At 58.1% G+C, this 55,752-nt stretch overlaps 9 protein-coding genes across 9 annotated transcripts; all 9 read right to left on the reverse strand.

Annotated features, from left to right (window-relative positions):
* Positions 1-18,642: 18,642 nt before the first annotated feature.
* On the reverse strand, positions 18,643-19,080 carry LOC144948199 (histone H2A). Its single transcript, XM_078877630.1, has one exon. It carries the CDS (start codon positions 19,021-19,023, stop codon positions 18,643-18,645), a length of 381 nt encoding a protein of 126 aa, XP_078733756.1. The 5' UTR covers positions 19,024-19,080.
* An 837-nt stretch (positions 19,081-19,917) lies between these two features.
* On the reverse strand, positions 19,918-20,328 carry LOC144948075 (histone H3). Its single transcript, XM_078877503.1, has one exon. The coding sequence runs from the start codon at positions 20,326-20,328 to the stop codon at positions 19,918-19,920; it is 411 nt and encodes a 136-aa protein (XP_078733629.1).
* Positions 20,329-29,496: 9,168 nt separating this feature from the next.
* On the reverse strand, positions 29,497-29,898 carry LOC144948076 (histone H2B type 3-B). The gene has a single exon (XM_078877504.1). It carries the CDS (start codon positions 29,896-29,898, stop codon positions 29,497-29,499), a length of 402 nt encoding a protein of 133 aa, XP_078733630.1.
* Positions 29,899-30,610: 712 nt separating this feature from the next.
* LOC144948077 (histone H4) lies at positions 30,611-30,922 on the reverse strand. The gene has a single exon (XM_078877505.1). The coding sequence runs from the start codon at positions 30,920-30,922 to the stop codon at positions 30,611-30,613; it is 312 nt and encodes a 103-aa protein (XP_078733631.1).
* A 1,089-nt stretch (positions 30,923-32,011) lies between these two features.
* LOC144948200 (histone H1.2-like) lies at positions 32,012-32,674 on the reverse strand. The gene has a single exon (XM_078877631.1). It carries the CDS (start codon positions 32,672-32,674, stop codon positions 32,012-32,014), a length of 663 nt encoding a protein of 220 aa, XP_078733757.1.
* Positions 32,675-42,358: 9,684 nt separating this feature from the next.
* Positions 42,359-42,739, reverse strand: LOC144948078 (histone H2A). Its single transcript, XM_078877506.1, has one exon. It carries the CDS (start codon positions 42,737-42,739, stop codon positions 42,359-42,361), a length of 381 nt encoding a protein of 126 aa, XP_078733632.1.
* An 894-nt stretch (positions 42,740-43,633) lies between these two features.
* Positions 43,634-44,044, reverse strand: LOC144948079 (histone H3). Its single transcript, XM_078877507.1, has one exon. It carries the CDS (start codon positions 44,042-44,044, stop codon positions 43,634-43,636), a length of 411 nt encoding a protein of 136 aa, XP_078733633.1.
* Positions 44,045-44,885: 841 nt separating this feature from the next.
* Positions 44,886-46,062, reverse strand: LOC144948081 (histone H2B type 3-B-like). Its single transcript, XM_078877508.1, has 2 exons — positions 46,052-46,062; positions 44,886-45,306 (listed from the first exon to the last, which is right to left on the reverse strand). The coding sequence occupies exons 1-2, from the start codon at positions 46,060-46,062 to the stop codon at positions 44,886-44,888; spliced, it is 432 nt and encodes a 143-aa protein (XP_078733634.1).
* Positions 46,063-46,160: 98 nt separating this feature from the next.
* On the reverse strand, positions 46,161-46,472 carry LOC144948201 (histone H4). Its single transcript, XM_078877632.1, has one exon. It carries the CDS (start codon positions 46,470-46,472, stop codon positions 46,161-46,163), a length of 312 nt encoding a protein of 103 aa, XP_078733758.1.
* Between the last annotated feature and the right edge of the window lie 9,280 nt (positions 46,473-55,752).

The following is a 55,752-nucleotide window of genomic DNA, read 5'->3' on the forward strand; positions in this document are numbered from 1 at the left end:
ACACCCACACACAGCTCTGCACGGCACTCACCCAACCCTGACCACTCACGTTAGGATCGCGCACCTGTGTTACACACGTCGTGAACGTGCGCGCACACACGCATACAGCTCCACACGCGATACCCACTCCTGCGCCGCTCTGCGCCGCGCTGGCCGCCCACGTTACGATCGCGCACCTTGGGCACGCCGATTACGCACGCCGAGAGCTTACGCAAGTAACGAGCGCACGCAAGCGGGGCACACGCCGACACGACGACTCGTCCCCTCCCCCACTCGCGCGTGCACGTCAACACAAATATCGTACAAGGACGATTCTCCTCTCACACGGCTGCGTAGTCACGCCAACACACCAAAAGTGCTCTCCCCGGGCGTTAACGCACACACCTCCGTACCCGCACAATCGTACAGAGACCACGGCCTTTATGCGTACAACGACCACACACTCGCGAATGCAGTGCACGCTAATACCACGTTCCAAAAACACCCAACAACACGGTTTTGTTACTACGCTCGAGATTTTATTAGCCCTTGCTAACCAACCGAGCCACCCGTGTGTGTGTGCGGGACAGCAAGGCGCTTCTAACCCACACTCTGGTGCCGTGTAGCCCTATTCTATGCTGCGTTCTCTGCTAAACCGCTTTCCTACTCGTCCTTACCCCGAACTAACCCTCTCCTACGGATCCTACCCTCCGCTCTGAGGTGTTGTAAGGCGCGCAACACGATACCGTCTGTAGTCCTTGGTGACCTTGCGGCGCTCAGATCGTCCTGCAGACAATCTAGCGGCTCGCCCGATGACTCCTTCGTCGCTGACCCCGTGTCCAAACTCCAGAAGAAGAGAGTTCCCTACTGCCCCTGCGTTTTCTTTTTAACTATTCACATCAAAGGCTAGGAGCCCCCGTCCCGACCGCCTTGGTCTCTCGACCAATCCTGAGCCTAGGATTTCCCGCTCTTTTGCGATCCCGCCGGCCTTTGAACTTTCGACCAATCAGTCGTCCCGGGTCCTGATCCCAGCTATCTGCCTTGCTGACCCGTGTTTGTGTTTGTATGCGTTTCTAACTGCGGGGCTCTCTGAGCTCGCCGTGGTCGTGCGATCTCAAATCCGCCCACGGCGCCGCAGTGTTACTTGGCCTGGGAAGGGTCCTGTCCAATTCCCTGGCCCTGAGAAACCGTGGGGTAACCCCCCTAGGGGGCCCTCGGGTGAAAACTCAGGGTAGGTGACCCGACCACGAGGCCCTACGTGGGTGCGGGTGCGTGTTTATGTGGGGGGGGTGATGGGGGGCAGTGCGGCGGTGGAAGCCGGGCGGCTCCCTGGCTCGGCCGAGCGGCCCCGTCGCTGTGGCACCACATAGCCCCCCGGGGTGCCAGTCCCCGTCCCGGGTTGACTGGAGCACCTCGCCTGGGTTGCCCCCACGAGGTATCGCCGCGGGGTCCGCGGGATTCGCCCGGCCCTTGTGGCTGGCCTCGGGGGTGGCGGCTCCGTCTCCTGGGGCTCCGGCGGTGGTCTCCTCCTCCATTCCAACGGCTCCCCTCGGTCTCCGGCACCTGCGGGCTGGGGGACAAACTCAGAGGCGGTGGGGTTTAAGGGTCGCCGTCCTCGTCGCCCCCGGCCCCGCCCGGGGCCCCTCGGAGCCCGGGGCTCCGTGGGGCCCATATACTGCGCGAGGCCCCCGGGCACGGGGGGTGGGGGGACCCCGGGGTTTCGGGGTACTTGGACGGCGGGGCTCCCCCCCTCGGGGGCTGCTCGCCACGGCTTCAGTCGGCGGATGTTGACCACCATCTCCCGGCCCCTCTCTCCTCCCTGAATCAGCACCGTCCATGGTGAGATCTGCCGTCTCACAATCCAGGGTCCTCGCCAGTAGGTGGTCAGCTTCCCCACCTGTCCGGCACCGACGCGGGGAGTGTACAGCCACACCTCGGAGCCCGCAGTGTAGAAGGGGGGCTCCATACGGGGTCGGGCGCCCTGCTCTTGCCGCTGGTGCGCGGCCTCTCCGTGCGGGTAGGCTCGGCCCCTGGCCTCTCGCAGGGTCTCCAGCAAGTGCTCCATGAGGTGGCTCCCTTCCTCCCGTTGCGGCGGAGGGACACCGAACAGCAGATCTGCGGGCAGGCGAGACTCGCGACCAAACATCATTAGGAACGGGGTCTGTCCTGTAGATGTGTGAACGGCGGTGGTGTAGGCGAACAGGGCATAGGGGAGGTGTTCGTCCCAGTCCTGTTGATTCGCGGCCGCCATGCGTTTAAGCTTCCCGGCCAGAGTCTGGTTCATCCTCTCTACCATCCCGTTCGCCTGGGGGTGATATGCCGTGGTTCGGTCCTTCTGGATCCCGAACTCTCGGCACAGCGCCTGGAATAGTTCGGCCTCGAATTCACTACCCTGGTCGGTAATGACTCGTTCGGGGATCCCGCACTTAAGTACGTAGTTTTCCACGAAGGCCCGGGCCACTACGAGGGCTGTTTTATCCGGGATAGCCACCGCCACGGGGTAGCGGGTGAAGTACTCCACCGCTACAAGAATATATCGGTTGCCCCGGTGGGATCGTGGAAAGGGCCCCTGCAGGTCGATTCCGACCAACTGATTCGTCCGACTGACTCGGAACGGCCTCAGGGGTACCTGGTACCTCGCCGGCTTTTGCCCACACTGCTGACAGGCCCGGCAGCCCTGCACCCAGGCGGCCACATCTTGCGCTAATTTAGGCCAGAGATACTGGCGACGCAGAGTCTCCCGGGTGCGCCGTTCCCCATCATGGCCCCCGAGCGGGTGGTCGTGTACCAATCGTAGTAGTTGGGGTCGCACATGGGCGGGAACGCAGATGCACCCCGGCTGCCCAGCGTCGGCCAGTTCCCTCACCACCCCGTTTTCTACACACAACCGGGCATACAAACCGCTCCAGGGCCCTGGTAGTGCATCCTTCCTCTCTCGCAGTGCCGCCTCCACCGCCGCCAGATCCGGATCCCGCTGCTGGGTTTGTCGCAGCTGCTCGTCGTCCAAGCCCGGGAAGGCGCAGCCGACATCCTCTTGGATCCGCCCGGTTGGGGTGGGATGATCCGTCTGTCCCCGGGCTCCTTCTGCAGGGGTTCCTGCGGCGCACACTGCACTCTCTCTCGGGGGGGGAGTTTAGTTTCCGCGCGCTCCTTGGGTTCTGCTGCCTGGTGGCAGCGTCCCCCCGTGAAGCACGGGCAGGCGTCTCCCTCCCTCGTCTCAGCGCGCACCGCGGGCCGTCTTGACAAGGCGTCCGCGTTCGCGTGTGTTCGCCCCGCTCGGTACTCGATCTGCAGGTTGTACTCCTGCAGCTGCGCCAGCCATCGAGCCATCTGCCCCCGCGGTTCCTTGAATGTAAGGAGGAACTGCAGTGCATAATGATCGGTGCGCACACGACATTTCCTGCCGTACAAGTACGGTCGGAACTGTTTACACGCGAAAATTACAGCATACAGTTCCTGACGGGTTACACAATAGTTCAGTTCGGCCCCGCTCAGGGTCCGACTGGCGTATGCGATGACCCGCTCCGTCCCACCCTGCACTTGCGACAGCACCGCGCCCAGCCCACTGCTGCAGGCGTCAGTGTCCAAAATAAAATCGGTGGTGAAATCTGGGAAAGCCAAGGTGGGGGTGTGGGTGAGGTGGTCTTTGAGTGTGGTGAAAGCCGTCTGGCAGGCCTCCGACCACTGATAGGGGTTCTTAGGGGAGGTGAGTTGGGTGAGGGGGCGTGCAATCTCACTGAATCCCTTTACAAATCGACGGTAATAAGTGGCGAGTCCCAAGAATGACCTGATCTCCGTCAGGTTCCTCGGCCGCGGCCAATCCACTACGGCACGCACCTTCTCGGGATCGGTGCTCACCCCTGCCTCGCTGACTCGGTGTCCGAGGTACCCCACCTCGCGTTGCGCAATGTAACACTTACGTGGCTTGAGCTTGAGATGGGCTGCTCGCAGTCGCTGGAATACTTCCCGCAGCCTGGACCAGTGTTCGGACAGCGACCTACTGAACACTATTACGTCGTCCAGGTAAATCAGGCACTGTTCCCACTGCAAGCCCCGCATCACCAACTCCATCAACCGCTGGAACGTCGCGGGCGCGTTAGTGAGTCCGAACGGCAACACTCGAAACTCAAACAGGCCCATCGGGGTGGTGAATGCTGTTTTTGGCCGATCCTCCTCCGTCATCTCCACCTGCCAGTAACCGGACGCCAGATCGAGGGTGGAAAAATACCGCGCTCCTGCGAGACTGTCGAAGGTGTCGTCGATGCGTGGGATGGGAAAAGCGTCGCCGAGGGTGACTGCGTTCAATTTTCGGTAATCAACGCAGAACCGAGTCGATCCGTCCTTTTTCGTTACCAGTACCACCGGGGCAGACCAAGGGCTCGCGGAGGGCTGGATTATGTTATCGCGTAGCATATCCGTGACTGCCTCTTTGATCTGGGTCCGTTCAGGCGCGCCTACTCGGTATGCGGGGAGTTTGATGGGTCGGGCTGCACCTGTGTCAATTTGGTGCTTGACCAGGTCGGTCCGGCCCACGTCCGAATCGTGCTCACTGAACACGTCGGCGTACTCCCGCAATAACCCGCGCAGCTGATCGGCCTCCCCCTTAGGTAAGGCTGCCCAAGGCACATGTAACGCATCCTGCAGGGGAACAATCTCGGCTCGGGGGGTCGGGCCGACCCGCCAGGCCAGATCCTGGCTGTCCTCGGGGCGGCCAGGGTCCTCCGCCCAGAGTGCGAACACCGAGTCGTTCGAGTGGCGAGCGTGCAGGGGGTGTACGGTGGCTACCGGGGTGCGTCGTCGTATCATTGCCGGGGTACTGTGTGGGTTAAACACACGTATAAACAGCCGGCCCCCATCTGCGTTTACCAGTGTGGCTGACCCTACCACCCCGTATCGCGATGCCAACTCCGGGTGAGGAGTCAGCATTACCTCGCCCGATGGTCGGTGGGTTGGGTCGGTGGAGAGGGTTGCCACTGGCACCAGCATCTCGGCGAGAGTGTGATGCCGCCGCCACGAAGCCGTTCGGCAGGCGCCCAAACCCCCGACTTCGCCACCACCAAGCAACGGAGCCAACCCCGCGTCCCCCTCACCTCACCTCACACGAACACACCCGCACGCATTCCCCCCCCCCCCCCCCCATAGAGCTCCGAGGGGAGGTCACCTGGCCGACCGGTTTTTATCCGAGAAACCCCTATCGGGGTTAACTCTCACGGTTTCCGGCGATCAGGGAATTGGACGACCTCCCCCGTGCTACGTTGCGCCGCGGCGCTGCGACCAGCCGTAATATGGTGTGGTCGCGGCATGGGGCATTCGGCCACCGCGGTTGAGGTGCATTTTCCCCCCACACACACCCCCACGGGTCGACGGGGCAAGCAGGGGAGGGACGGGACAGCACGAATAGCGGGACCGCAGGAGCTGTTGCGCATAGTCATGGAGGGTTGGGATAATTACGCTTGAGCGCGCAGGCACCATTGTTAGGGGAGTTTAAGGATAAGGCTATTAGTATAAATAATTGGGAGAGGGGAGGCGCGCGAGGAGCCATGCACAGCTTCCCACGACGGGCCTTTGTGATGGACACCGCCGCATAAACTGCGATAATGGGGGGGGGACCTGCGTGAGAAAGGGATTGATTGGAATTTGCGCCGCGCAGGTTGAGCATTAATTAGCATATCAAAAGCGCCCGGAACGGCGGTGCGCATGCGAGAGGGTCGCGAGCCTATTGTCCAGAGTCGCATTCCCTTTGAGGTGGGGAGGGTAAATGGGGAGCGCAAAGGGGAAATCGCTCTCTTGCTCCGAGAAGCCAACGTCCAGGACTGCCCCAGCTCTGCCCTCCGGACGTCCGTGCGACGTGTCGAGGCGAGCAGCGAGGAAAACCCACGGAACGTCGAGTGCCTCAAACCGTGAGTAAGGAGGTAAAAGTGTTTCGTGAACGATAAATAGGGAATAGGTTCCGGGTTAGTAGAGTAGGCAGCCTCGTCGATTCATACTGACTCAACAACCAGTCCCACGTAGCAGACAATAAATCATTAATAGCTGATCGTGGCCTCGTGTGATCTCGTGTTATAAGTGTGAACGCGTGTGGTACTGTGTATGCGTAAGCTCGCGGCGTGCGTAATCAGCGTACCCCCGGTGCGCGATCATAACGTGAGCGGCGAGGGTTGAGTGAGTGCCGCGCAGAGCTGTGTGTGGGTGTGCGCGTGCGTAATTAAACATGCCTACTACGCGGACCCGCGGGGGAGGGGAATCCTGGAGCGACGGCTCTCACCCCATGGGTGAAGAGCGCAGCAGCGGTTCGCCTAGCAGCGAGGGGGCGAGTAATGAGGTTAACCCGGCCGTTAGGGGTACCGAGGGAGGGATCGCGGGGGCTAGCGACCCTCACATATTGGTGTCAGAAACGGGACGATCCCCCGCACCCCCAAGGGAAAGAGGCCCCCCAACCCAGATTAAAATCAAATGCACATTTACGGGCAAAGGAATTCCAACATGGAAATCGTTTGCCCGCAGCATCAGGGGGGCGAAAAAGGTTAATGGGTGGTCAGATGAGGAGGCGTTGCAGCAGTTAGAGCTACATTTAGATGGGCGGGCAGCTGACTTTGTGGAAGCTTTGCCCGCAAGCGCACAAAATCAGTGGGAAAAATTAATGTGCGAACTCGAACGACGCTTCGGCGCCTATGACGAGGAGGATGCGCAGACGGCCTTAGAGGCACGCCGCCGCCAACCCGGCGAAGATCTACGAGATTACGCCGAGGATGTGCGCATGTTGACCCAGCTCGCGTACCCAGAGTACGAGGCAAAAATAATTGAGGGCCTCGCCGCCGGTAAAATCCAGCGATATTTGGCACGCACCCCGTGGTGGCAGCCAAATGTAGACGGTGCACGACTCTCCTTTAACACCCTCGTCGAGCGCGCGCGCAAATGCGAGAAACTCTCGGGTGAGCGCGCGCAGCCTCGAGGGAGGGGACGAGAGTGCGCCGTAGCGAGCCTACTCTCCGACGAGGAGGAAGAGCTCGCCATTGCAGTAAGGGGACGGGCAAGGGAGCCCCAGAGACCCAGCGAAACAACTCCGGGGTGGGTAGCTGGGTTACAGACCGGCATGGGAGATATTGCTAGCCAGGTACACCAAGTACGCGAGGAAGCAAATAAAAATGTGAAGACCCTCCAGTCTGAGATGGGTGAACTACGCTCGACAGTAGGGGGACTAGCCGGGAGGGTGTCCCAATTAGAGTCCGATGTGGGGCAACTGCGTACTGGGGGAGGGAGAGGGAGCGGACAGGGGACCCGCTACGGAACCGCCCCCCCTCCCCGGGCATGTTATATGTGCGATCGCCGAGGGCATCTAGTGAGAGACTGTCCTGAAATCACCCGAGCTCGGCAGGCGCGGGGGTTAAACTCCAACGCCTCCTAGTGAGCGGACCAACTAGGGGTGCAATCGACGCGGTCCCGATACAAATAGACGATAATGAGAATAATGGCGAGCGAGTGATCTCCACACAGGTTCCAGCAACAACGCCCACGGAAACGGTGACTCCTGGCGACTGGCTACGGGAGCTGGTGGCGGGGATCACGGGGGCCACGTCGCTGGTGGAAGGGGAGGTTAACGGAGTGCGTACCCGAATCCTGCTAGACACGGGGGCGGTGGCCTCGCTCGTGAGCGCAGCGCACTGCAGCGCGATCGGGGTCGACGTGCGTCACCTGCAGGCACCGGACCGCGCGCTGCACACGGCGAGCGGAGCCGGAATGGGGCTGCTGGGGAGAGCCACCCTAGAGGTCCGCATAGGCAGTCAGGTGTGCACCCAGGAGTTCTACGTGTCGAGTGCGTTGTGTCACGAGTGTATCGCAGGTACCGACCTCTTAGAACGGCTGGGACTCAACGTGCAACCCCGCCAGCGATGCGCCACCATGGAGAGCAACGGCGAGCGGATACCGTTCTTGGGACGAGAACCGACGCGCCCCCGCTTCGCACCTGTGGCCGCTATCCTGGCGACGGCAGTCACCATCGGCCCGCTCACCGAGATGCTGGTGCCGGTGGCAACATTCCCCACCGACCCCGCGCTCCGACCATCAGGAGAGGTAATGCTAACTCCTCACCCGGAGTTGGCAAAACGGTATGGGATAGTGGGATCCGCCACGTTGGTAAACGCAGATGGGGACCGATTGTTTATGCGGATGTTTAACCCCCACAATACCCCAGCGATACTGCGACGACGCACCCCGATAGCCACCGTACACCCCCTGCACGCACGCCACTCTAACGACTCGGTATTCGCACTCTGGGCGGAGGACCCCGGGCGTTCTGAGGGTGACCAGGACCTGGCCTGGCGAGTCGGCCCGACTCCCCGAGCCGAGGTCGTTCCCCTGCTCGACGCGTTACATGTACCATGGGCGGATGTACCTAAGGGAGAGGCCGATCGGCTGCGCGAGTTACTGCGGGAGTATGCCGACGTATTCAGTGAACACGACTCGGACGTGGGTCGGACCGATCTTGTTAAGCACCAAATTGACACCGGTGCAGCCCGACCCATCAAACTCCCTGCATACCGAGTGGGCGCACCCGAACGCACCCAGATCAAAGAGGCGGTTGAGGACATGCTTCGCGATAACATAATTCAGCCCTCGGCGAGCCCCTGGTCAGCCCCAGTGGTACTAGTAACGAAAAAGGATGGGTCAACCCGGTTCTGCGTCGATTACCGTAAACTGAACGCAGTCACGCTCGGCGACGCCTTCCCCATACCCCGGATCGACGACACTTTTGACAGCCTCGCCGGAGCGCGATATTTTTCCACCCTCGATCTCGCGTCCGGGTACTGGCAGGTGGAGATGGCGGAGGAGGATCGGCCGAAAACCGCATTCACCACCCCGATGGGACTATTCGAGTTTCGAGTACTCCCGTTCGGACTCACCAATGCACCCGCGACGTTCCAGCGGCTGATGGAGTTGGTGATGCGGGGTTTGCAATGGGAACAGTGCCTGATTTACTTGGACGATGTGATCGTGTTCAGTAGATCTTTGTCTGAGCATTGGTCCAGGCTTCGAGAGGTGTTCCAGCGACTGCGAGCGGCTCATCTCAAGCTCAAGCCACGTAAGTGTTACATCGCACAACGCGAGGTGGGGTACCTCGGGCATCGCGTCAGCGAGGCAGGCGTGCGTACCGATCCGGAGAAGGTACGCGCCGTAGTGGAGTGGCCACGGCCAAGGAATCTGACGGAGATCAGATCATTTTTGGGGCTCGCCACCTATTATCGTCGATTTGTAAAGGGATTCAGCGAGATTGCACGCCCCCTCACCCAACTCACCTCCCCTAAGCACCCCTATCAGTGGACGGGGGCCTGCCAGACGGCCTTCACCACTCTCAAAGACCACCTCACCCATGCCCCCACCCTCGCTTTCCCCGATTTTACCACCGATTTTATTTTGGACACCGACGCCTGCAGCAGCGGGCTGGGCGCGGTGTTGTCACAGGTACAGGATGGGACAGAACGTGTCATCGCGTACGCCAGCCGGACCTTGAGTGGGGCCGAGCTGAACTATTGCGTGACCCGCCAAGAGTTGTACGCCGTGATTTTCGCATGCAAACAGTTCCGGCCGTATTTGTACGGCAGGAGATGTCGCGTACGCACTGACCATTATGCTTTGCAGTTCCTTCTTACATTCAAGGAGCCGCGGGGGCAGATGGCCCGGTGGTTGGCGCAGTTGCAGGAGTACAACCTGCAAATCGAGTATCGGGCTGGCCGGACGCATGCAAACGCGGACGCCTTGTCGAGGCGACCCACGGTGTACGCCGAGACAAGGGCGGAGGAGGCCTGCCCGTGTTTCACGGGGGGACGCTGCCGGCAGGCAACGGACCCCCGAGCGGCCGCGGCCACTGACCCCCCCCCAGCGAGAGAGAGTGCAGTGTGCGCCACAGAGGCCCTCACAGGTGGCACCGAGGATCCCGTCGACCGCCCGGCAAGCGCGGGACCCGCGGCTCGGGACCCGATCGGACGGATCCAGGAGGACGTCGGCTGCGCCTTCCCGGGCCTGAACGACGAGCAGCTGAGACAGACCCAGCAGCGAGATCCCGATCTGGCGGCAGTGGAGGCGGCCCTGCGGGAGGAAAAGAGCGCCCTACCAGGACCCTGGAGCGGTTTGTATGCCCGGTTGTGTGTGCAGAACGGAGTGGTACGGGAGTTAACCGAGGCCGGCCAGCCGGGGTGCATCTGTGTTCCTGCCCAGGTGCGACCCCAGCTGCTACGGCTGGTGCATGACCACCCACTCGGGGGCCACGATGGGGAACGACGCACGCGAGAGACCCTGCGTCGCCAGTATCTCTGGCCCAAATTGGCACAAGACGTGGCGGCCTGGGTACAGGGCTGCCGCGCCTGTCAGCAGTGCGGGCCGAAACCGGCACGATACCAGGTACCCCTAAGGCCGTTCCGCGTCAGCCGCACGAATCAGCTGGTCGGGATCGATCTACAGGGGCCATTCCCACGATCCCATCGAGGCAACCGGTATATTCTAGTCGCAGTAGAGTATTTCACCCGCTACCCCGTGGCAGTGGCCATCCCTGATAAAACGGCCTTGGTGGTGGCCCGGGCATTCGTGGAACATTACGTACTCAAGCACGGGATCCCAGAACGAGTCCTCACCGACCAGGGTAGCGAGTTCGAGGCCGAGCTGTTCCAGGCACTGTGCCGAGAATTCGGAATCCAGAAGGACCGAACCACAGCGTACCACCCCCAGGCGAATGGTATGGTAGAACGCATGAATCAGACCCTAGCGGGGAAACTCAAACGTATGGCGGCTGCAAATCAACGGGATTGGGACGAACACCTCCCCTACGCCCTTTTCGCCTACGCCACCACCGTACACACGTCGACGGGGCAAACCCCGTTTTTAATGATGTTCGGCCGTGAGTCTCGTTTACCCGCAGATCTGCTATTCGGCGTCCCTTCCCCCCAGCCGGAGGAGGGAAGCCGCCCCGTGGAACACCTGTTGGAGACCCTGCGAGAAGCCCGAGGCCGAGCATACCCGCAAGGGGAAGCCGCGCATCGGCGGCAGGAACAGGGCACCCGACCCCGCATGGAACCCCCCTTATTCCTGACAGGTGCTAAGGTGTGGCTACACACCCCTCGCATCGGGGCCGGGCAGGTGGGGAAACTGACGACCTACTGGCGGGGACCCTGGACCGTGGTGCGGCAGATATCCCCCTGGACGGTACTAATCTATGGCGGGGAGAGGGATCGAGAGACGGTGGTCAACGTCCGCCGCTTAAAACCGTGGAAAGCGGCCCCGGCGAGAGAGGACCCCGTCACCCGAAGGCCCCGAAATCCCGGAGTACCCGCACCCCTCGTGTTGGGGGGCCTCGCACACTACATGGGCCCCGTCGGGCCCCCGAGACGCCCCGATCCAGTCCGGAGAAGACGCGGACGACGGCCACTAAACCTTTCCGCTGCTGAGTTTGTGCCCCAGCCCACAGGTGCCGGAGGACGGGGAGAGCCGCTGGAGTGGAGGAGGAGACCGCCGCAGGAGCTACAGAGGACGGAACCACCCGCCCCGAGGCCAGCCACCAGGTCCGGACGGATCCCCCGGACCCCGCAACGTTTCCTCGTGGGCGCGGCCCAAGCGAGGTGCTCCAGTCAACCCGGGACGGGGACTGGCACCTCGGGGGGCTATGTGATGCCGCCGCCACGAAGCCGTTCGGCAGGCGCCCAAACCCCCGACTTCGCCACCACCAAGCAACGGAGCCAACCCCGCGTCCCCCTCACCTCACCTCACACGAACACACCCGCACGCATTCCCCCCCCCCCCCATAGAGCTCCGAGGGGAGGTCACCTGGCCGACCGGTTTTTATCCGAGAAACCCCTATCGGGGTTAACTCTCACGGTTTCCGGCGATCAGGGAATTGGACGACCTCCCCCGTGCTACGTTGCGCCGCGGCGCTGCGACCAGCCGTAATATGGTGTGGTCGCGGCATGGGGCATTCGGCCACCGCGGTTGAGGTGCATTTTCCCCCCACACACACCCCCACGGGTCGACGGGGCAAGCAGGGGAGGGACGGGACAGCACGAATAGCGGGACCGCAGGAGCTGTTGCGCATAGTCATGGAGGGTTGGGATAATTACGCTTGAGCGCGCAGGCACCATTGTTAGGGGAGTTTAAGGATAAGGCTATTAGTATAAATAATTGGGAGAGGGGAGGCGCGCGAGGAGCCATGCACAGCTTCCCACGACGGGCCTTTGTGATGGACACCGCCGCATAAACTGCGATAATGGGGGGGGGGGACCTGCGTGAGAAAGGGATTGATTGGAATTTGCGCCGCGCAGGTTGAGCATTAATTAGCATATCAAAAGCGCCCGGAACGGCGGTGCGCATGCGAGAGGGTCGCGAGCCTATTGTCCAGAGTCGCATTCCCTTTGAGGTGGGGAGGGTAAATGGGGAGCGCAAAGGGGAAATCGCTCTCTTGCTCCGAGAAGCCAACGTCCAGGACTGCCCCAGCTCTGCCCTCCGGACGTCCGTGCGACGTGTCGAGGCGAGCAGCGAGGAAAACCCACGGAACGTCGAGTGCCTCAAACCGTGAGTAAGGAGGTAAAAGTGTTTCGTGAACGATAAATAGGGAATAGGTTCCGGGTTAGTAGAGTAGGCAGCCTCGTCGATTCATACTGAATCAACAACCAGTCCCACGTAGCAGACAATAAATCATTAATAGCTGATCGTGGCCTCGTGTGATTTCGTGTTATAAGTGTGAACGCGTGTGGTACTGTGTATGCGTAAGCTCGCGGCGTGCGTAATCAGCGTACCCCCGGTGCGCGATCATAACGTGAGCGGCGAGGGTTGAGTGAGTGCCGCGCAGAGCTGTGTGTGGGTGTGCGCGTGCGTAATTAAACATGCCTACTACGCGGACCCGCGGGGGAGGGGAATCCTGGAGCGACGGCTCTCACCCCATGGGTGAAGAGCGCAGCAGCGGTTCGCCTAGCAGCGAGGGGGCGAGTAATGAGGTTAACCCGGCCGTTAGGGGTACCGAGGGAGGGATCGCGGGGGCTAGCGACCCTCACAAGAGGCCCGATGGTGACGGCCGACACCAGCGTAGCGGCCACGGGTGTGAAGCGTGGGCGATTCGGCTCCTGTCCTAGGAACGGAATCCGCTCCCCGCTGCCCTCCACCGTAGCGCATCGTTGCCGGGGCTGTACGTTAAGTCCCAACTTTTCCAGGAGGTCCGTTCCTGCAATGCACTCGTGGCACAACACACTCGAAACGTAGAATTCCTGTGTGCACACCTGGTTTCCTAGACGGACCTCGAGGGAGACCTTCCCCAGCAACCCCATCCCGGCTCCGCTTGCCGTGTGCAGCGCGCGATCCGGGGCCTGCAGGCAGCCCACGTCCACCCCGAGCATGCTGCAGTGCGCGGCGCTCATGAGAGAGGCCACGGCGCCCGTGTCCAACAGGATCCGGGTGCGCTGCCCGTTCACCTGGCCTTCCACCAGCGACGTGGCTCCCGTTATCCCTGCCACCAGCTCCCGCAGCCAATCGCCCGAGGTCCCTGCGCCCTTGGGTGTTGTCGTTGTAACCTGTTTATGGATCACTCGCTCGCCATTATTATTACAGCTGGTTTGGGTCGGGTCCACGTCGATTTCATCCCCCGGTGGTCCCCTCTCTAGGGGGGGCTTAGTGTTTGACCTATGCATCGGCCTCGCACGGGCGAGCTGAGGGCAGTCCCTCATGAGATGCCCTCGACGGTCGCACACATAACACGTCCTGGGAGGAGTGGCGGCTCTGTGGCGAACTTTCTGCCCACTCCCTCCTCCCCCCGTGCGCTGTTGCTCATACTCTGCTTCTAGTCGGGCTATCCTTCCAGTTAGCCCTCCTACCGCGGAGTCTAGGTCCCCCATTTCGGATCGGATGGTCTCAACGGAGGATTGCACCTGGGTTACCTGGCCGGCTATATCTCCCATGCCGGTCTGTAACCCAGCTACCCAACCCGGGGTTGTCTCGCGGGACACGGGAGGTTCTCTTTCCCGGCCCCTTACCGTCCTCGCGAGCTCCTGTTCCTCCTCCTCGTCTTCCGAGAGCAGGCTCGCAATGGCGCGCTCTCGTCCCAGCCCCCGGAGCTGCGCGCGTTCGCTGTGAATTCTTTCACACTTACGTGCGCGCTCGACAAGGGTGTTAAAGGGAAGACGTGGGCAGCTCATGTCTGGCTGCCACCACGCCGTGCGAGACAGGTACCGCTGGATTTTCTCGGCAGCCAGTTCCTCAATAACCTCAGTTGCGTACCCCGGGCGTGCGATCTTTGTTAACTCGCGCACATCCTCGGCGTAATCACGGAGATCTTCGCCAGGTTGGCGACGGCGCGCCTCTAAGGCCGATTTTGCTTCCTCCTCGTCACGTGTGCCAAAACGCTGATCGAGTCGGCGCATCAGCTCCTCTAGCTGTGTCTGTGCGCTCGCGGGTAACGCTTCTACAAAATCGGCTGCCCGCCCATCAAGATTCATATTAAGTTGACGTACTGCCTGCGCGTCCGTCCATCCATTAATTTCCTTGGCCCCTAAGAGATTTCGGGCGAATGCCTTCCACGAAGGGGCCCCCCGGCCGGTAAATATCAGTCTTATTTTAGCGTGAGGTAACGCGGGGGTCCGTACCGCTTCCGACACCAATTTGTGGGGGTCGCTAGCCCCCGAGATCCCTCCCTCGATAATACTAACGGCCGGACTAACATCATCAATCGCCCCCCCGCTGCTAAGCGAACCGCCGCTAGGCTCCTCACCCAGGGTGTGGGAGCCGTCACCCGAGGATTCCCCTCCACCGCGGGTCCGCGTAGCAGGCATGGATAACCACGCACGCGCACACCCACACACAGCTCTGCACGGCACTCACCCAGCCCTGACCACTCACGTTAGGATCGCGCACCTGTGTTACACACGTCGTGAACGTGCGCGCACACACGCATACAGCTCCACACGCGATACCCACTCCTGCGCCGCTCTGCGCCGCGCTGGCCGCCCACGTTACGATCGCGCACCTTGGGCACGCCGATTACGCACGCCGAGAGCTTACGCAAGTAACGAGCGCACGCAAGCGGGGCACACGCCGACACGACGACTCGTCCCCTCCCCCACTCGCGCGTGCACGTCAACACAAATATCGTACAAGGACGATTCTCCTCTCACACGGCTGCGTAGTCACGCCAACACACCAAAAGTGCTCTCCCCGGGCGTTAACGCACACACCTCCGTACCCGCACAATCGTACAGAGACCACGGCCTTTATGCGTACAACGACCACACACTCGCGAATGCAGTGCACGCTAATACCACGTTCCAAAAACACCCAACAACACGGTTTTGTTACTACGCTCGAGATTTTATTAGCCCTTGCTAACCAACCGAGCCACCCGTGTGTGTGTGCGGGACAGCAAGGCGCTTCTAACCCACACTCTGGTGCCGTGTAGCCCTATTCTATGCTGCGCTCTCTGCTAAACCGCTTTCCTACTCGTCCTTACCCCGAACTAACCCTCTCCTACGGATCCTACCCTCCGCTCTGAGGTGTTGTAAGGCGCGCAACACGATACCGTCTGTAGTCCTTGGTGACCTTGCGGCGCTCAGATCGTCCTGCAGACAATCTAGCGGCTCGCCCGATGACTCCTTCGTCGCTGACCCCGTGTCCAAACTCCAGAAGAAGAGAGTTCCCTACTGCCCCTGCGTTTTCTTTTAAACTATTCACATCAAAGGCTAGGAGCCCCCGTCCCGACCGCCTTGGTCTCTCGACCAATCCTGAGCCTAGGATTTCCCGCTCTTTTGCGATCCCGCCGGCCTTTGAACTTTCGACCAATCAGTCGTCCCGGGTCCTGATCCCAGCTATCTGCCTTGCTGACCCGTGTTTGTGTTTGTATGCGTTTCTAACTGCGGGGCTCTCTGAGCTCGCCGTGGTCGTGCGATCTCAAATCCGCCCACGGCGCCGCAGTGTTACTTGGCCTGGGAAGGGTCCTGTCCAATTCCCTGGCCCTGAGAAACCGTGGGGTAACCCCCCTAGGGGGCCCTCGGGTGAAAACTCAGGGTAGGTGACCCGACCACGAGGCCCTACGTGGGTGCGGGTGCGTGTTTATGTGGGGGGGGTGATGGGGGGCAGTGCGGCGGTGGAAGCCGGGCGGCTCCCTGGCTCGGCCGAGCGGCCCCGTCGCTGTGGCACCACAAGTGCCGTGCAGAGCTGTGTGTGGGTGTGCGCGTGCGTGGTTATCCATGCCTGCTACGCGGACCCGCGGTGGAGGGGAATCCTCGGGTGACGGCTCCCACACCCTGGGTGAGGAGCCTAGCGGCGGTTCGCTTAGCAGCGGGGGGGCGATTGATGATGTTAGTCCGGCCGTTAGTATTATCGAGGGAGGGATCTCGGGGGCTAGCGACCCCCACAGCTGAAGTAGCCGCAGCTGGTGGTTGAGCAGGAGCAGTTTCCGCCATCTCAAGACGTCGCTTTTATCGCCTCGCCTCTTTGAAATCGAAATCAGCGCTCTCACGAATGCGAAACGAGCGTCCTCCAGGCCCAAGGTTATTATAGAAGCGGCGTACTGAATGCGGACGTCGCTGAGATCATCCAGCACTCAGATCTAGTGAGGGAGTTGCCACCATACTCACTGTGTTTATCACGCCTGCCTTTGGGCTCGATTACTCCCGTAACGTTCATACTTACATGCATCTAGTTGATACATTATCACGAAGATCACTTCTTTAATGTACGTTACTTATGCAATATACGACAATGCTCACGATATAAATTATAATTCAAAACAAGTGAACAACCAACATTTGGGAGACATTGTTCGGTCAGGGCATGATATGACGATTGTCGGTTTTCAAAAGTGTTACTGATGAACACTATTTAAAACGCACTCGAATTTTTTGCAAGACAAGATGCTTCAACAGACTACTCATATTTAATTCCAACGAAATATTTTCTATTTAAGTTTTGCCTCGCGCGCTCGCGATTCCTCCTCTCGCGCTATGGTGAGGACTGCGCGCCATGTCAACAGTCCCTTGTCACCGAACTTTTAACTGGACGTTTTAATCGAACTTTGAAATGAATAAATATATGGATTTTCAGATGGACAACAAACTGAAGAAAATTACTCAAAATTAACCGACATTAAATAGAAAGTTTAACATTTTACGTGGCAAGAGGTGAGTAGCTCACGCACTGCAGAAGGGTCGCGCGCCTTGAACAAGATCGAGGCACGGTGCACAATCATCACCACTCAAATTCAACTCAAGTGACTCTGCAGTCGAATGTTTAAAGAAAATATATAATCTTACGTTTAATGCACCGACAGAGTTGATATTCTAGGAGCGCAGGATGGTTCATGCGATGGGTTGTTTTTACTGCAATAAGTAACACGTATTGACTGCACTAAGTAACACGAATGAGTAATCATTGGAAAGATGTTATTAACCATGTAAAAAATATTTAACTACACATATTTGTACCATCTTATTTGACAAGTAATATTATACTTTACCGAGTGTTGACATCCCCAGCGTTTACCAGTACTTTTTTGCTTACTATCAGCTAACACCGGCCACAACCCTGAGCTGATGTGCTCATTTGATCCCTTTTCTGACCGCTCAAAAAGAGCGAGTTTTATTCTTTAAAAAACACGATTCTTTCTTCCAATAGGCATCCCAATTTATTCTAAACCATGTTCCATGATTGATGCAATGTTGGAATGCTGCTCAAATACCGTTCCTAAATTAGACATAAAGGGTATCTGGAATGAGCAGAGCATTCGTTTAATTGCGAGCAATTTGGGACGAGGGCAACTCGACGACGGTGTCCTTATTAAACAGGACCCTGCGGGGTGGGCTGGTAGGAACGAATAACCAAATAATATAAACATAATGTATTATTACACTTGTTAAGCCAGGGAAGCCCCACTGAGTCAAAAGGTTTTTGTAGGGTCCTGCCAAGTGTTTGCAGTAGGGGGCGATGTTGCTACACCTAATCGGACGATACGAAGGGAGAGATTGAGGCCTAGTTCTAGGCTTTAGGCCTAGCTGTATGCTTTAGGGCGCTGTGAGTTAATTTTTAATTTAAATGTTTTAATGATTCATGTAAAAGTTTTAAATTTAAATGTTTCTATTTAAAAACATGAGGGAATGTAACATTGTTAAACATAACTCCCTTTCACACACGCGGGGGTACGACACGAATGGAGAGTTTCAGGCCTAGTTCTAGGCTTTAGGCCTAGCTGTAGGCTTTAGGGCGCTGTGAGTTTTTTTTTAATTTCAAAGTTTTAATTAAAAGCTATCTCAGGGAATTATTAGGGCGCTGTTAGTTGTTTTATTTAATTTCAAAGTTTTAATTAAAAGCTATCTCAGGGAATTATTAGGGAATGTTACACGTGTTTAGCCAGGAAAGCCTCATTAATTTAAATGTTTTAATTAAAAGCTGAGGGAATTATAAGGGAATGTTACACTTGTTTAGCCAGGATAGCGTCACTGAGTCTAAAGGTTTTCGTAGGGTCATGCCAAATGTTTGCAGTAGGGGGCGATGTTGACGGACGGACACATTCATCTATTGGTGGTCTGGTCCACTTCGTTCCTACCAGTATAACAAAACTCCTGTGTACGACTGTCCGAGCTCTTTGCAAGTAAGTGGGTGGCTCTGAAAAGAGCCGTTGTTGTGGTGGTAGAGGCGGCGGCGCGTTCACTTCTTTGCCTGAGAGGTCTTCTTGGGCAGCAGCACGGCCTGGATGTTGGGCAGCACACCGCCCTGGGCGATAGTCACGCCGCCCATGAGCTTGTTGAGCTCCTCGTCGTTTCGCACGGCGAGCTGCAGGTGTCGGGGGATGATCCTCGTCTTCTTGTTGTCGCGGGCGGCATTGCCAGCCAGCTCGAGGATCTCGGCAGAAAGGTACTCGAGCACGGCGGCCAGGTAGACGGGTGCTCCAGCGCCGACCCGCTGGGCGTAATTGCCCTTGCGGAGCAGCCTGTGAACGCGACCCACGGGGAACTGCAGGCCGGCGCGGGAAGAGCGGGACTTTGCCTTGGCGCGAGACTTGCCACCGGTCTTGCCGCGTCCAGACATTGTTAAGGGACCTAGGATGCAAAAAGCACTGGAGACAAAGTACGAACGATTTGTGACGTTAACACGCACCACTGGAGCGGCTTTTATAGCGGAGACGAGGATCGTAGAGCGCGCCGCTGCTGATTGGCTCCTCTCGGTCGAGTCCCGCCCTCTCCTTGAGCCACCAATGAAAAGCCGGGACGCGAGGATTCGATGTTGACTTTAATTATTTGTATCCATATATATTTTAATGCGGACACGCATCTTATGAATGAAACAATGCGATACACGTACTTAATAGGTTCAAGTTTTAAGCATGATAGAGTTAATTTATGGGCACGTGCTGGCAAGTCAAACTTATAAGCGGATTCCGCAAATATCAATGTATTATTGATTATAATCATCATTTTGAGGGACCGCATTGGTTATAAGAAATCATTGTGATAGCCTTGAGCTCGTGCTTGATCGCCCACGTGCCTATACGGTGTATATATATTTTCCTTTAACCGCCTGTTCGGGCAATGCCTAAAAATATATGTGCGTGAATAATGCAGTCTCTTAGTTTGCAAAATGTGAACTTCTTATCAGCTCGGGCTTGAAACAACATAAACCAATATCTTTGGGTTTAATAGTTAATATATTTAACCAAAATAACCCTTTTGTTGTACATTACGTAAACATGGTTTCACAACGCTTATATACGACACCAACGTGTGATGTTGAAAAATATGAGCGGCGGAGTATAGAAAATGAACTTCATTGTCGCTTACGCCTGACGACTCGTGAGAGCCGTGACCAGCAAACGAAGGTTTCCGGCACCCGAACTTTGAAGAACACACATGGAAGCGTTTTCATGAGTAAGTGGTGGCTCTGAAAAGAGCCTTTGTGTTGTGCTTTGAGGGCCGAGCTGGGCGTTCAAGCGCGCTCGCCACGAATGCGGCGGGCGAGCTGAATGTCCTTGGGCATGATGGTGACGCGCTTGGCGTGGATGGCGCACAGGTTGGTGTCCTCGAAGAGCGCGACAAGGTACGCTTCGCTGGCCTCCTGCAGAGCCATGACAGCGGAGCTCTGGAAGCGCAGGTCGGTCTTGAAGTCCTGCGCGATCTCCCTGACGAGGCGCTGGAAGGGCAGTTTGCGGATGAGCAGCTCGGTGGACTTCTGGTAGCGGCGGATCTCGCGCAGAGCGACGGTGCCGGGCCTGTAGCGGTGAGGCTTCTTGACGCCGCCCGTGGCCGGAGCGCTCTTTCGGGCCGCCTTGGTGGCGAGTTGCTTGCGGGGGGCCTTGCCGCCCGTGGACTTGCGAGCCGTCTGCTTGGTGCGAGCCATGGCTTGGTGAGGGCAAAGATTCTCACAGGCGGGGAGAAGGCGGCTTATGTAGCCCAGAGCGCGCGCTCACTGGTCAGCGGAGTCGTGACGTGCGAAGAAGGGGAGCGTGCTGATTGGTTGGCAGCGTGCAATGATCTCGAGTCTTCAACTCTTCTTAATCAACAAAATGTTCACAGTTTGGATCATTTCAGAATGCCGCATCACGATGCAGTAGTACCGTTTGAGCGCCGTCGATGTCTTTAACGGATGTTCTTTTCTCAAGCAAACACCTTTCCGAAAACAACTTTACAGTGCTCTGCATGATCTAAATAAAGTGTGAAGAAACTGCACTTCATTGGAAACAGTAATGTGGGGGTCGCTAGCCCCCGAGATCCCTCCCTCGATAATACTAACGGCCGGACTAACATCATCAATCGCCCCCCCGCTGCTAAGCGAACCGCCGCTAGACTCCTCACCCAGGGTGTGGGAGCCGTCACCCGAGGATTCCCCTCCACCGCGGGTCCGCGTAGCAGGCATGGATAACCACGCACGCGCACACCCACACACAGCTCTGCACGGCACTCACCCAACCCTGACCACTCACGTTAGGATCGCGCACCTGTGTTACACACGTCGTGAACGTGCGCGCACACACGCATACAGCTCCACACGCGATACCCACTCCTGCGCCGCTCTGCGCCGCGCTGGCCGCCCACGTTACGATCGCGCACCTTGGGCACGCCGATTACGCACGCCGAGAGCTTACGCAAGTAACGAGCGCACGCAAGCGGGGCACACGCCGACACGACGACTCGTCCCCTCCCCCACTCGCGCGTGCACGTCAACACAAATATCGTACAAGGACGATTCTCCTCTCACACGGCTGCGTAGTCACGCCAACACACCAAAAGTGCTCTCCCCGGGCGTTAACGCACACACCTCCGTACCCGCACAATCGTACAGAGACCACGGCCTTTATGCGTACAACGACCACACACTCGCGAATGCAGTGCACGCTAATACCACGTTCCAAAAACACCCAACAACACGGTTTTGTTACTACGCTCGAGATTTTATTAGCCCTTGCTAACCAACCGAGCCACCCGTGTGTGTGTGCGGGACAGCAAGGCGCTTCTAACCCACACTCTGGTGCCGTGTAGCCCTATTCTATGCTGCGCTCTCTGCTAAACCGCTTTCCTACTCGTCCTTACCCCGAACTAACCCTCTCCTACGGATCCTACCCTCCGCTCTGAGGTGTTGTAAGGCGCGCAACACGATACCGTCTGTAGTCCTTGGTGACCTTGCGGCGCTCAGATCGTCCTGCAGACAATCTAGCGGCTCGCCCGATGACTCCTTCGTCGCTGACCCCGTGTCCAAACTCCAGAAGAAGAGAGTTCCCTACTGCCCCTGCGTTTTCTTTTAAACTATTCACATCAATGGCTAGGCGCCCCCGTCCCGACCGCCTTGGTCTCTCGACCAATCCTGAGCCTAGGATTTCCCGCTCTTTTGCGATCCCGCCGGCCTTTGAACTTTCGACCAATCAGTCGTCCCGGGTCCTGATCCCAGCTATCTGCCTTGCTGACCCGTGTTTGTGTTTGTATGCGTTTCTAACTGCGGGGCTCTCTGAGCTCGCCATGGTCGTGCGATCTCAAATCCGCCCACGGCGCCGCAGTGTTACTTGGCCTGGGAAGGGTCCTGTCCAATTCCCTGGCCCTGAGAAACCGTGGGGTAACCCCCCTAGGGGGCCCTCGGGTGAAAACTCAGGGTAGGTGACCCGACCACGAGGCCCTACGTGGGTGCGGGTGCGTGTTTATGTGGGGGGGGTGATGGGGGGCAGTGCGGCGGTGGAAGCCGGGCGGCTCCCTGGCTCGGCCGAGCGGCCCCGTCGCTGTGGCACCACATAGCCCCCCGGGGTGCCAGTCCCCGTCCCGGGTTGACTGGAGCACCTCGCCTGGGTTGCCCCCACGAGGTATCGCCGCGGGGTCCGCGGGATTCGCCCGGCCCTTGTGGCTGGCCTCGGGGGTGGCGGCTCCGTCTCCTGGGGCTCCGGCGGTGGTCTCCTCCTCCATTCCAACGGCTCCCCTCGGTCTCTGGCACCTGCGGGCTGGGTAACAAACTCAGAGGCGGTGGGGTTTAAGGGTCGCCGTCCTCGTCGCCCCCGGCCCCGCCCGGGGCCCCTCGGAGCCCGGGGCTCCGTGGGGCCCATATACTGCGCGAGGCCCCCGGGCACGGGGGGTGGGGGGACCCCGGGGTTTCGGGGTACTTGGACGGCGGGGCTCCCCCCCTCGGGGGCTGCTCGCCACGGCTTCAGTCGGCGGATGTTGACCACCATCTCCCGGCCCCTCTCTCCTCCCTGAATCAGCACCGTCCATGGTGAGATCTGCCGTCTCACAATCCAGGGTCCTCGCCAGAAGGTGGTCAGCTTCCCCACCTGTCCGGCACCGACGCGGGGAGTGTACAGCCACACCTCGGAGCCCGCAGTGTAGAAGGGGGGCTCCATACGGGGTCGGGCGCCCTGCTCTTGCCGCTGGTGCGCGGCCTCTCCGTGCGGGTAGGCTCGGCCCCTGGCCCCTCGCAGGGTCTCCAGCAAGTGCTCCACGGGGTGGCTCCCTTCCTCCCGTTGCGGCGGAGGGACACCGAACAGCAGATCTGCGGGCAGGCGAGACTCGCGACCAAACATCATTAGGAACGGGGTCTGTCCTGTAGATGTGTGAACGGCGGTGGTGTAGGCGAACAGGGCATAGGGGAGGTGTTCGTCCCAGTCCTGTTGATTCGCGGCCGCCATGCGTTTAAGCTTCCCGGCCAGAGTCTGGTTCATCCTCTCTACCATCCCGTTCGCCTGGGGGTGATATGCCGTGGTTCGGTCCTTCTGGATCCCGAACTCTCGGCACAGCGCCTGGAATAGTTCGGCCTCGAATTCACTACCCTGGTCGGTAATGACTCGTTCGGGGATCCCGCACTTAAGTACGTAGTTTTCCACGAAGGCCCGGGCCACTACGAGGGCTGTTTTATCCGGGATAGCCACCGCCACGGGGTAGCGGGTGAAGTACTCCACCGCTACAAGAATATATCGGTTGCCCCGGTGGGATCGTGGAAAGGGCCCCTGCAGGTCGATTCCGACCAACTGATTCGTCCGACTGACTCGGAACGGCCTCAGGGGTACCTGGTACCTCGCCGGCTTTTGCCCACACTGCTGACAGGCCCGGCAGCCCTGCACCCAGGCGGCCACATCTTGCGCTAATTTAGGCCAGAGATACTGGCGACGCAGAGTCTCCCGGGTGCGCCGTTCCCCATCATGGCCCCCGAGCGGGTGGTCGTGTACCAGTCGTAGTAGTTGGGGTCGCACATGGGCGGGAACGCAGATGCACCCCGGCTGCCCAGCGTCGGCCAGTTCCCTCACCACCCCGTTTTCTACACACAACCGGGCATACAAACCGCTCCAGGGCCCTGGTAGTGCATCCTTCCTCTCTCGCAGTGCCGCCTCCACCGCCGCCAGATCCGGATCCCGCTGCTGGGTTTGTCGCAGCTGCTCGTCGTCCAAGCCCGGGAAGGCGCAGCCGACATCCTCTTGGATCCGCCCGGTTGGGGTGGGATGATCCGTCTGTCCCCGGGCTCCTTCTGCAGGGGTTCCTGCGGCGCACACTGCACTCTCTCTCGGGGGGGGGAGTTTAGTTTCCGCGCGCTCCTTGGGTTCTGCTGCCTGGCGGCAGCGTCCCCCCGTGAAGCACGGGCAGGCGTCTCCCTCCCTCGTCTCAGCGTGCACCGCGGGCCGTCTTGACAAGGCGTCCGCGTTCGCGTGTGTTCGCCCCGCTCGGTACTCGATCTGCAGGTTGTACTCCTGCAGCTGCGCCAGCCATCGAGCCATCTGCCCCCGCGGTTCCTTGAATGTAAGGAGGAACTGCAGTGCATAATGATCGGTGCGCACACGACATTTCCTGCCGTACAAGTACGGTCGGAACTGTTTACACGCGAAAATTACAGCATACAGTTCCTGACGGGTTACACAATAGTTCAGTTCGGCCCCGCTCAGGGTCCGACTGGCGTATGCGATGACCCGCTCCGTCCCACCCTGCACTTGCGACAGCACCGCGCCCAGCCCACTGCTGCAGGCGTCAGTGTCCAAAATAAAATCGGTGGTGAAATCTGGGAAAGCCAAGGTGGGGGTGTGGGTGAGGTGGTCTTTGAGTGTGGTGAAAGCCGTCTGGCAGGCCTCCGACCACTGATAGGGGTTCTTAGGGGAGGTGAGTTGGGTGAGGGGGCGTGCAATCTCACTGAATCCCTTTACAAATCGACGGTAATAAGTGGCGAGTCCCAAGAATGACCTGATCTCCGTCAGGTTCCTCGGCCGCGGCCAATCCACTACGGCACGCACCTTCTCGGGATCGGTGCTCACCCCTGCCTCGCTGACTCGGTGTCCGAGGTACCCCACCTCGCGTTGCGCAATGTAACACTTACGTGGCTTGAGCTTGAGATGGGCTGCTCGCAGTCGCTGGAATACTTCCCGCAGCCTGGACCAGTGTTCGGACAGCGACCTACTGAACACTATTACGTCGTCCAGGTAAATCAGGCACTGTTCCCACTGCAAGCCCCGCATCACCAACTCCATCAACCGCTGGAACGTCGCGGGCGCGTTAGTGAGTCCGAACGGCAACACTCGAAACTCAAACAGGCCCATCGGGGTGGTGAATGCTGTTTTTGGCCGATCCTCCTCCGTCATCTCCACCTGCCAGTAACCGGACGCCAGATCGAGGGTGGAAAAATACCGCGCTCCTGCGAGACTGTCGAAGGTGTCGTCGATGCGTGGGATGGGAAAAGCGTCGCCGAGGGTGACTGCGTTCAATTTTCGGTAATCAACGCAGAACCGAGTCGATCCGTCCTTTTTCGTTACCAGTACCACCGGGGCAGACCAAGGGCTCGCGGAGGGCTGGATTATGTTATCGCGTAGCATATCCGTGACTGCCTCTTTGATCTGGGTCCGTTCAGGCGCGCCCACTCGGTATGCAGGGAGTTTGATGGGTCGGGCTGCACCTGTGTCAATTTGGTGCTTGACCAGGTCGGTCCGGCCCACGTCCGAATCGTGCTCACTGAACACGTCGGCGTACTCCCGCAATAACCCGCGCAGCTGATCGGCTTCCCCCTTAGGTAAGGCTGCCCAAGGCACATGTAACGCATCCTGCAGGGGAACAATCTCGGCTCGGGGGGTCGGGCCGACCCGCCAGGCCAGATCCTGGCTGTCCTCGGGGCGGCCAGGGTCCTCCGCCCAGAGTGCGAACACCGAGTCGTTCGAGTGGCGAGCGTGCAGGGGGTGTACGGTGGCTACCGGGGTGCGTCGTCGTATCATTGCCGGGGTACTGTGTGGGTTAAACACACGTATAAACAGCCGGCCCCCATCTGCGTTTACCAGTGTGGCTGACCCTACCACCCCGTATCGCGATGCCAACTCCGGGTGAGGAGTCAGCATTACCTCGCCCGATGGTCGGTGGGTTGGGTCGGTGGAGAGGGTTGCCACTGGCACCAGCATCTCGGCGAGAGGCCCGATGGTGACGGCCGACACCAGCGTAGCGGCCACGGGTGTGAAGCGTGGGCGATTCGGCTCCTGTCCTAGGAACGGAATCCGCTCCCCGCTGCCCTCCACCGTAGCGCATCGTTGCCGGGGCTGTACGTTAAGTCCCAACTTTTCCAGGAGGTCCGTTCCTGCAATGCACTCGTGGCACAACACACTCGAAACGTAGAATTCCTGTGTGCACACCTGGTTTCCTAGACGGACCTCGAGGGAGACCTTCCCCAGCAACCCCATCCCGGCTCCGCTTGCCGTGTGCAGCGCGCGATCCGGGGCCTGCAGGCAGCCCACGTCCACCCCGAGCATGCTGCAGTGCGCGGCGCTCATGAGAGAGGCCACGGCGCCCGTGTCCAACAGGATCCGGGTGCGCTGCCCGTTCACCTGGCCTTCCACCAGCGACGTGGCTCCCGTTATCCCTGCCACCAGCTCCCGCAGCCAATCGCCCGAGGTCCCTGCGCCCTTGGGTGTTGTCGTTGTAACCTGTTTATGGATCACTCGCTCGCCATTATTATTACAGCTGGTTTGGGTCGGGTCTACGTCGATTTCATCCCCCGGTGGTCCCCTCTCTAGGGGGGGCTTAGTGTTTGACCTATGCATCGGCCTCGCACGGGCGAGCTGAGGGCAGTCCCTCATGAGATGCCCTCGACGGTCGCACACATAACACGTCCTGGGAGGAGTGGCGGCTCTGTGGCGAACTTTCTGCCCACTCCCTCCTCCCCCCGTGCGCTGTTGCTCATACTCTGCTTCTAGTCGGGCTATCCTTCCAGTTAGCCCTCCTACCGTGGAGTCTAGGTCCCCCATTTCGGATCGGATGGTCTCAACGGAGGATTGCAGTTGGGTCATATTTTTATTCGTTTCCTCGCGTACCTGGGTTACTTGGCCGGAGACATCCTTTATACCCATTTGTATACCGGCAACCCATCCCGGGGTTGTCTCGCGGGACACTGGAGGCTCTCTTTCCCGGCCCCTTACCGTCCTCGCGAGCTCCTGTTCCTCCTCCTCGTCTTCCGAGAGCAGGCTCGCAATGGCGCGCTCTCGTCCCAGCCCCCGGAGCTGCGCGCGTTCGCTGTGAATTCTTTCACACTTACGTGCGCGCTCGACAAGGGTGTTAAAGGGAAGACGTGGGCAGCTCATGTCTGGCTGCCACCACGCCGTGCGAGACAGGTACCGCTGGATTTTCTCGGCGGCCAGTTCCTCAATAACATCAGTTGCGTACCCCGGGCGTGCGATCTTTGTTAACTCGCGCACATCCTCGGCGTAATCACGGAGATCTTCGCCAGGTTGGCGACGGCGCGCCTCTAAGGCCGATTTTGCTTCCTCCTCGTCACGTGTGCCAAAACGCTGATCGAGTCGGCGCATCAGCTCCTCTAGCTGTGTCTGTGCGCTCGCGGGTAACGCTTCTACAAAATCGGCTGCCCGCCCATCAAGATTCATATTAAGTTGACGTACTGCCTGCGCGTCCGTCCATCCATTAATTTCCTTGGCCCCTAAGAGATTGCGGGCGAATGCCTTCCACGAAGGGGCCCCCCGGCCGGTAAATATCAGTCTTATTTTAGCGTGAGGTAACGCGGGGGTCCGTACCGCTTCCGACACCAATTTGTGGGGGTCGCTAGCCCCCGAGATCCCTCCCTCGATAATACTAACGGCCGGACTAACATCATCAATCGCCCCCCCGCTGCTAAGCGAACCGCCGCTAGGCTCCTCACCCAGGGTGTGGGAGCCGTCACCCGAGGATTCCCCTCCACCGCGGGTCCGCGTAGCAGGCATGGATAACCACGCACGCGCACACCCACACACAGCTCTGCACGGCACTCACCCAACCCTGACCACTCACGTTAGGATCGCGCACCTGTGTTACACACGTCGTGAACGTGCGCGCACACACGCATACAGCTCCACACGCGATACCCACTCCTGCGCCGCTCTGCGCCGCGCTGGCCGCCCACGTTACGATCGCGCACCTTGGGCACGCCGATTACGCACGCCGAGAGCTTACGCAAGTAACGAGCGCACGCAAGCGGGGCACACGCCGACACGACGACTCGTCCCCTCCCCCACTCGCGCGTGCACGTCAACACAAATATCGTACAAGGACGATTCTCCTCTCACACGGCTGCGTAGTCACGCCAACACACCAAAAGTGCTCTCCCCGGGCGTTAACGCACACACCTCCGTACCCGCACAATCGTACAGAGACCACGGCCTTTATGCGTACAACGACCACACACTCGCGAATGCAGTGCACGCTAATACCACGTTCCAAAAACACCCAACAACACGGTTTTGTTACTACGCTCGAGATTTTATTAGCCCTTGCTAACCAACCGAGCCACCCGTGTGTGTGTGCGGGACAGCAAGGCGCTTCTAACCCACACTCTGGTGCCGTGTAGCCCTATTCTATGCTGCGCTCTCTGCTAAACCGCTTTCCTACTCGTCCTTACCCCGAACTAACCCTCTCCTACGGATCCTACCCTCCGCTCTGAGGTGTTGTAAGGCGCGCAACACGATACCGTCTGTAGTCCTTGGTGACCTTGCGGCGCTCAGATCGTCCTGCAGACAATCTAGCGGCTCGCCCGATGACTCCTTCGTCGCTGACCCCGTGTCCAAACTCCAGAAGAAGAGAGTTCCCTACTGCCCCTGCGTTTTCTTTTAAACTATTCACATCAAAGGCTAGGCGCCCCCGTCCCGACCGCCTTGGTCTCTCGACCAATCCTGAGCCTAGGATTTCCCGCTCTTTTGCGATCCCGCCGGCCTTTGAACTTTCGACCAATCAGTCGTCCCGGGTCCTGATCCCAGCTATCTGCCTTGCTGACCCGTGTTTGTGTTTGTATGCGTTTCTAACTGCGGGGCTCTCTGAGCTCGCCATGGTCGTGCGATCTCAAATCCGCCCACGGCGCCGCAGTGTTACTTGGCCTGGGAAGGGTCCTGTCCAATTCCCTGGCCCTGAGAAACCGTGGGGTAACCCCCCTAGGGGGCCCTCGGGTGAAAACTCAGGGTAGGTGACCCGACCACGAGGCCCTACGTGGGTGCGGGTGCGTGTTTATGTGGGGGGGGTGATGGGGGGCAGTGCGGCGGTAGAAGCCGGGCGGCTCCCTGGCTCGGCCGAGCGGCCCCGTCGCTGTGGCACCACAGTAATACGTAAAAATGTCGGAAAGAGGTGATCACAGGAATAGATATATATTCTCTTGGCATTGAGATGATGATCAATTATACTGCACGAGTCATCCATGCTAGGCGCTTACTTTTACATATATGTACACGTGCAAAATGTTAGTTCCTGCCCGAAAATACAACCACGAATTAAATATTGCATTGCAAGGTTTTGGCGCCAAATATCCAATGTAATATCTGAATGGGCTGCAGATGAAATCAATGGACAATCAAGTCCAAGAAATGCCTGCTGGTGAATATGATGTGCCATGAATATTGTTATCGCTTTTATTCACGTGGAAACATGTTAAAATGCGTTCGATCTCTCCACTTCACTCAATGAGCGAACAATGTCCCCGCGTGAACCGGGGCTTTGTTGGAAGTTTCGTTTTGTACTCCTGCTAGGACTGGTACAAGCAGGTTCGGAGAGGTGGGTGGCTCTGAAAAGAGCCTTTGTAATTAATGGTGGAGTCGAGGCTTCACTTGGAGCTTGTGTACTTGGTGACGGCCTTGGTGCCCTCCGACACGGCGTGCTTGGCCAGCTCGCCGGGGAGCAGCAGTCGCACTGCGGTCTGGATCTCCCGAGAAGTGATGGTGGAGCGCTTGTTGTAGTGCGCCAGGCGGGACGCCTCGGAAGCGATGCGCTCGAAGATGTCGTTGACGAACGAGTTCATGATGCTCATTGCCTTGGACGAGATGCCGGTATCGGGGTGCACCTGCTTCATCACCTTGTAGATGTAAATGGCGTAGCTCTCCTTCCTGCGGTGGCGTCGCTTCTTGCCATCTTTGCGCGTAGCCTTGGTCACAGCCTTCTTGGAGCCCTTCTTGGGAGCAGGAACCTTGGCCGGCCCAGCGCTCTTTGATGCGGGAGGATCGGGCATGTCGACGCGTTGTAGGCAGCTTCAGGTCAGAATAGACGGGAAGCGAATGTGGATGTCGGTCGGGCGATGAGCTCCTTTTATAGGAGGCGAGATGCAAATCAGAGGATCGTAGTGCGCGGCGCTGCTGAGTGGCTCTTTTAGTACCATCCCTCTCCATCAGCGTCCAATGAGAAACGCGGACGCGATGTTCACTTTAATATCGATTTTTACTGCAAATATAACACAATGTAATGTCCAAACATGTATATTAGTGAATTGCAGCCATGGCATTGCCTTTGTTTTAAAAAGGATGAGTAGAAAACCCAATACAGTATATTGTGTTTTGAGCGTGGGTTTTTTTGTTTCTTACGAGGGATTGTTTCACCACTCGTCTAATACGGCGCACGGGCGTTTTATGAACGCAATTTGGAAAAATACAAGCGCTCGGTGAAATACCAGAAATGGGTACTGTATTAACGCGTTCAAGAATCACGCCTTGTTAAATGTGACGTGTCGCGAATACCTTGATTTCTTTCATTCATGTGCAAGCAGATGAAGATTCGCCAACTCAACAAGCAAACGTCCACCACGCTCACGAGGAATTGGCGCGCAACAACCCAGGACATGTGCTCCATTTAGAAAGTGTTTGGCAACACTGGCGCAAGCAGTTTCGAAGAGGTGGGTGGCTCTGAAAAGAGCCTTTGGGTTGGCTTAGTGTGCGAGAGATGGGCGCTCAGCCTCCGAAGCCGTAGAGAGTGCGGCCCTGGCGCTTGAGGGCGTAGACCACGTCCATGGCGGTGACGGTCTTGCGCTTGGCGTGCTCCGTGTAGGTGACGGCGTCGCGGATGACGTTCTCAAGGAAGACCTTCAGGACGCCGCGGGTCTCCTCGTAGATGAGGCCCGAGATGCGCTTCACACCGCCGCGGCGAGCGAGGCGGCGGATGGCGGGCTTGGTGATGCCCTGGATGTTGTCGCGCAGCACCTTGCGATGGCGTTTTGCGCCTCCCTTGCCGAGCCCCTTACCGCCTTTACCGCGTCCAGACATTCCGACTACTTCTGACAAAGCTCGCGAGAGACTGCGCGCTCAGCTTGCAGCAGCAGCCGCCTTTATACCCGAAGCGTGGTGACGTCACCGACCACTCCTGCCCTCCGCGATGGCTCCGCCTTAAACCTTAGACCTTTAACCTCTGTGACGAAGAAAACCCTCCACTGTCGTCAATAACACTTCCTTGACATGTATAATATGCGACGTTTTGGGCAATGACCCTTCTTCGAAGCACTCTGTAATGATATTGGCACACCCGCAGCGAACGCGAGAGGAACGCGATCTGTTGCAAGATTGCACGTGGAGTGAATAATCGGTGTAAGGTCTTGTTTTCAAGTGAACAAGATGAACTAACTTTATAATCGTGTGAAGCTAAACGGCTTCCAACACAATAGTTGAGTGAACGTCACCAACTAGTTCTCCCAAAGTAAGAAAGACATTGCAAACAATGCGATATTTACGTATAGAAATTAATTTTAATAGAGAAGTTTAGATGGTGCACCGCAATGTTTACAAAACAAAGTGAAAAGGCGAGAACGAGCGAATGAAGGCAAATTGAGTAAAGCTGTCTGGAATCAATACCTTTTTAGACTAAATTCCATATTTGGCACCAGTAACATGATGACGGAATGAAGAGGTGCAACACATAATTCGGACGTCGCTGAGATTACTCTGCACTCCGTTCGAGTGAGGGAGCTGCCACCCGCCTCGCCTGTGTTTGTGATCCCTGCTTTCGGGCTCGATTACTCCCATCACATCAATGCTTAAAACACATCGAGTGGGTAAAATGTTATAGTTAATTTGGCGAATGTACGTAACTTATCCAATCTACACAAATCCTCACGATTGAACTGCACCAAGCGTCGAGCTCCTTGATCAGGGCCGAGGCAAGGCGAGCAACCATCGCCACGCCGTAAATGGGTTTGACTTACAGAATATGGCACGCATTCAACAGCAACGTAATACACTGTCATGTGTTACCGATGAACTAATGGAAGCGCAGCAGCATCTGGTTCACTTTTTTAACTAAGTGGGTGGCTCTGAAAAGAGCCGTTGAGGTGGAGTGAATCGAGCGTCGTCCGATCGGATTCACTTCTTTGGCGCAGTCTTCTTGGGCTTGGCCGCGGCCTTCTTGGGCTTGGCCACCTTGGGTTTGGCGGCCTTGGCCTTGACGGTCTTGGGCTTAGCGACCTTGGGCTTCGCAGCCTTGGGCTTGGCTGGGCTCTTCGCCGCCTTCTTGGGCTTAACAGCCAACTTCACCTTTTTGGGGCTCTTGGCCGCCTTGGCAGCCGCGGGCTTCTTTGCTTTCTTGGGAGACTTCTTGGGCGCGGTCTTCTTGGCTGCCGCGGGCTTCTTCACCTTCTTGGCTGCCGCGGGCTTTTTAGCTGCGGGCTTTGCCGTTGACGACTTGGGCTTCGCCTTTGCGGCAGCCTTTTCCTTGTTGAGTTTGAAAGAGCCAGACGCGCCGCTGCCCTTCACTTGCGCCACGGCGTCTTTGGCCACGAGCTTCTTGATGGCCAACTTCACGCGGGCATTGTTCTTCTCCACGTCGTATCCTCCGGCAGCAAGCGACTTTTTGAGCGCAGGAAGAGACACGCCGTTCCTCTCCTTGCTGCTGGCCAGAGCCTTGAGGATGAGCTCGGACACGCTGGGGCCGACCTTCTTGGCCTTTGGAGCGGCGCGCTTCTTCTTGGGGCTTTTAGGCGCTGAAGTAGCCGCAGCTGGTGGTTGAGCAGGAGCAGTTTCCGCCATCTCAAGACGTCGCTTTTATCGCCTCGCCTCTTTGAAATCGAAATCAGCGCTCTCACGAATTCGAAACGAGTGTTCTCCAGGCCCGAGGTTATTATAGAAGCGGCGTACTGAATGCGGACGTCGCTGAGATCATCCAGAACTCAGCTCTGGTGAGGGAGTTGCCACCATACTCACTGTGTTTATCACGCCTGCCTTTGGGCTCGATTACTCCCGTAACGTTCATACTTACATGCATCTAGTTGATACATTATCACGAAGATCACTTCTTTAATGTACGTTACTTATGCAATATACGACAATGCTCACGATATAAATTATAATTCAAAACAAGTGAACAACCAACATTTGGGAGACATTGTTCGGTCAGGGCATGCTATGACGATTGTCGGTTTTCAAAAGTGTTACTGATTAACACTATTTAAAACGCACTCGAATTTTTTGCAAGACAAGATGCTTCAACAGACTACTCATATTTAATTCCAACGAAATATTTTCTATTTAAGTTTTGCCTCGCGCGCTCGCGATTCCTCCTCTCGCGCTATGGTGAGGACTGCGCGCCATGTCAACAGTCCCTTGTCACCGAACTTTTAACTGGACGTTTTAATCGAACTTTGAAATGAATAAATATATGGATTTTCAGATGGACAACAAACTGAAGAAAATTACTCAAAATTAACCGACATTAAATAGAAAGTTTAACATTTTACGTGGCAAGAGGTGAGTAGCTCACGCACTGCAGAAGGGTCGCGCGCCTTGAACAAGATCGAGGCACGGTGCACAATCATCACCACTCAAATTCAACTCAAGTGACTCTGCAGTCGAATGTTTAAAGAAAATATATAATCTTACGTTTAATGCACCGACAGAGTTGATATTCTAGGAGCGCAGGATGGTTCATCCGATGGGTTGTTTTTACTGCAATAAGTAACACGTATTTACTGCACTAAGTAACACGAATGAGTAATCATTGGAAAGATGTTATTAACCATGTAAAAAATATTTAACTACACATATTTGTACCATCTTATTTGACAAGTAATATTATACTTTACCGAGTGTTGACATCCCCAGCGTTTACCAGTACTTTTTTGCTTACTATCAGCTAACACCGGCCACAACCCTGAGCTGATGTGCTCATTTGATCCCTTTTCTGACCGCTCAAAAAGAGCGAGTTTTATTCTTTAAAAAACACGATTCTTTCTTCCAATAGGCATCCCAATTTATTCTAAACCATGTTCCATGATTGATGCAATGTTGGAATGCTGCTCAAATACCGTTCCTAAATTAGACATAAAGGGTATCTGGAATGAGCAGAGCATTCGTTTAATTGCGAGCAATTTGGGACGAGGGCAACTCGACGACGGTGTCCTTATTAAACAGGACCCTGCGGGGTGGGCTGGTAGGAACGAATAACCAAATAATATAAACATAATGTATTATTACACTTGTTAAGCCAGGAAAGCCCCACTGAGTCAAAAGGTTTTTGTAGGGTCCTGCCAAGTGTTTGCAGTAGGGGGCGATGTTGCTACACCTAATCGGACGATACGAAGGGAGAGATTGAGGCCTAGTTCTAGGCTTTAGGCCTAGCTGTATGCTTTAGGGCGCTGTGAGTTAATTTTTAATTTAAATGATTTAATGATTCATGTAAAAGCTTTAAATTTAAATGTTTCTATTTAAAAACATGAGGGAATGTAACATTGTTAAACATAACTCCCTTTCACACACGCGGGGGTACGACACGAATGGAGAGTTTCAGGCCTAGTTCTAGGCTTTAGGCCTAGCTGTAGGCTTTAGGGCGCTGTGAGTTTTTTTTTAATTTCAAAGTTTTAATTAAAAGCTATCTCAGGGAATTATTAGGGCGCTGTTAGTTGTTTTATTTAATTTCAAAGTTTTAATTAAAAGCTATCTCAGGGAATTATTAGGGAATGTTACACGTGTTTAGCCAGGAAAGCCTCATTAATTTAAATGTTTTAATTAAAAGCTGAGGGAATTATAAGGGAATGTTACACTTGTTTAGCCAGGATAGCGTCACTGAGTCAAGGTTTTCGTAGGGTCATGCCAAATGTTTGCAGTAGGGGGCGATGTTGACGGACGGACACATTAATCTATTGGTGGTCTGGTCCACTTCGTTCCTACCAGTATAACAAAACTCCTGTGTACGACTGTCCGAGCTCTTTGCAAGTAAGTGGGTGGCTCTGAAAAGAGCCGTTGTTGTGGTGGTAGAGGCGGCGGCGCGTTTGTGGTGCCACAGCGACGGGGCCGCTCGGCCGAGCCAGGGAGCCGCCCGGCTTCCACCGCCGCACTGCCCCCCATCACCCCCCCACATAAACACGCACCCGCACCCACGTAGGGCCTCGTGGTCGGGTCACCTACCCTGAGTTTTCACCCGAGGGCCCCCTAGGGGGGTTACCCCACGGTTTCTCAGGGCCAGGGAATTGGACAGGACCCTTCCCAGGCCAAGTAACACTGCGGCGCCGTGGGCGGATTTGAGATCGCACGACCACGGCGAGCTCAGAGAGCCCCGCAGTTAGAAACGCATACAAACACAAACACGGGTCAGCAAGGCAGATAGCTGGGATCAGGAACCGGGACGACTGATTGGTCGAAAGTTCAAAGGCCGGCGGGATCGCAAAAGAGCGGGAAATCCTAGGCTCAGGATTGGTCGAGAGACCAAGGCGGTCGGGACGGGGGCGCCTAGCCTTTGATGTGAATAGTTTAAAAGAAAACGCAGGGGCAGTAGGGAACTCTCTTCTTCTGGAGTTTGGACACGGGGTCAGCGACGAAGGAGTCATCGGGCGAGCCGCTAGATTGTCTGCAGGACGATCTGAGCGCCGCAAGGTCACCAAGGACTACAGACGGTATCGTGTTGCGCGCCTTACAACACCTCAGAGCGGAGGGTAGGATCCGTAGGAGAGGGTTAGTTCGGGGTAAGGACGAGTAGGAAAGCGGTTTAGCAGAGAGCGCAGCATAGAATAGGGCTACACGGCACCAGAGTGTGGGTTAGAAGCGCCTTGCTGTCCCGCACACACACACGGGTGGCTCGGTTGGTTAGCAAGGGCTAATAAAATCTCGAGCGTAGTAACAAAACCGTGTTGTTGGGTGTTTTTGGAACGTGGTATTAGCGTGCACTGCATTCGCGAGTGTGTGGTCGTTGTACGCACAAAGGCCGTGGTCTCTGTACGATTGTGCGGGTACGGAGGTGTGTGCGTTAACGCCCGGGGTACGCAACTGAGGTTATTGAGGAACTGGCTGCCGAGAAAATCCAGCGGTACCTGTCTCGCACGGCGTGGTGGCAGCCAGACATGAGCTGCCCACGTCTTCCCTTTAACACCCTTGTCGAGCGCGCACGTAAGTGTGAAAGAATTCACAGCGAACGCGCGCAGCTCCGGGGGCTGGGACGAGAGCGCGCCATTGCGAGCCTGCTCTCGGAAGACGAGGAGGAGGAACAGGAGCTCGCGAGGACGGTAAGGGGCCGGGAAAGAGAACCTCCAGTGTCCCGCGAGACAACCCCGGGATGGGTTGCCGGTATACAAACGGGTATAAAGGATGTCTCCGGCCAGGTAACCCAGGTAGGTGACAGGGTAACCCAGGTAGGTGACAGGGTAACCCAAGTAGACAACAAGGTAACCCAAGTACGGGCACACATGACTGCGCTGGAGACAATGGTAGAGACGGTCCAGGCCGAGGTAGGAGGATTAACTGGGAGGATAGCCCGACTAGAAGCAGAGTATGAGCAACAGCGCACGGGGGGAGGAGGGAGTGGGCAGAAAGTTCGCCACAGAGCCGCCACTCCTCCCAGGACGTGTTATGTGTGCGACCGTCGAGGGCATCTCATGAGGGACTGCCCTCAGCGCGCCCGTGCGAGGCCGATGCATAGGTCAAACACTAAGCCCCCCCTAGAGAGGGGACCACCAGGGGATGAAATCGACGTAGACCCGACCCAAACCAGCTGTAATAATAATGGCGAGCGAGTGATCCATAAACAGGTTACAACGACAACACCCAAGGGCGCATGGACCTCGGGCGATTGGCTGCGGGAGCTGGTGGCAGGGATAACGGGAGCCACGTCGCTGGTGGAAGGCCAGGTGAACGGGCAGCGCACCCGGATCCTGTTGGACACGGGCGCCGTGGCCTCTCTCATGAGCGCCGCGCACTGCAGCATGCTCGGGGTGGACGTGGGCTGCCTGCAGGCCCCGGATCGCGCGCTGCACACGGCAAGCGGAGCCGGGATGGGGTTGCTGGGGAAGGTCTCCCTCGAGGTCCGTCTAGGAAACCAGGTGTGCACACAGGAATTCTACGTTTCGAGTGTGTTGTGCCACGAGTGCATTGCAGGAACGGACCTCCTGGAAAAGTTGGGACTTAACGTACAGCCCCGGCAACGATGCGCTACGGTGGAGGGCAGCGGGGAGCGGATTCCGTTCCTAGGACAGGAGCCGAATCGCCCACGCTTCACACCCGTGGCCGCTACGCTGGTGTCGGCCGTCACCATCGGGCCTCTCGCCGAGATGCTGGTGCCAGTGGCAACCCTCTCCACCGACCCAACCCACCGACCATCGGGCGAGGTAATGCTGACTCCTCACCCGGAGTTGGCATCGCGATACGGGGTGGTAGGGTCAGCCACACTGGTAAACGCAGATGGGGGCCGGCTGTTTATACGTGTGTTTAACCCACACAGTACCCCGGCAATGATACGACGACGCACCCCGGTAGCCACCGTACACCCCCTGCACGCTCGCCACTCGAACGACTCGGTGTTCGCACTCTGGGCGGAGGACCCTGGCCGCCCCGAGGACAGCCAGGATCTGGCCTGGCGAGTCGGCCCGACCCCCCGAGCCGAGATTGTTCCCCTGCAGGATGCGCTACATGTGCCTTGGGCAGCCTTACCTAAGGGGGAGGCCGATCAGCTGCGCGGGTTATTGCGGGAGTACGCCGACGTGTTCAGTGAGCACGATTCGGACGTGGGCCGGACCGACCTGGTCAAGCACCAAATTGACACAGGTGCAGCCCGACCCATCAAACTCCCCGCATACCGAGTGGGCGCGCCTGAACGGACCCAGATCAAAGAGGCAGTCACGGATATGCTACGCGATAACATAATCCAGCCCTCCGCGAGCCCTTGGTCTGCCCCGGTGGTACTGGTAACGAAAAAGGACGGATCGACTCGGTTCTGCGTTGATTACCGAAAATTGAACGCAGTCACCCTCGGCGACGCTTTTCCCATCCCACGCATCGACGACACCTTCGACAGTCTCGCAGGAGCGCGGTATTTTTCCACCCTCGATCTGGCGTCCGGTTACTGGCAGGTGGAGATGACGGAGGAGGATCGGCCAAAAACAGCATTCACCACCCCGATGGGCCTGTTTGAGTTTCGAGTGTTGCCGTTCGGACTCACTAACGCGCCCGCGACGTTCCAGCGGTTGATGGAGTTGGTGATGCGGGGCTTGCAGTGGGAACAGTGCCTGATTTACCTGGACGACGTAATAGTGTTCAGTAGGTCGCTGTCCGAACACTGGTCCAGGCTGCGGGAAGTATTCCAGCGACTGCGAGCAGCCCATCTCAAGCTCAAGCCACGTAAGTGTTACATTGCGCAACGCGAGGTGGGGTACCTCGGACACCGAGTCAGCGAGGCAGGGGTGAGCACCGATCCCGAGAAGGTGCGTGCCGTAGTGGATTGGCCGCGGCCGAGGAACCTGACGGAGATCAGGTCATTCTTGGGACTCGCCACTTATTACCGTCGATTTGTAAAGGGATTCAGTGAGATTGCACGCCCCCTCACCCAACTCACCTCCCCTAAGAACCCCTATCAGTGGTCGGAGGCCTGCCAGACGGCTTTCACCACACTCAAAGACCACCTCACCCACACCCCCACCTTGGCTTTCCCAGATTTCACCACCGATTTTATTTTGGACACTGACGCCTGCAGCAGTGGGCTGGGCGCGGTGCTGTCGCAAGTGCAGGGTGGGACGGAGCGGGTCATCGCGTACGCCAGTCGGACCCTGAGCGGGGCCGAACTGAACTATTGTGTAACCCGTCAGGAACTGTATGCTGTAATTTTCGCGTGTAAACAGTTCCGACCGTACTTGTACGGCAGGAAATGTCGTGTGCGCACCGATCATTATGCACTGCAGTTCCTCCTTACATTCAAGGAACCGCGGGGGCAGATGGCTCGATGGCTGGCGCAGCTGCAGGAGTACAACCTGCAGATCGAGTACCGAGCGGGGCGGACACACGCGAACGCGGACGCCTTGTCAAGACGGCCCGCGGTGCGCGCTGAGACGAGGGAGGGAGACGCCTGCCCGTGCTTCACGGGGGGACGCTGCCGCCAGGCAGCAGAACCCAAGGAGCGCGCGGAAACTAAACTCCCCCCCCCGAGAGAGAGTGCAGTGTGCGCCACAGAGACCCTCGCAGGTGGCACTGAGGATCCCGTCGACCGCCCGGCAAGCGCGGGACCCGCGGCTCGGGACCCGATCGGACGGACCCAGGAGGACGTCGGCTGTGCCTTCCCGGGCCTAAACGACGAGCAGCTGAGACAGACCCAGCAGCGAGATCCGGATCTGGCGGCAGTGGAGGCGGCACTGCGGGAGGAAAAGAGCGCCCTACCAGGACCCTGGAGCGGTTTGTATGCCCGGTTGTGTGTACAGAACGGAGTGGTACGGGAGTTAACCGAGGCCGGCCAGCCGGGGTGTATCTGTGTTCCTGCCCAGGTGCGACCCCAGCTGCTACGACTGGTACACGACCACCCGCTCGGGGGCCATGATGGGGAACGGCGCACCCGGGAGACTCTGCGTCGCCAGTATCTCTGGCCTAAATTGGCGCAAGATGTGGCCGCCTGGGTGCAGGGCTGCCGGGCCTGTCAGCAGTGTGGGCAAAAGCCGGCAAGGTACCAGGTACCCCTGAGGCCGTTCCGAGTCAGTCGGACGAATCAGTTGGTCGGAATCGACCTGCAAGGGCCCTTTCCACGATCCCACCGGGGCAACCGATATATTCTTGTAGCGGTGGAGTACTTCACCCGCTACCCCGTGGCGGTGGCTATCCCGGATAAAACAGCCCTCGTAGTGGCCCGGGCCTTCGTGGAAAACTACGTACTTAAGTGCGGGATCCCCGAACGAGTCATTACCGACCAGGGTAGTGAATTCGAGGCCGAACTATTCCAGGCGCTGTGCCGAGAGTTCGGGATCCAGAAGGACCGAACCACGGCATATCACCCCCAGGCGAACGGGATGGTAGAGAGGATGAACCAGACTCTGGCCGGGAAGCTTAAACGCATGGCGGCCGCGAATCAACAGGACTGGGACGAACACCTCCCCTATGCCCTGTTCGCCTACACCACCGCCGTTCACACATCTACAGGACAGACCCCGTTCCTAATGATGTTTGGTCGCGAGTCTCGCCTGCCCGCAGATCTGCTGTTCGGTGTCCCTCCGCCGCAACGGGAGGAAGGGAGCCACCCCGTGGAGCACTTGCTGGAGACCCTGCGAGGGGCCAGGGGCCGAGCCTACCCGCACGGAGAGGCCGCGCACCAGCGGCAAGAGCAGGGCGCCCGACCCCGTATGGAGCCCCCCTTCTACACTGCGGGCTCCGAGGTGTGGCTGTACACTCCCCGCGTCGGTGCCGGACAGGTGGGGAAGCTGACCACCTACTGGCGAGGACCCTGGATTGTGAGACGGCAGATCTCACCATGGACGGTGCTGATTCAGGGAGGAGAGAGGGGCCGGGAGATGGTGGTCAACATCCGCCGACTGAAGCCGTGGCGAGCAGCCCCCGAGGGGGGGAGCCCCGCCGTCCAAGTACCCCGAAACCCCGGGGTCCCCCTACCCCCCGTGCCCGGGGGCCTCGCGCAGTATATGGGCCCCACGGAGCCCCGGGCTCCGAGGGGCCCCGGACGGGGCCGGGGGCGACGAGGACGGCGACCCTTAAACCCCACCGCCTCTGAGTTTGTTCCCCAGCCCGCAGGTGCCAGAGACCGAGGGGAGCCGTTGGAATGGAGGAGGAGACCACCGCCGGAGCCCCAGGAGACGGAGCCGCCACCCCCGAGGCCAGCCACAAGGGCCGGGCGAATCCCGCGGACCCCGCGGCGATACCTCGTGGGGGCAACCCAGGCGAGGTGCTCCAGTCAACCCGGGACGGGGACTGGCACCCCGGGGGGCTATGTGGTGCCACAGCGACGGGGCCGCTCGGCCGAGCCAGGGAGCCGCCCGGCTTCCACCGCCGCACTGCCCCCCATCACCCCCCCACATAAACACGCACCCGCACCCACGTAGGGCCTCGTGGTCGGGTCACCTACCCTGAGTTTTCACCCGAGGGCCCCCTAGGGGGGTTACCCCACGGTTTCTCAGGGCCAGGGAATTGGACAGGACCCTTCCCAGGCCAAGTAACACTGCGGCGCCGTGGGCGGATTTGAGATCGCACGACCACGGCGAGCTCAGAGAGCCCCGCAGTTAGAAACGCATACAAACACAAACACGGGTCAGCAAGGCAGATAGCTGGGATCAGGAACCGGGACGACTGATTGGTCGAAAGTTCAAAGGCCGGCGGGATCGCAAAAGAGCGGGAAATCCTAGGCTCAGGATTGGTCGAGAGACCAAGGCGGTCGGGACGGGGGCGCCTAGCCTTTGATGTGAATAGTTTAAAAGAAAACGCAGGGGCAGTAGGGAACTCTCTTCTTCTGGAGTTTGGACACGGGGTCAGCGACGAAGGAGTCATCGGGCGAGCCGCTAGATTGTCTGCAGGACGATCTGAGCGCCGCAAGGTCACCAAGGACTACAGACGGTATCGTGTTGCGCGCCTTACAACACCTCAGAGCGGAGGGTAGGATCCGTAGGAGAGGGTTAGTTCGGGGTAAGGACGAGTAGGAAAGCGGTTTAGCAGAGAGCGCAGCATAGAATAGGGCTACACGGCACCAGAGTGTGGGTTAGAAGCGCCTTGCTGTCCCGCACACACACACGGGTGGCTCGGTTGGTTAGCAAGGGCTAATAAAATCTCGAGCGTAGTAACAAAACCGTGTTGTTGGGTGTTTTTGGAACGTGGTATTAGCGTGCACTGCATTCGCGAGTGTGTGGTCGTTGTACGCACAAAGGCCGTGGTCTCTGTACGATTGTGCGGGTACGGAGGTGTGTGCGTTAACGCCCGGGGAGAGCACTTTTGGTGTGTTGGCGTGACTACGCAGCCGTGTGAGAGGAGAATCGTCCTTGTACGATATTTGTGTTGACGTGCACGCGCGAGTGGGGGAGGGGACGAGTCGTCGTGTCGGCGTGTGCCCCGCTTGCGTGCGCTCGTTACTTGCGTAAGCTCTCGGCGTGCGTAATCGGCGTGCCCAAGGTGCGCGATCGTAACGTGGGCGGCCAGCGCGGCGCAGAGCGGCGCAGGAGTGGGTATCGCGTGTGGAGCTGTACGCGTGTGTGCGCGCACGTTCACGACGTGTGTAACACAGGTGCGCGATCCTAACGTGAGTGGTCAGGGTTGGGTGAGTGCCGTGCAGAGCTGTGTGTGGGTGTGCGCGTGCGTGGTTATCCATGCCTGCTACGCGGACCCGCGGTGGAGGGGAATCCTCGGGTGACGGCTCCCACACCCTGGGTGAGGAGCCTAGCGGCGGTTCGCTTAGCAGCGGGGGGGCGATTGATGATGTTAGTCCGGCCGTTAGTATTATCGAGGGAGGGATCTCGGGGGCTAGCGACCCCCACACGTTCACTTCTTTGCCTGAGAGGTCTTCTTGGGCAGCAGCACGGCCTGGATGTTGGGCAGCACACCGCCCTGGGCGATAGTCACGCCGCCCATGAGCTTGTTGAGCTCCTCGTCGTTTCGCACGGCGAGCTGCAGGTGTCGGGGGATGATCCTCGTCTTCTTGTTGTCGCGGGCGGCATTGCCAGCCAGCTCGAGGATCTCGGCAGAAAGGTACTCGAGCACGGCGGCCAGGTAGACGGGTGCTCCAGCGCCGACCCGCTGGGCGTAATTGCCCTTGCGGAGCAGCCTGTGAACGCGACCCACGGGGAACTGCAGGCCGGCGCGGGAAGAGCGGGACTTTGCCTTGGCGCGAGACTTGCCACCGGTCTTGCCGCGTCCAGACATTGTTAAGCGACCTAGGATGCAAAAAGCACTGGAGACAAAGTACGAACGATTTGTGACGTTAACACGCACCACCGGAGCGGCTTTTATAGCGGAGACGAGGATCGTAGAGCGCGCCGCTGCTGATTGGCTCCTCTCGGTCGAGTCCCGCCCTCTCCTTGAGCCACCAATGAAAAGCCGGGACGCGAGGATTCGATGTTGACTTTAATTATTTGTATCCATATATATTTTAATGCGGGCACGCATCTTATGAATGAAACAATGCGATACACGTACTTAATAGGTTCAAGTTTTAAGCATGATAGAGTTAATTAATGGGCACGTGCTGGCAAGTCAAACTTATAAGCGGATTCCGCAAATATCAATGTATTATTGATTATAATAATCATTTTGAGGGACCGCATTGGTTATAAGAAATCATTGTGATAGCCTTGAGCTCGTGATTGATCGCCCACGTGCCTATACGGTGTATATATATTTTCCTTTAACCGCCTGTTCGGGCAATGCCTAAAAATATATGTGCGTGAATAATTCAGTCTCTTAGTTTGCAAAATGTGAACTTCTTATCAGCTCGGGCTTGAAACAACATAAACCAATATCTTTGGGTTTAATAGTTAATATATTTCACCAAAATAACCCTTTTGTTGAACATTATGTAAGCATGGTTTCACAACGCTTATATACGACACCAACGTGTGATGTTGAAAAATATGAGCGGCGGGGTATAGAAAATGAACTTCATTGTCGCTTACGCCTGACGACTCGTGAGAGCCGTGACCAGCAAACGAAGGTTTCCGGCACCCGAACTTTGAAGAACACACATGGAAGCGTTTTCATGAGTAAGTGGTGGCTCTGAAAAGAGCCTTTGTGTTGTGCTTTGAGGGCCGAGCTGGGCGTTCAAGCGCGCTCGCCACGAATGCGGCGGGCGAGCTGAATGTCCTTGGGCATGATGGTGACGCGCTTGGCGTGGATGGCGCACAGGTTGGTGTCCTCGAAGAGCGCGACAAGGTACGCTTCGCTGGCCTCCTGCAGAGCCATGACAGCGGAGCTCTGGAAGCGCAGGTCGGTCTTGAAGTCCTGCGCGATCTCCCTGACGAGGCGCTGGAAGGGCAGTTTGCGGATGAGCAGCTCGGTGGACTTCTGGTAGCGGCGGATCTCGCGCAGAGCGACGGTGCCGGGCCTGTAGCGGTGAGGCTTCTTGACGCCGCCCGTGGCCGGAGCGCTCTTTCGGGCCGCCTTGGTGGCGAGTTGCTTGCGGGGGGCCTTGCCGCCCGTGGACTTGCGAGCCGTCTGCTTGGTGCGAGCCATGGCTTGGTGAGGGCAAAGATTCTCACAGGCGGGGAGAAGGCGGCTTATGTAGCCCAGAGCGCGCGCTCACTGGTCAGCGGAGTCGTGACGTGCGAAGAAGGGGAGCGTGCTGATTGGTTGGCAGCGTGCAATGATCTCGAGTCGTCAACTCTTCTTAATCAACAAAATGTTCACAGTTTGGATCATTTCAGAATGCCGCATCACGATGCAGTAGTACCGTTTGAGCGCCGTCGATGTCTTTAACGGATGTTCTTTTCTCAAGCAAACACCTTTCCGAAAACAACTTTACAGTGCTCTGCATGATCTAAATAAAGTGTGAAGAAACTGCACTTCATTGGAAACAGTAATACGTAAAAATGTCGGAAAGAGGTGATCACAGGAATAGATATATATTCTCTTGGCATTGAGATGATGATCAATTATACTGCACGAGTCATCCATGCTAGGCGCTTACTTTTACATATATGTACACGTGCAAAATGTTAGTTCCTGCCCGAAAATACAACCACGAATTAAATATTGCATTGCAAGGTTTTGGCGCCAAATATCCAATGTAATATCTGAATGGGCTGCAGATGAAATCAATGGACAATCAAGTCCAAGAAATGCCTGCTGGTGAATATGATGTGCCATGAATATTGTTATCGCTTTTATTCACGTGGAAACATGTTAAAATGCGTTCGATCTCTCCACTTCACTCAATGAGCGAACAATGTCCCCGCGTGAACCGGGGCTTTGTTGGAAGTTTCGTTTTGTACTCCTGCTAGGACTGGTACAAGCAGGTTCGGAGAGGTGGGTGGCTCTGAAAAGAGCCTTTGTAATTAATGGTGGAGTCGAGGCTTCACTTGGAGCTTGTGTACTTGGTGACGGCCTTGGTGCCCTCCGACACGGCGTGCTTGGCCAGCTCGCCGGGGAGCAGCAGTCGCACTGCGGTCTGGATCTCCCGAGAAGTGATGGTGGAGCGCTTGTTGTAGTGCGCCAGGCGGGACGCCTCGGAAGCGATGCGCTCGAAGATGTCGTTGACGAACGAGTTCATGATGCTCATTGCCTTGGACGAGATGCCGGTATCGGGGTGCACCTGCTTCATCACTTTGTAGATGTAAATGGCGTAGCTCTCCTTCCTGCGGTGGCGTCGCTTCTTGCCATCCTTGCGCGTTGCCTTGGTCACAGCCTTCTTGGAGCCCTTCTTGGGAGCAGGAACCTTGGCCGGCCCAGCGCTCTTTGATGCGGGAGGATCGGGCATGTCGACGCGTTGTAGGCAGCTTCAGGTCAGAACAGACGGGAAGCGAATGTGGATGTCGGTCGGGCGATGAGCTCCTTTTATAGGAGGCGAGATGCAAATCAGAGGATCGTAGTGCGCGGCGCTGCTGAGTGGCTCTTTTAGTACCATCCCTCTCCATCAGCCTCCAATGAGAAACGCGGACGCGATGCTCACTTTAATATCGTTTTTACTGCAAAAAGGACTTGTGAATATAACACAATGTAATGTCCAAACATGTATATTAGTGAATTGCAGCCATGGCCATTGCCTTTGTTTTAATAAGGATGACTGGAAAACCCAATACAGTATATTGTGTTTTGAGCGTGGGTTTTTTTGTTTCTTACGAGGGATTGTTTCACCACTCGTCTAATACGGCGCACGGGCGTTTTAAGAACGCAATTTGGAAAAATACAAGCGCTCGGTGGAGAAAAATAACTTCGCTGTTGTGCTGTACAGGTGGAGATTAGCATTCCGGCACGCTACGTCAATTAGGACGAGTGTGCTGTAAGATTGTGGCGCCAAATGCTCCACGTAATATCGGAATCGGCTGCAGCTGGAAATAATTAACGCAAAAATACCAGAAATGGGTACTGTATTAACGCGTTCAAGAATTACGCCTTGTTAAATGTGACGTGTCGTGAATATCATGATTTCTTTCATTCATGTGGAAGCAGATGAAGATTCGCCAACTCAACAAGCAAACGTCCACCACGCTCACGAGGAATTGGCGCGCAACAACCCAGGACATGTGCTCCATTTAGAAAGTGTTTGGCAACACTGGCGCAAGCAGTTTCGAAGAGGTGGGTGGCTCTGAAAAGAGCCTTTGGGTTGGCTTAGTGTGCGAGAGATGGGCGCTCAGCCTCCGAAGCCGTAGAGAGTGCGGCCCTGGCGCTTGAGGGCGTAGACCACGTCCATGGCGGTGACGGTCTTGCGCTTGGCGTGCTCCGTGTAGGTGACGGCGTCGCGGATGACGTTCTCAAGGAAGACCTTCAGGACGCCGCGGGTCTCCTCGTAGATGAGGCCCGAGATGCGCTTCACACCGCCGCGGCGAGCGAGGCGGCGGATGGCGGGCTTGGTGATGCCCTGGATGTTGTCGCGCAGCACCTTGCGATGGCGTTTTGCGCCTCCCTTGCCGAGCCCCTTACCGCCTTTACCGCGTCCAGACATTCCGACTACTTCTGACAAAGCTCGCGAGAGACTGCGCGCTCAGCTTGCAGCAGCAGCCGCCTTTATACCCGAAGCGTGGTGACGTCACCGACCACCCCTGCCCTCCGCGATGGCTCCGCCTTAAACCTTAGACCTTTAACCTCTGTGACGAAGAAAACCCTCCACTGTCGTCAATAACACTTCCTTGACATGTATAATATGCGACGTTTTGGGCAATGACCCTTCTTCGAAGCACTCTGTAATGATATTGGCACACCCGCAGCGAACGCGAGAGGAACGCGATCTGTTGCAAGATTGCACGTGGAGTGAATAATCGGTGTAAGGTCTTGTTTTCAAGTGAACAAGATGAACTAACTTTATAATCGTGTGAAGCTAAACGGCTTCCAACACAATAGTTGAGTGAACGTCACCAACTAGTTCTCCCAAAGTAAGAAAGACATTGCAAACAATGCGATATTTACGTATAGAACTTAATTTTAATAGAGAAGTTTAGATGGTGCACCGCAATGTTTACAAAACAAAGTGAAAAGGCGAGAACGAGCGAATGAAGGCAAATTGAGTAAAGCTGTCTGGAATCAATACCTTTTTAGACTAAATTCCATATTTGGCACCAGTAACATGATGACGGAATGAAGAGGTGCAACACATAATTCGGACGTCGCTGAGATTATGTGGTGCCACAGCGACGGGGCCGCTCGGCCGAGCCAGGGAGCCGCCCGGCTTCCACCGCCGCACTGCCCCCCATCACCCCCCCCACATAAACACGCACCCGCACCCACGTAGGGCCTCGTGGTCGGGTCACCTACCCTGAGTTTTCACCCGAGGGCCCCCTAGGGGGGTTACCCCACGGTTTCTCAGGGCCAGGGAATTGGACAGGACCCTTCCCAGGCCAAGTAACACTGCGGCGCCGTGGGCGGATTTGAGATCGCACGACCACGGCGAGCTCAGAGAGCCCCGCAGTTAGAAACGCATACAAACACAAACACGGGTCAGCAAGGCAGATAGCTGGGATCAGGACCCGGGACGACTGATTGGTCGAAAGTTCAAAGGCCGGCGGGATCGCAAAAGAGCGGGAAATCCTAGGCTCAGGATTGGTCGAGAGACCAAGGCGGTCGGGACGGGGGCTCCTAGCCTTTGATGTGAATAGTTTAAAAGAAAACGCAGGGGCAGTAGGGAACTCTCTTCTTCTGGAGTTTGGACACGGGGTCAGCGACGAAGGAGTCATCGGGCGAGCCGCTAGATTGTCTGCAGGACGATCTGAGCGCCGCAAGGTCACCAAGGACTACAGACGGTATCGTGTTGCGCGCCTTACAACACCTCAGAGCGGAGGGTAGGATCCGTAGGAGAGGGTTAGTTCGGGGTAAGGACGAGTAGGAAAGCGGTTTAGCAGAGAGCGCAGCATAGAATAGGGCTACACGGCACCAGAGTGTGGGTTAGAAGCGCCTTGCTGTCCCGCACACACACACGGGTGGCTCGGTTGGTTAGCAAGGGCTAATAAAATCTCGAGCGTAGTAACAAAACCGTGTTGTTGGGTGTTTTTGGAACGTGGTATTAGCGTGCACTGCATTCGCGAGTGTGTGGTCGTTGTACGCATAAAGGCCGTGGTCTCTGTACGATTGTGCGGGTACGGAGGTGTGTGCGTTAACGCCCGGGGAGAGCACTTTTGGTGTGTTGGCGTGACTACGCAGCCGTGTGAGAGGAGAATCGTCCTTGTACGATATTTGTGTTGACGTGCACGCGCGAGTGGGGGAGGGGACGAGTCGTCGTGTCGGCGTGTGCCCTGTGGGGGTCGCTAGCCCCCGAGATCCCTCCCTCGATAATACTAACGGCCGGACTAACATCATCAATCGCCCCCCCGCTGCTAAGCGAACCGCCGCTAGGCTCCTCACCCAGGGTGTGGGAGCCGTCACCCGAGGATTCCCCTCCACCGCGGGTCCGCGTAGCAGGCATGGATAACCACGCACGCGCACACCCACACACAGCTCTGCACGGCACTCACCCAACCCTGACCACTCACGTTAGGATCGCGCACCTGTGTTACACACGTCGTGAACGTGCGCGCACACACGCGTACAGCTCCACACGCGATACCCACTCCTGCGCCGCTCTGCGCTGCGCTGGCCGCCCACGTTACGATCGCGCACCTTGGGCACGCCGATTACGCACGCCGAGAGCTTACGCAAGTAACGAGCGCACGCAAGCGGGGCACACGCCGACACGACGACTCGTCCCCTCCCCCACTCGCGCGTGCACGTCAACACAAATATCGTACAAGGACGATTCTCCTCTCACACGGCTGCGTAGTCACGCCAACACACCAAAAGTGCTCTTGTGGTGCCACAGCGACGGGGCCGCTCGGCCGAGCCAGGGAGCCGCCCGGCTTCCACCGCCGCACTGCCCCCCATCACCCCCCCCACATAAACACGCACCCGCACCCACGTAGGGCCTCGTGGTCGGGTCACCTACCCTGAGTTTTCACCCGAGGGCCCCCTAGGGGGGTTACCCCACGGTTTCTCAGGGCCAGGGAATTGGACAGGACCCTTCCCAGGCCAAGTAACACTGCGGCGCCGTGGGCGGATTTGAGATCGCACGACCACGGCGAGCTCAGAGAGCCCCGCAGTTAGAAACGCATACAAACACAAACACGGGTCAGCAAGGCAGATAGCTGGGATCAGGAACCGGGACGACTGATTGGTCGAAAGTTCAAAGGCCGGCGGGATCGCAAAAGAGCGGGAAATCCTAGGCTCAGGATTGGTCGAGAGACCAAGGCGGTCGGGACGGGGGCGCCTAGCCTTTGATGTGAATAGTTTAAAAGAAAACGCAGGGGCAGTAGGGAACTCTCTTCTTCTGGAGTTTGGACACGGGGTCAGCGACGAAGGAGTCATCGGGCGAGCCGCTAGATTGTCTGCAGGACGATCTGAGCGCCGCAAGGTCACCAAGGACTACAGACGGTATCGTGTTGCGCGCCTTACAACACCTCAGAGCGGAGGGTAGGATCCGTAGGAGAGGGTTAGTTCAGGGTAAGGACGAGTAGGAAAGCGGTTTAGCAGAGAGCGCAGCATAGAATAGGGCTACACGGCACCAGAGTGTGGGTTAGAAGCGCCTTGCTGTCCCGCACACACACACGGGTGGCTCGGTTGGTTAGCAAGGGCTAATAAAATCTCGAGCGTAGTAACAAAACCGTGTTGTTGGGTGTTTTTGGAACGTGGTATTAGCGTGCACTGCATTCGCGAGTGTGTGGTCGTTGTACGCATAAAGGCCGTGGTCTCTGTACGATTGTGCGGGTACGGAGGTGTGTGCGTTAACGCCCGGGGAGAGCACTTTTGGTGTGTTGGCGTGACTACGCAGCCGTGTGAGAGGAGAATCGTCCTTGTACGATATTTGTGTTGACGTGCACGCGCGAGTGGGGGAGGGGACGAGTCGTCGTGTCGGCGTGTGCCCCGCTTGCGTGCGCTCGTTACTTGCGTAAGCTCTCGGCGTGCGTAATCGGCGTGCCCAAGGTGCGCGATCGTAACGTGGGCGGCCAGCGCGGCGCAGAGCGGCGCAGGAGTGGGTATCGCGTGTGGAGCTGTATGCGTGTGTGCGCGCACGTTCACGACGTGTGTAACACAGGTGCGCGATCCTAACGTGAGTGGTCAGGGTTGGGTGAGTGCCGTGCAGAGCTGTGTGTGGGTGTGCGCGTGCGTGGTTATCCATGCCTGCTACGCGGACCCGCGGTGGAGGGGAACCCTCGGGTGACGGCTCCCACACCCTGGGTGAGGAGCCTAGCGGCGGTTCGCTTAGCAGCGGGGGGGCGATTGATGATGTTAGTCCGGCCGTTAGTATTATCGAGGGAGGGATCTCGGGGGCTAGCGACCCCTACAAATTGGTGTCGGAAGCGGTACGGACCCCCGCGTTACCTCACGCTAAAATAAGACTGATATTTACCGGCCGGGGGGCCCCTTCGTGGAAGGCATTCGCCCGCAATCTCTTAGGGGCCAAGGAAATTAATGGATGGACGGACGCGCAGGCAGTACGTCAACTTAATATGAATCTTGATGGGCGGGCAGCCGATTTTGTAGAAGCGTTACCCGCGAGCGCACAGACACAGCTAGAGGAGCTGATGCGCCGACTCGATCAGCGTTTTGGCACGCGTGACGAGGAGGAAGCAAAATCGGCCTTAGAGGCGCGCCGTCGCCAACCTGGCGAAGATCTCCGTGATTACGCCGAGGATGTGCGCGAGTTAACAAAGATCGCACGCCCGGGGTACGCAACTGAGGTTATTGAGGAACTGGCTGCCGAGAAAATCCAGCGGTACCTGTCTCGCACGGCGTGGTGGCAGCCAGACATGAGCTGCCCACGTCTTCCCTTTAACACCCTTGTCGAGCGCGCACGTAAGTGTGAAAGAATTCACAGCGAACGCGCGCAGCTCCGGGGGCTGGGACGAGAGCGCGCCATTGCGAGCCTGCTCTCGGAAGACGAGGAGGAGGAACAGGAGCTCGCGAGGACGGTAAGGGGCCGGGAAAGAGAACCTCCAGTGTCCCGCGAGACAACCCCGGGATGGGTTGCCGGTATACAAACGGGTATAAAGGATGTCTCCGGCCAGGTAACCCAGGTAGGTGACAGGGTAACCCAGGTAGGTGACAGGGTAACCCAAGTAGACAACAAGGTAACCCAAGTACGGGCACACATGACTGCGCTGGAGACAATGGTAGAGACGGTCCAGGCCGAGGTAGGAGGATTAACTGGGAGGATAGCCCGACTAGAAGCAGAGTATGAGCAACAGCGCACGGGGGGAGGAGGGAGTGGGCAGAAAGTTCGCCACAGAGCCGCCACTCCTCCCAGGACGTGTTATGTGTGCGACCGTCGAGGGCATCTCATGAGGGACTGCCCTCAGCGCGCCCGTGCGAGGCCGATGCATAGGTCAAACACTAAGCCCCCCCTAGAGAGGGGACCACCAGGGGATGAAATCGACGTAGACCCGACCCAAACCAGCTGTAATAATAATGGCGAGCGAGTGATCCATAAACAGGTTACAACGACAACACCCAAGGGCGCATGGACCTCGGGCGATTGGCTGCGGGAGCTGGTGGCAGGGATAACGGGAGCCACGTCGCTGGTGGAAGGCCAGGTGAACGGGCAGCGCACCCGGATCCTGTTGGACACGGGCGCCGTGGCCTCTCTCATGAGCGCCGCGCACTGCAGCATGCTCGGGGTGGACGTGGGCTGCCTGCAGGCCCCGGATCGCGCGCTGCACACGGCAAGCGGAGCCGGGATGGGGTTGCTGGGGAAGGTCTCCCTCGAGGTCCGTCTAGGAAACCAGGTGTGCACACAGGAATTCTACGTTTCGAGTGTGTTGTGCCACGAGTGCATTGCAGGAACGGACCTCCTGGAAAAGTTGGGACTTAACGTACAGCCCCGGCAACGATGCGCTACGGTGGAGGGCAGCGGGGAGCGGATTCCGTTCCTAGGACAGGAGCCGAATCGCCCACGCTTCACACCCGTGGCCGCTACGCTGGTGTCGGCCGTCACCATCGGGCCTCTCGCCGAGATGCTGGTGCCAGTGGCAACCCTCTCCACCGACCCAACCCACCGACCATCGGGCGAGGTAATGCTGACTCCTCACCCGGAGTTGGCATCGCGATACGGGGTGGTAGGGTCAGCCACACTGGTAAACGCAGATGGGGGCCGGCTGTTTATACGTGTGTTTAACCCACACAGTACCCCGGCAATGATACGACGACGCACCCCGGTAGCCACCGTACACCCCCTGCACGCTCGCCACTCGAACGACTCGGTGTTCGCACTCTGGGCGGAGGACCCTGGCCGCCCCGAGGACAGCCAGGATCTGGCCTGGCGAGTCGGCCCGACCCCCCGAGCCGAGATTGTTCCCCTGCAGGATGCGTTACATGTGCCTTGGGCAGCCTTACCTAAGGGGGAGGCCGATCAGCTGCGCGGGTTATTGCGGGAGTACGCCGACGTGTTCAGTGAGCACGATTCGGACGTGGGCCGGACCGACCTGGTCAAGCACCAAATTGACACAGGTGCAGCCCGACCCATCAAACTCCCCGCATACCGAGTGGGCGCGCCTGAACGGACCCAGATCAAAGAGGCAGTCACGGATATGCTACGCGATAACATAATCCAGCCCTCCGCGAGCCCTTGGTCTGCCCCGGTGGTACTGGTAACGAAAAAGGACGGATCGACTCGGTTCTGCGTTGATTACCGAAAATTGAACGCAGTCACCCTCGGCGACGCTTTTCCCATCCCACGCATCGACGACACCTTCGACAGTCTCGCAGGAGCGCGGTATTTTTCCACCCTCGATCTGGCGTCCGGTTACTGGCAGGTGGAGATGACGGAGGAGGATCGGCCAAAAACAGCATTCACCACCCCGATGGGCCTGTTTGAGTTTCGAGTGTTGCCGTTCGGACTCACTAACGCGCCCGCGACGTTCCAGCGGTTGATGGAGTTGGTGATGCGGGGCTTGCAGTGGGAACAGTGCCTGATTTACCTGGACGACGTAATAGTGTTCAGTAGGTCGCTGTCCGAACACTGGTCCAGGCTGCGGGAAGTATTCCAGCGACTGCGAGCAGCCCATCTCAAGCTCAAGCCACGTAAGTGTTACATTGCGCAACGCGAGGTGGGGTACCTCGGACACCGGGTCAGCGAGGCAGGGGTGAGCACCGATCCCGAGAAGGTGCGTGCCGTAGTGGATTGGCCGCGGCCGAGGAACCTGACGGAGATCAGGTCATTCTTGGGACTCGCCACTTATTACCGTCGATTTGTAAAGGGATTCAGTGAGATTGCACGCCCCCTCACCCAACTCACCTCCCCTAAGAACCCCTATCAGTGGTCGGAGGCCTGCCAGACGGCTTTCACCACACTCAAAGACCACCTCACCCACACCCCCACCTTGGCTTTCCCAGATTTCACCACCGATTTTATTTTGGACACTGACGCCTGCAGCAGTGGGCTGGGCGCGGTGCTGTCGCAAGTGCAGGGTGGGACGGAGCGGGTCATCGCGTACGCCAGTCGGACCCTGAGCGGGGCCGAACTGAACTATTGTGTAACCCGTCAGGAACTGTATGCTGTAATTTTCGCGTGTAAACAGTTCCGACCGTACTTGTACGGCAGGAAATGTCGTGTGCGCACCGATCATTATGCACTGCAGTTCCTCCTTACATTCAAGGAACCGCGGGGGCAGATGGCTCGATGGCTGGCGCAGCTGCAGGAGTACAACCTGCAGATCGAGTACCGAGCGGGGCGGACACACGCGAACGCGGACGCCTTGTCAAGACGGCCCGCGGTGCGCGCTGAGACGAGGGAGGGAGACGCCTGCCCGTGCTTCACGGGGGGACGCTGCCGCCAGGCAGCAGAACCCAAGGAGCGCGCGGAAACTAAACTCCCCCCCCCGAGAGAGAGTGCAGTGTGCGCCACAGAGACCCTCGCAGGTGGCACTGAGGATCCCGTCGACCGCCCGGCAAGCGCGGGACCCGCGGCTCGGGACCCGATCGGACGGACCCAGGAGGACGTCGGCTGTGCCTTCCCGGGCCTAAACGACGAGCAGCTGAGACAGACCCAGCAGCGAGATCCGGATCTGGCGGCAGTGGAGGCGGCACTGCGGGAGGAAAAGAGCGCCCTACCAGGACCCTGGAGCGGTTTGTATGCCCGGTTGTGTGTACAGAACGGAGTGGTACGGGAGTTAACCGAGGCCGGCCAGCCGGGGTGTATCTGTGTTCCTGCCCAGGTGCGACCCCAGCTGCTACGACTGGTACACGACCACCCGCTCGGGGGCCATGATGGGGAACGGCGCACCCGGGAGACTCTGCGTCGCCAGTATCTCTGGCCTAAATTGGCGCAAGATGTGGCCGCCTGGGTGCAGGGCTGCCGGGCCTGTCAGCAGTGTGGGCAAAAGCCGGCGAGGTACCAGGTACCCCTGAGGCCGTTCCGAGTCAGTCGGACGAATCAGTTGGTCGGAATCGACCTGCAAGGGCCCTTTCCACGATCCCACCGGGGCAACCGATATATTCTTGTAGCGGTGGAGTACTTCACCCGCTACCCCGTGGCGGTGGCTATCCCGGATAAAACAGCCCTCGTAGTGGCCCGGGCCTTCGTGGAAAACTACGTACTTAAGTGCGGGATCCCCGAACGAGTCATTACCGACCAGGGTAGTGAATTCGAGGCCGAACTATTCCAGGCGCTGTGCCGAGAGTTCGGGATCCAGAAGGACCGAACCACGGCATATCACCCCCAGGCGAACGGGATGGTAGAGAGGATGAACCAGACTCTGGCCGGGAAGCTTAAACGCATGGCGGCCGCGAATCAACAGGACTGGGACGAACACCTCCCCTATGCCCTGTTCGCCTACACCACCGCCGTTCACACATCTACAGGACAGACCCCGTTCCTAATGATGTTTGGTCGCGAGTCTCGCCTGCCCGCAGATCTGCTGTTCGGTGTCCCTCCGCCGCAACGGGAGGAAGGGAGCCACCCCGTGGAGCACTTGCTGGAGACCCTGCGAGGGGCCAGGGGCCGAGCCTACCCGCACGGAGAGGCCGCGCACCAGCGGCAAGAGCAGGGCGCCCGACCCCGTATGGAGCCCCCCTTCTACACTGCGGGCTCCGAGGTGTGGCTGTACACTCCCCGCGTCGGTGCCGGACAGGTGGGGAAGCTGACCACCTACTGGCGAGGACCCTGGATTGTGAGACGGCAGATCTCACCATGGACGGTGCTGATTCAGGGAGGAGAGAGGGGCCGGGAGATGGTGGTCAACATCCGCCGACTGAAGCCGTGGCGAGCAGCCCCCGAGGGGGGGAGCCCCGCCGTCCAAGTACCCCGAAACCCCGGGGTCCCCCTACCCCCCGTGCCCGGGGGCCTCGCGCAGTATATGGGCCCCACGGAGCCCCGGGCTCCGAGGGGCCCCGGGCGGGGCCGGGGGCGACGAGGACGGCGACCCTTAAACCCCACCGCCTCTGAGTTTGTTCCCCAGCCCGCAGGTGCCAGAGACCGAGGGGAGCCGTTGGAATGGAGGAGGAGACCACCGCCGGAGCCCCAGGAGACGGAGCCGCCACCCCCGAGGCCAGCCACAAGGGCCGGGCGAATCCCGCAGACCCCGCGGCGATACCTCGTGGGGGCAACCCAGGCGAGGTGCTCCAGTCAACCCGGGACGGGGACTGGCACCCCGGGGGGCTATGTGGTGCCACAGCGACGGGGCCGCTCGGCCGAGCCAGGGAGCCGCCCGGCTTCCACCGCCGCACTGCCCCCCATCACCCCCCCCACATAAACACGCACCCGCACC

This window comes from Lampetra fluviatilis, chromosome 48, assembly GCF_964198595.1.
Source record: "Lampetra fluviatilis chromosome 48, kcLamFluv1.1, whole genome shotgun sequence".
Lineage (NCBI taxonomy): Eukaryota > Metazoa > Chordata > Hyperoartia > Petromyzontiformes > Petromyzontidae > Lampetra > Lampetra fluviatilis.

Coding starts and splice junctions, on each gene's coding strand:
- LOC144948078 (XM_078877506.1), bottom strand. CDS start 42,739: ATGTCTGGACGCGGCAAGACCGGTGGCAAGTCTCGCGCCAAGGCAAAG.
- LOC144948200 (XM_078877631.1), bottom strand. CDS start 32,674: ATGGCGGAAACTGCTCCTGCTCAACCACCAGCTGCGGCTACTTCAGCG.
- LOC144948079 (XM_078877507.1), bottom strand. CDS start 44,044: ATGGCTCGCACCAAGCAGACGGCTCGCAAGTCCACGGGCGGCAAGGCC.
- LOC144948077 (XM_078877505.1), bottom strand. CDS start 30,922: ATGTCTGGACGCGGTAAAGGCGGTAAGGGGCTCGGCAAGGGAGGCGCA.
- LOC144948199 (XM_078877630.1), bottom strand. CDS start 19,023: ATGTCTGGACGCGGCAAGACCGGTGGCAAGTCTCGCGCCAAGGCAAAG.
- LOC144948076 (XM_078877504.1), bottom strand. CDS start 29,898: ATGCCCGATCCTCCCGCATCAAAGAGCGCTGGGCCGGCCAAGGTTCCT.
- LOC144948201 (XM_078877632.1), bottom strand. CDS start 46,472: ATGTCTGGACGCGGTAAAGGCGGTAAGGGGCTCGGCAAGGGAGGCGCA.
- LOC144948075 (XM_078877503.1), bottom strand. CDS start 20,328: ATGGCTCGCACCAAGCAGACGGCTCGCAAGTCCACGGGCGGCAAGGCC.